This window comes from Sorex fumeus, unplaced genomic scaffold, assembly GCF_029834395.1.
Source record: "Sorex fumeus unplaced genomic scaffold, SorFum_2.1 ptg000051l, whole genome shotgun sequence".
NCBI classification, from domain to species: Eukaryota; Metazoa; Chordata; class Mammalia; order Eulipotyphla; family Soricidae; genus Sorex; species Sorex fumeus.
This window is the reverse complement of record NW_026606108.1, coordinates 29,309,401-29,381,489: the sequence shown is the minus strand read 5'-3', so window position 1 is coordinate 29,381,489 and position 72,089 is coordinate 29,309,401. Positions and strand designations below refer to the sequence as shown.

At 43.1% G+C, this 72,089-nt stretch overlaps 1 protein-coding gene across 1 annotated transcript; it reads right to left on the bottom strand.

Annotated features, from left to right (window-relative positions):
* Positions 1-48,778: 48,778 nt before the first annotated feature.
* ISOC1 (isochorismatase domain containing 1) lies at positions 48,779-69,776 on the bottom strand. The gene is made up of 5 exons (XM_056124425.1): positions 69,413-69,776; positions 58,444-58,563; positions 58,138-58,341; positions 55,735-55,851; positions 48,779-49,981 (listed from the first exon to the last, which is right to left on the bottom strand). The coding sequence occupies exons 1-5, from the start codon at positions 69,716-69,718 to the stop codon at positions 49,835-49,837; spliced, it is 894 nt and encodes a 297-aa protein (XP_055980400.1). The 5' UTR covers positions 69,719-69,776; the 3' UTR covers positions 48,779-49,834.
* Positions 69,777-72,089: the final 2,313 nt, after the last annotated feature.

The window sequence follows — 72,089 nt, the reverse complement described above, 5'->3', positions numbered from 1 at the left end:
TTGCTAAATATTTTCCCCAACCTCCCCAAAGGACCTTTTTCTCTGAATGACAGAGAAGACATTGAGAAAAGGGAAATAATCAGACCTTTCTGGGACAATCAGCCATTGGCTCCCAACTAACCCTAGTTTCGGGAAACCCAAAATGTCACCATAGTCTACCAGTCACATCAAGGTCTCAGGGCATCCTAGAAAGAAACAGAGGTTTTGTTCTGATCTTGCTCACAGTGGACCCAGTGGGTCACTGAACATAGCCGATGGTTATTCCCCTAGCTCTAGGATGCACAGTTGGAATGGCTCACTCAACAGAATGTGCATCCTGTTTCCCTGACATGTAGAGGGAGAACTATGATGGCAGGAGAGAACTAGAGGAAGGCATGATAACTGTTTTCACTTAGGAATAAAGCAAATCAAAAATGATGCCCCATTCTTGCAGGGGCAGTAGAAGTGAGAACCACCATCAAGGACCTGAACACCTTAGGGGTTTGTGATGCCTCATGCATCCCCAATCAGCTCTCCAATGGGAGCTTACCAGAAACAGATGGATCTGGAGGTAGACAGCAGGTTAAGAGCTTACCCAGAAGGTGACTAAGGACAGACACTGTACCAAATCATCTGTCCTGCTTGGACCAGCCCTGGAGGGCAGGAGCCACTGGGGTGGCATTCTCACTTCTTGAGTGTATTCATTTATCTGTTAGCTAGAGAGAGTGGGTTTCCCTGGGACAATAGCAAAACATTATGTTTTGAAAGCATGGTTTCTTTCAGCTCATTTTTCAAACCTTGTGTAAGACCCTACTGAGAGTTCACCTTGTGTTCCAAAAGGTATTGAGCTGGCAAATACTTTTTCTCCACTTCTGTTCATACATTTACTTTTTCTAGGTAGCAAGGTCAGCAGCAGTTCTGGCCTTGACCCAGAAAAACAGATTGGATGAAACCCACCAATCATCCAATGTGTTGAGAATTTGAAAAAGAGAAAAATATGGGGAAAGGAAGGATTCAATCTTTGTTTGGCCTCACTGATTAAGCTGGGTCACCTCATTTTTTTAGTCTCTGACAATTTACATCATCTGCTACTCTGGTTCCAGGATTTTAGATTTGGACTGAATTATATACTACCATCTTTCCTCTTCTACTACTTACAGATGGAAACCTTTAGGACTTAGTTTCTATAATCACATCGATTAATAGGTCAATTTCTCATGGGTTAATTGGTCAATATCTGTCTTTATACACATATAGACACTCGCATACAGACATAAGCAGACATACAGATACATGAAGACACACAGACATACACACACCTACATACACACACACAACACACATGCATACACACCAACTCAACTATAGGTTCTATTTCTTTAAAAAGCCCTCATTAATGTGCTGCTTCTCTCCTGAACATCCAAATCCTCTCATTTCTGAGGTGGAATGGAAAAAATAAAAAGTTTAATGATTAACCCAAGCAATTCTCATGGTAAAAAAATAGGAAAGCTCCAACTTAAGCAAACAGTTCATCCTAGCTCCACCCAAAGTTGGATCTATAGGTGTAATCAGGTCAAGAATAACTTTTTAAATTTTTTATTTGGGGCCCACACCAGGTGGTACTCAGGGATTATTCCTGGCTCTGTACTCAGGATCATCCTGGCAGTGCTCAGGTACCAAATGTGGTATTAGGATTGAACCTGGATAAACTGAGGGAAAAGCAAGCATCTTATTCGCTATACTATCTCTTCAGCTTCCAGATCCAAAGACTTTTCTTAGACATCCTTCTTTAAGAAAGAAATTTAGGGGGGTTAGCAGATTCCAATCACTAAGTATTTCCTGAGAACTTTTCATTGAGCTCATCCTCTTTTCAGAATAAAAACACCTGGGTAGCCATAGAATTGGCCCATGGAAGACAAACCCATCTGAGATAAGCAAATTTTCACAAAAGAACTATTATTTCATCAATAGTGTTGCACTTCCTATGAATTATCCACTATGCCATGAAAAAAAATTCCCCCAAAATTTCTAAGCTTTATAAAATAAAGGATGAAAAGAAAAATTACATGTCAACTCTAGTAAATGTTGCAAAGGGAGCAAAAAGTATTTTTGAAATTAATGTTTTATCATCTCCTATCTACAAGAATATAATCAACAGTGTCCAAGTAGAGAGAGAATCAGGAGCAACTCTAAGAGGTTCTGGTATCAAAACCTTCAGCATTAGCAAGAACTTCCAAAGAATGAAATGTAATGTCCTTACATGGAAAGTATCATGTTAAGCGAAAAGAGTCAGAAAGAGAGGGATAGACATAGAAAGACTGCATTCATCTGGGGAACATCAATTTGCTCGAGTGGGCCCAGTAACGTCTCCATTTTGTGACTTGTTGTTACTGTGTTTGGCATATTGAATACGTCATGGGTAGCTTTTCAGGCTCTGCCGTGTGAGCGAGATACCCTCGGTAGCTTGCCAGGTTCTCTGAGAGGGGCGGAGGAATCAAACCCAGCTCAGTCAGGCTGGCTGCGTGCAAGGCAAACGCCTTACCGCTGTGCTATTGCTCCAGACCCTGGGGAACATAAAGTAACAAAAATAGGAGATTAACACCCAAGAGTGGTCAAGATTAGTACCAGGAGGTTTGCTCCATGGCTTGGAGACCAGCCACACATGCTAGGGGAAAAGGAAGCTCAGATAGAGAAGGGAGCACCAAATAAAGGGTGTTGGGAGGATCCTCCCAGGATGGGAGAAGCATGCTGAAAGTAGACCATAGACCAAACATGAATGCCACTCAATGCTTCTTTTGCAAACCACAACACCCAAAAGGAGAGAGAGAACAGAGGGGGATGCCCTGCCACAGAGACAGGGTAGGATGGAGGATGGGGGGTGGGAGGGATACTGGGACCCGTGGTGGTAGAAAATGGGCACTGGTGGAGGGATGGATATTTGATCATTGTATAATTGAAAATGAAGCACAAAAGTTTTTAAGTCTACAAATGTACCTCATGGTATTTCACTAATAAAAATTTAAAAATAAAAAATAAATAAATAAATGTAATGTCCCACAGTTAATCAGGGGGAAATTAAGTCCATTTATAGAGTGTCGGTCATTTAAATAGAAATATTGGAAGAAACCTCAGATGCACTTGGGATCCAGGAACCTGGGAGAAGGGAGATGAAGCTCTTAGGTGCCACACAACCTATTCTCCATCTCATTAGGAACTTGGAAGACCCATGTTGGCCACCTACACAATTCTGCTGAGAACAAAGGCCGTGACACATTAAAATAAAAGTCAGGAATACAAACTCAGGAAATGCAGACTCAATTATGCTTAGTCTCATAGGAGAGCTAACTCTTCTGGGAGGTAAACATCACCTACGATTGGGTGGTTGAGGACTGAGGTCATGAGTTGGTGTTGCAGCTCACATTTACAGTTTTTGAATTCATAGGTAATGGCTTCATCTAGTCATTTAAAATTCCTCTTCTCCAGCCTTTCTTTGGTTGTACATGATCAACTGAACCAACTCAAAACTCATGCAGACCTCCACCCAAACCACACCCAAGCCTGCATGGAAACTTCAGACTCTTCCAAGCCCTGAGTTCCTGGCCCTAGATGTGCCCAGCCCCTCTGAGAATTCAGTAAGGAGCTACCCACCTATTTAGAATGATAGATACATGTGGGCTCATCAGAGATGGACTCTTCTCCAGGACAACTACTGGATATCTGTGAACATGAGTCTGGGAATCACTTTCATGTTGGAAAAGCTGAGTTCAGATTACCACTTACTCTCCCCATGCTCTTGCTCCTTCCCCAGAATTTGGGTGCTAGATCCTCCCATGAAGAGGAAATTAATAAGGGAATGAAATAATTTAGGAAACAACTACCTCCTAAGTTTACTTTCCACCTTCTTATAAACAAAAGTATCTTCCCAGAAATTATTTCTTCAAGTATGGGGAATAAAGGCAGCAGTAAGGCCCTTCGTTCAAATAAAAGAAAACTGATTATTAAAGTCATGCTAGTAGATTCTAGAAACTTAGTTCAGAGAATTTTTTCAAACACTGAAATTTGGGGTGGGAAGAATGGGACTTTCCAAGCAGTGTTGGGGTGGGCGAGTCCAGGTAATTTCTGGCCAACTGGCACCCATAGTTAATGCTGAGGCCAGCAATGTGGTACTGCTCAAGCCCAGTTGGTCTGGGAGCTATCAGAGTCAGTCTGGTGATGCTCTGGGGTCATACTGTTTGTGGGTCAAAGATGGGGTTTTGCACATGTGAGGCATGAGCTCCAGTCCTTTGAGCCCAACAAATACTAGAATATTTGGTTGTATTCAGGAAGAAATTAAATAGTGAAATTTAACTGCCCACACCTTTATCATTACACTGAACATAAACTGAAATGAGAAGTATATAACCTTGATTTCTTTCCCCTCCAGACTTCTGTCTAATATATTAGGAATGCAACATTAGAGATGATACAAAATTTTTAACTTCTTGGAGAAAAAAATGCCTCTTTTCACACAGTTTTATTCTAGGGGGCTGGGAGAGGGCAATAACTGGCAGTGCTCAGGGGAGATATTGGTGACGTGATTCAAACCAGGGTTACTTCCAAATCTCCATGTTAAGAAACACTTTAACTTTTGTACTATCTCTCTGTTCCTTGCTTCTTTAAATATATATATGGAATATATATATTCCCTCTATCATACTAATAATAAATTTGACTAAACTAGAAAGCTAACAATTTTTATTATTCTCCCTCACATTTCAGTCCACTTACAAAGTTCTCTGTTTTTAACTTTTGAATACATTTGAAACTGGTAAGGTCTATCTCCAGTGCCATTTAGTGGTCTAAGGTGCCATAATATCTAAGATGATTAGAAAAAAACTTCTAAGAAATCTACTTTCTTTAGGACCAGCTATTGGGGCAGGCTTGGATAGTGGTTGGAAAAATTGGAAAAAATGGTGATGGGAAGGTGCAGAGTCTTCTGCCCCTGAGCCTGGCTGTCCTCTCTGGGACCCCTTGGAGAGGAGTGGGTTGAGTTTCCCTCCCAGCCCCGAGCAGAGCCCTGGTAGCCGAAGACCTCCAGAACCAGCCACAACCATGCTGAGACAACTCTCCATATGCATGAAGGAACCGACAGAGGAACACAGACATGTGGGTCCCGGGGCTGAGATCTCCAAGTCTGCTCGGATCAGGGCTGAGCATCCTCCACCCAGATCCTCCATCTTCCAGTAGGCAGGGGTCACACCCACCAACTTCCCTGGAACCAGGTAATCCCATCAATAACCAAGACCCAGAGACTATAAAACCCAGCTCCTGGAAGCACGTGGCTGCATTTGTGGCCATGCAACATCTTACTATCTCGTTCTTACTTTGGACAACCTGGCAGGCTACTGAATGTAACCTGCCCACACGGCAGAGTCTGGCAAACTCCCCATGGCATACCCAATATGCCAAATACTGGTAACAATGATGTGTCTCATTCTCCTAACCCTGAAAGAGCCTTGAATATGGCACTTTTTAAAATCTCAGGGCTAGGATGAAGGAGACGTTACTGGTGCCTGCTCGAGGCAATCGACGAACAACAGGATGATCATGATCGTGATTGGGAAGGTGCAATGGTGGTGGGATTGGTGTTGGGATATTGAATGTAATAAATCATCATGTACAATGTTATAAAAATTTTTTAAAAAGAAATGTGCTTGCATCTAATCTAGGCCCTCTCCAGTAACTTCTCTATTCTGAAATCAAAGAGGTATTTCCAGAATGCCAAAAAGACTAACCAAAATTTATGCTATCTGAAATTTCTCAAACACTTGAACATGCTGCTTATAGCTTGATCCTTGAACCTACAGCATCAGTAACACCTAGAACCTAATTATATTTTTAAATATTTTTTATTTTTGATTTTATAAGGTAGTTCACAATATTTGATCACATCCAATATTCAAACACCGATCCCACCATCATTACACCTTCCCACTACCATATTTGGGAAGTTTCCATCCCAAGCCCCAATCCCTATCCAAAAGTACAACCAAAATAATGTTTTTTTTCTTTTTGGGTCACACCTGGCAATGCACAGGGGTTACTCCTGGCTCTGCACTCAGGAATTACCCCTGGCGATGCTCAGGGGACCATATGGGATGCTGGGACTTGAACCCATGTCGACCGCATGCAAGGCAAATGCCCTACCCACTGTGCAATCGCTCCAGCCCAAAATAATGTATTTTGTATTGTTTATTATGAAAAACTGCTGACAATGCTACAAAAGAGTATCCATAGAGGAAACAGTGTTAAGATTTTTCTATTTTGGCAGGGGCCATTAGGACATTCTTTAGGATATCATTAACATGTCGTTAAAGGTTGAGTGATGTGAGCTTTCGTATATATAACATATATATGTATATATATATATATATATATTTCCCTCTATGACTGGTTTCCTACTATTTGAATCCCATCACTGTGGTGTGGTACTCTTGGAGAATGTGTAGGGAGTAATCTTATGATGTGTCCTGAGGTTGCATTTGCATCTGCGCGGTCCAAATACATTCTCTCCTGCATGAGGCTCAGCCGGAGCATGTGGGGAACAGCCTTGAGCGTGGCAGCGGTTGGGTTGTGGAGGTTTTCATCTGCCAGGGCTGGGTCCCTTGGTGCTGGGAGGGCTCTCACCTGGCCCCCTTCTGGGGTGCCCTGAGTGAAACAGCCTGGCATGGGGTCAGGTGGTATGGCTATGGCGGGCGTCATGTTGCTCCCTTCTGGGAGAAAAAGCAACGTGATCTGGATGGTGGCTGGTGATGAGATTATCTAGTGCTGGCAGGAGATAGTTTATAGGCATGACCTCTGGATTGCTGGAGACTGGGGGAACCGGACAGAGGATCTCCTCTTCCTGGCTCATTGAACCCACAGTCCCGAGTCACAAAGATCCACGTACCTGGCTTTTGTCAGACTTCACTCCTGCGTTGAGGCTCAGCCTGAGTGTGTGAGGAGCAGCTTTGAGCGTGGCAGTGATTGGGTTGTGGAGGTTTTCGGCTGCCAGGACTGGGTCCCTTGGGGTGGAGAGGGCTGTCACCCGCCCCCTCCAGCGTACCAGGAGTGAAGCAGCCTGGCCCGGGGTCTGGTGCATGGCTATAGCAAGTAGAAGCTAACTGTAAATGCAGACTATCAAGCTCCATCCCAACTCCCATCCAGTAAGACCTTGCATTGCAACAAGATTACCAGGAAAACTGGGTACTCATGAAAGTTTAAGAAACAATGACCATTACTAAGATTTTTAGAAAGCAGTTTTTCAATTGTGTGAATATGACCTAACATTCAACCCCCAGGAAGTGTTTCTGCTAACATGTGCAGGATGATTGTGACACAACCCACCTGTGATTTCCTGACCACACATGAAGAGGCTATTTCATCAAACAGTGAAGAGGCTATTCCATCACACATGAAGAGGTTATTCCATTAAAGCACCTTATCCAGCAAATATACCCAATGCTTTGATCTGCTAATAATGAGACAGATTCTGTATAACAGAGCTAAGAAAACTAAGATGAACACTTCTGGAAATGGAACTTTCACATATTTTTTTATTTCTGTAGTATAAAACGAGGGGGATGTAAGTTTAGAGAGATAGTACACAGGATAAGGCACTTACCTTGTCCATTTCAATCCCTGGTACTGCATATGATCTCCCAAATACTGCAAGAGTGACTCCTGAGAACAAAACCTGGAGTAAGTTCTGAGCATGGCTGAGTGTATTCTGAAACAATAAAAATAACAAAAATAATAAAATTTATAGGACTTTCAAGAAGTTCCTCCCACCTTTACTGCTTCTTTTTCACCCATCCACCCACCCACCCATCCACCCATCCATCCATCCATCCATCCATCCATCCATCCATCCATCCATCCATCTATCCTCTGAGGCAGGCAGGCAGATGGGGAAGGACTACTATGGCAATAGAATTCCTGGGAAGTAATAAGCAACTATCCCTAAAGCTTTCAGGACCCACCTTCTGGACAAAGGAACTAAGACCTGATAAGATCTTTACCTAGAGCAGCACAGACCAAAGAAGGCAGGATACTCCATCCCAACTCCCCCAGCCCCCACCCCCAACACACACAAAGAAGCTTTAGCAGGAACAAAGGTCAAAAAAAGAATTTCAAAGAAGACCATCAACTAATCCCAACTCTACCAACTTGGCAAACACCAAACAATGGACTCTTACCTAGGCAGAAAGCCCCACATAGGGCAACTTGGGAGAAACCCTGTCACTGTCACAGTCCTCCCACTGTTCATTGATCTGCTCCAGCAGGCCCAGTAACATTGTGAGACTTGTTACTGTGTTTGGCATATCGAATACATCACGGGTAGCTTGCCAGGCTTTGCTGTGCTGGTGAGATACTCTCGGTAAGCTTCCTGGGCTCTCCAAGAGGGGAGGAGGAATCGAACTTGGGTCGGCTTGTGTTGGCCGCATGCAAGGCCCTACCCGCTGTACTACCACTCCAGCCCAGGAGAAACCCTATAAAAGACAATTTCATGCTGAGTGAAATGAGTCATAAGGAGAAAGACAGGCACAGAATGACTGCATTCATTTGTGGGATATTAAAAAAAAACATAGTATAGACTAACAGCCAAGGGCCAGGAGGATTAGTTCAGTGCTGGAAGCCTGCCTCAAGTGCTGCAGGAGAGGGCAGTTGACAAAGATAGTTATAAATGATCACTCAGGGTAAGAACTGCAGCTGAAAGTTGGTAAAGGAATAAACAGGATAACCTCTCAGTACAGTATCTGTATTGTGAACCATAAACCCAAAAGGAGAGAGAGAGACAGAGACAGAGGGAGAGAGAGAGAGAGAGAGAGAGAGAGAGAGAGAGAGAGAGAGAGAGAGAGAGAGAGAGAGAAGAAAAGTACCTGCCATAGAGGAGCCTGGTGGAATGTGGATGCTGGTGGGAGAGAAACTGGGAAACTGTGGACATTGGTGTTGGGAAATGTACATTGGTGGAGGGATGGATGTTAGAACATTGTATGACTGAAACTCAAGCATAGACAGCTTTGCAACTGTGTAGCTCATGATGATTCAATTTTAAAAACTTTATATATAAAAAATAAAGCCAACTTGAGCAAAGGAAGAACACTATATGCTGCCTGAGTTCATGTGCTGCTTGTGTTCATGTGTCGTGGCCAAGCAAATGTGATGCCCAAGCACATGTATTGCCCTCATCTTCCCTCTAGAGAAGTGTACTTTCATGCGTTCATATCTAATGCTGGGAAGTGTACTGGGGCTCTCTCTGCCTTTGAATAAGAAGCCCACATTCACTCTTGAGCATGTTATTCTCTCTTTCTCTCTTCCCTTCCCATTCCTCAAAAACCCTCAAATAAAATCTGTTTTACTTCACTGCTCATCTTCTCCTGAAATTATTTTCTGTGGGAGTGCAAGAACATGAAAGGCCTGGGTAAGGCCTAGGACTAAATTTCCTTTGGTGCGAAGAGCAAGTGGATGGGAGGGATTAACTCCCTTGAAGCACAGAACAAGTGTATGCCAGGTTTGGTTTGAAGGCTACCTAGTAGGGCTGGGGGGACTCCAGGTCCATGCCACGCAGAGGCTCTTTGCAGACTTTATCAGTCCTAGCCATCCAGCCCCAGAGAGGCAGAGGTAGATGGGGAGAAAGTGGTTGTTTCTCTCTTCTCTGCTCACATAAGCCACCCCGGATCCACTGGCATCCCTTAAAGATGCAGCCAAATTGATTCCATTGAGTTTTTAAATATTTATTGACTTTTCCTGAATGCTCTCCCCATAGTATACCAACTTCTTCCCTGTGACTCCTGACTTACTCTCTCATCACTCTCCTGAGATATTTTCCTTTTAGAGTGGAGTGAGAGTTTCAAATAAACACTGTCTGCTGTGGCACTCTATCTTATTACAGCATTTTCTCATGCTTTAATGGTCTGTATCCTTCTGTAAATGCTGGAAAAAATAAGGACCTAGCTCAATCAATTTGTTGTTGGAGGCCTAACACTAAATAGCATAATATTCAACAAAATATTAACTCAAGTACGGGGGGATATATGTCAAACAGCCTCGTTCATTCATTCTTTCTTTCTTCCTTCTTTCCTTCCTTTCCCCCTTCTTTATTTTCCTTCTTCTGCCTTCACAACTATGAGAAAAAGTACTTTTGTGTTTTTCAAATAACTTCCAGGAAACTCAGTTCTGGAAATGTGGAGCTGAGAGTCCATTGGGATATATCCAGACAGTGGCTTGTGGGCAGCGAGGGGAGAGGAGGCAATGCAGAAGGTAACAGCTCCGAAAGAAGGTAATTCCTAAACCAGGTCAATGGCCTAAGAAGCTGTTTCTTGAAAGCAGCAGGGAGCACAGGAGACACAGCAGCCAAAGAGGCATAATGGAAATCCAACCAAGTAAGACGGTTTGAAGTGGGGCAGGAATGGAAGGAACCCATCTCATCACAGAGAACAGACTAGAAATGAGGTCTACAAGAAAACACTGAAGCCAAGAATACAGAATATTATGTTTTGTTCCCTCGAGAATATTTTTTCTTTTTCCCCATCATATTCTTTTAGGTTGTTTTTTATTTTCCCTTCTTTGTATTGAGTTACCATGAGATACAGTTATAAAGCTGTTCATGCACAACTTTCAGTCACTGTTCCATCACCCATCCATCTAACAGTGCACATTTTCCACCACCAATTATGGTTTCCCTCCCCCCACCCCCAACTTGAGTCTATGGCAGGCACTTTTTTTCTCTCATCCCCACTTCCCCAAATCTTTCTCTCCACACCACTCCTCAATACCTCTGCTTTGGGGGCATTACAGTTTGCCATACAGATACTGAGAGTTATCATGTTTGTTCCTTTACCTAATTTTAGCACAAACTTCTTATCCAGAGTGATCATTTCCAACTATCATTGCCATAGTGGTTCCTTCATTATCCCAACTGCCTTCTGACCCAGCACCCGAGGCAGGCAGACTAATGCTCCAGGCCAGTGTTTCTACTGCCCTTGATCTCCATCTTATTCTTTTCATCTGTAAATAATTTCCACTACTTAATGCAGAAGAAGCTGTCACACTCCAAAGGATCACATTTGCACTTGAAAAACACCACTAGACTGAGTGGATGAGGAATGATTGGATTTCCTGAGGGAACTCCAGGAGAGCAGTGACTGGCAACCAAGCAGAAAATTACAAACCTGGATGGAGATTAGGCAGAGAAGGCAGAAAAGATGAGGTGCACGGGAGGGATATCAAAGAGCCAAAGGTGATTAAATGGATTTTGAGCTGAAATTTAACTTCACTGGCTGTTTTTTAATGCATATTTGGTGATAATCAATTCATTGCTAAAGAAATGGGAAAATCAAAGTATTTTCTGCCTTGGCCAGTGCTCAACAGGAAGGTGGATATGTCCAAGGCTGAGTATAGAGATCAGCTGGTAGAAGAACAGCAAGAATGAGCTTGCCAGGATCTGCCTTGCAGGTGGGATATTCGTGGTAGCTTGCTGGGCTCTCCAAGATGGAAGGAGGAATTGAACTTGGGTCGGCTGCATGCAAGGCAAACGCCCTACCAACTGTGCTATCACTCCAGCCCTCCCCAAAATAATAAAATAAAAATTATAATTAATTTCAAAGACATTTTTATTAAACAAAGTTTCTTTGCAGAAGAATAAAAAAAAAGTCCCATGAAGCTCAAATATAGTCATCTGATAGGAACTCTAAGTGACTACCAAGGGGTTTTTATCTCCATTGGTCTACAAGCATTATTTCTGTTAGTCTGTGGACCAGTATGTGAACAGGTTCTGAGCAACAGGAGTAAAAAGGTTGAAGAGGGCCATGAGATAGTACAAAAGTTAAGGCACCTGCCTTGCATATAGTAAGCCTAAATTCAATCCCAGGCTGGGATTTGATCCTACATATGGTCCCCTAAATCCCACCAAGAGTACGCCTAGAGCACAACTGGGTATGACTCAAAAGAAACAAAAAACAAAATTATTGAAAAATGCTGTCTCAGATAATATAAAATCTCAGTAACTATAACAAAATATTCAATTTGATTTTAGCTGTTCAAATACACCATGTTTTAAAAAAAAAGCCCTGTTAGAGGGAAAAACTCAGTGGTCAGAGCCTCATGCCTTTCATGCACCAAGACCCAACTTAATCCCTGACACTAGAGTCTCAATATCACCCACAGCAGCTGACTCTGGAGGGTCCAGGCACTGCTAGACTGAACATCACGGCATTATCGGCCCAGATATCAAAGCTTCTAGCAGAGGGTGAGGGATGTAAGACTCCCCCAAGAGAGGCTTCAGATCCCTATGTACTGATGGGGAGGTCTCCTCTCATGAAATGAAGCTATCATAGATTAGAATAAAATATTATATATTTGAAAAGGATGTTTATATCTAGAATGTGTAAAAATATTAAAAGGTAGGACAATAATGGGCTGAAGCGTAGGGTGTTTGCCTTGCACACAGCCGACCCAAATTCGATTCCTCCTTCCCTGTTAGAGAGCCCAACAAGCTACCGAGAGTATCCCACCTGCATGGCAGATCCTGGCAAGCTCCCCGTGGCATATTCCATATGCCAAAAATAGTAACAACAAGTCTTACAAGGGAGATATTATTGGCATCTACTCAAGCAAATCGATAAACAATGGGAGGTCAGTGCTACAGTGCTACAGGAAAATAGCACAACTAGTTGAAGTGGAAATTAGATTTGCATATGTTTTACTACAAACATTTATATACATGCTATATTCAGATATATAATGCATATGCATATGAGAAGTATTCAACACCATTAGTTAGTGAAATACAGATTTGAACTATTAAGGCTGATTAACTCAAGTTTTGGAAAGAATGACAACTCTGAAACCTCAAGCTTTGCTCTTGGAAATATAAGTGGATAAAAGTAACTTTGAAATGCTATTTGTCAGTTTTTCAGCATATTTTTTTTATTAGTGAAACACCATGAGGTACAGTTGTAGGCTTACAAATTTTTGTGCTTGGGTCTCAGTTATACAATGATCAAGTACCCATCCCTTCACCAGTGCCCATTTTCCACCACCACGGGTCCCAGTATCCCTCCTACCTCCCATCTCCCCTATCCCACCCTGCCTCTGTGGCAGGGCATTCCCTTTTGTTCTCTCTCTCCTTTTGGGTGTTCTGGTTTGCATAAGAGGCAATCATGTTTGGTTTATAGTCTACTTTCAGCATGCTTCTCCCATCCTGGGAGGATCCTCCCAACACCCTTTATTTGGTGCTCCCTTCTCTATCTGAGCTTCCTTTTTCCCTAGCATGTGTGGCTGGCCTCCACGCCATGGAGTAAAATTCCTGATACTAATCTCGACCACTCTTGGGTGTTAGTCTCTTATTTTGTTACTTTATGTTTGCCAGATTAATGCAATCTTTCTATGTCTATTCCTCCCTTTCTGACTCATTTCGCTTAACATGATACTTTCCATGTAGTACCACTTGTATGTAAATTTCATGACTTCATCTTTTCTAATAGCTACATAGTACTCCATTGTGTAAACGTACCAGAGTTTCTGTAACCAGTCATCTGTTCTCGGGCACTCAGGTTTTTTCCAGATTCTGGCTATTGTAAACAGTGCTGCAATGAACAAACAAGTGCAAATGTCACTTCGACTGTACTTTTTTGCCTTTCTGGGATATATTCCCTGGAGTGTCATCATAATTTTATATAACCCAGAAATTTCATTCAATGTTAATTACTCAAGTAAAATAAAACCATAAGTGCATAACAAGGATGATATACAGTCATATTTATTTCATCTCCTCAAACTGGCAATAATCTAAATATTCAAGGAAGAGCAAGCAAAAGATAAAGCTAAAATTTTTATGTGTAATTTTCAGTATTAAAACCAAACAAAATTAAACTATGATATCTGAAGAAACATGAATGAACTTCAAAAGAACTTAGATACAAACATAGTATATACTGTATGATTTCTAAAGATAAAGGCCCTCCCGTTGATCATCGATTTGCTCGAGCGGGCCCAGTAACGTCTCCATTGGAGACTTTGTTGTTACTGTGTTTGGCATATCGAATACGTCACGGGGAGCTTGCCAGGCTCTGCCGTGCGGGCGAGATACTCTCGGTAGCTTGCCGGGCTCTCCGAGAGGGGCAGAGGAATCGAACTCGGGTCGGCCATGTTGGCTGCGTTCAAGGCAAACGCCCTACCGCTGTGCTATGATTTCTATTCTTCCCTATCTAATTTTCTAGAACTGACAAGAGTAGGTTAGTAGTTTCTTGAGGATGGGGGTTGCAGAGCTGTGGAGAAGATTGTGGAAATTTTCTGGAGGTGATGGAATGGAATGACAATGACAGGGGCATGTCCTTTTTTTGCAAAACTCACTGGCCTACCCACATATAATGAGATTACCACAGTTTATATGAAAAGATTTTATATTATTAAAAAACTAGCAAAGGTAGATATAATGGTATTGGCTTCCTTAGTCAATCCAGGGAGGCATCCATTTTCATGAAGAAAAGTTAAATGGTTGAGCAAAAATAATTATTTTGTGGAATAGCCACATTTCCCCTTTCATTTTTGATTCCATTTAGATTTCTCTTGGCTGGAGCGGTAGGGCATTTGCCTTGCAAGCTGCCGGCCTGGCCAAGCTGGTTTTGATTCCTCTGACCCTCTCGAAGAGCCCAGCAAGCTCCTGAGATTATTTTGCCTGCACAGCAAAGGCTGGCAAGCAAAATGTGGCAAGCTCCCTGTGATGAATACATGATATGCCAAACAGAGTAATAACAAGTTTCACAATGGAGACGTTACTGGGCCCGCTTGAGCAAATCGATGAACAACAGGAGGACAGTGCTATTATTACAGTGCTTAGCTTTCTCAGATGTAGATCTCTGTGTTCTCTATTATAGTAATAAAAATATAAAAAGGGAAAAGGATTAAATGGCATACAAGAAAAGAAATATTAGTTGTGTGTCTTATAATGTCTACTACCTTTAATACCCAAAGAGCAGATGACATACCATTGCTGTGGCCAGATTATTTATGTCCTCTTCAAAAACCATACCTATGTTGAAAGCCTAATGTCCAGTAAGATGGTGTGAGGAGCTGGGGTCTTTGAGATTTTGTTGGAGCTGCTGGCAAAGCTGACAGACCTAGAAAAGACATGGTTTCCAGTAAAGACACATTTAGCATCTTCATGCTGCCACATGCAATTAAACTGATGCTTGAAAATATTGATGTTTTCAATGATAAATAACTTAAAAATACTCTTTATTGGACTAGAGGATAAGAATTCATAGTATCTCTATAGGTTTTGAAAGTTTTAAATAGTTACCTTGTAGTCAGGATGCCTCTGCGCCAGGCTGTCTTCACCGGGGTCCCTCAGAGAGGGGCAGGATGAGTCTCTCTCCCCGCCTGAAGCAGAACCCCGGCAGCCAAAAACCTCCAGAACCCAGTCACAGCCATGCTCAAGGCCACTCTCCACACACTCAGACAAGCCTCACGCATAATGGAAACGGCAGAAGAACCCAGGTATGCGGAACCCGGGGCTGAGATCTCCAAGCCTGCTCAGATTGGGACTGGGCCTCCTCCACCCAGATTCCCCATTTTCCAGTGGTTTGACACTCACACCCACAAACTGCCATGTAATCCCATCAACAGCTAAGCTCCCAGAAGCATGATTAGTCTAGTCCACTGATGTACCTAGAGTAGCACCCATGTGTTTGGTTTTAACATACTTGTATTCTCTTATATACATTCTCCATCCCTCTTGGAGAGCCCGGAAAGCTACCAAGGGTATCCCACTCACACAGCAGAGCCTGGCAAGTTCAATGTGGTGTATTTGGTATGCCAAAAACAGTAACAATAACAGGTCTCATTCCCCTGACCCTGAAAGAGCCGCCAGTATGGCACCATTGGGAAGGACGAGTAAGGAGAGGCTGCTAAAATCTCAGGGCTCAGATGGATGGAGACGTTACTGGCGCCTGGTTGACCAAATTGAAGAACAATGGGATGACATTGATACAGTGATACCTTGAAGTCAAACTGATTGTGTAAAGTATTTTAGCAGTAAGACATAAATATTGACCAACAAGTTTTAATTTTATGAGTTCTTCCAAGTGTGCATACTAATACATTTCTCATTTTGCTCTAAAGAAGCATGTTCATCATCAATCCTGTCAAGTACAATCTTTTATTTTCAGAGAACTGTAACTGGTATCTTAGAGACTCTCCAGAGGTATCATGGAGGAAAAAAAGAACTTGATCAATAAAAATAACTGCTGCTTGAAAAGTCTATAAATTAGTATTTGTGTCATAAATCCACTTTACTTTAAACTGTTAGTTTTAATATAGTCAATATTATTTATACTAAAACACTAATGTAAGAATTTATTAACTTCTATCTTCAGTGCATCTGGTCTGAAAAGATACAGATGACTGGTTAAAGAAACTTTGGTACATCTACACAATGGAATACTATGCAGTTGTTAGAAAAGATGAAGTCATAAAATTTACGCATAGGTGGATCAACATTGTAAGTATCATGTTAAGTGAAATGAGTCAGAAAGAGAGGGACAGACATAGAAAGATTGCACTCATTTGTGGAATATGAAGTAACAGAATGGGAGACTAACACCCAAGACTAATAGAGATAAGTACCAGGAGGATTACTCCACAGCTTAGGAGCTGGCCTTTTTCCTGGGGAAAAAGGCAGCTCAGATAGAGAAGAGACCACCAAGTAAAGGGTGCTAGGAGAGCCAGCTCAGGATGGGAGATGCAGGCTGAAAGTAGACTACAGACCAAACATAATGGCCACTTAATACCTCTATTGCAAACCACAACACCCAAAAGGAGAGAGAGAGCAAAAGGGAATGCCCTGCCACAGAGGCAGGTTGGGGTGGAGAGGACAGGGTGCGGATGGTGGGAGAGATGCTGGGACCATTGGAGGTGGATAATGGGCACAGGTGGAAGGAGGGATGGGTACTCGATCATTGTATGACTGAAATGCAAGCACGGAAGTTTGTAAGTCTGTAACTGTACCTCACAGTGATTCACTAATAAAAAAATTAAAATAAATTTAATTAAATTTTTTGAGAATAAACATTTGCATTTCTTGAAAAAAATTAAACAATAATTTTAAAATGAAAAACAAAAAAATATTGAGCGTGGAGAAAGAGCTAAATAGCTGGAGTACACGAGTTTTTTTTTTTTTTTCCGGGGGGAGGGTCACACCCGGCGATGCATAGGGGTTACTACTGGCTCTGCACTCGGGAATTAATCCTGGTAGTGCTCAGGGCACCATATGGAATTCTGGGAACTGAATTCCATATTCAGGTAGGCTGCATGCAAGGCAAATGCCCTACCTGCTGTGCTATCGCTCCAGTTCCTAAAGTACACGTTTTGCCTGTAACTGGGGCCCTGGGTTCTATCCACAGAACCACATGGTCTCCTGCACAAAACCAGGAGTCATTCTGGAGCAAAGAGCTGGGAGAAGCCCCTGAGAATTGCCTGATATAATCCCACAGAAGACAGTTGTCAAATTATGGAAATAATAAAAAGTATTGATGTTGTTAAAATTAAGGATTAAAAATAAATAAATACAAGTCAGAGAAACAGCACAGGAGTAAGGCCCTTACATTGCATGCAGCTGGCCCTGGTTTGATCCCTAACACGGAATTTTGTCTCTCAGACACCACCAGGCATAGTCCCTGAATACAGAGTCTGAAGTAATTACAGAGCACTGCTAGGTATAACCTCCAAATCCCATAAATAAAAATTTTAAAAAGTATTTTAATAATTACTAGGAAAATTCTACATAAAAATATAGCAAGGTAAGAATAATGGTTCACATTTATTCACTTAACAAATATCTATTCAACAACAATGTAGATGTTCAGAATTAATCAGTGAAGAAAGACATCTCCACTTTCATGAAGTTCGGTGCTATCATGGCAAAACCAAAGTGGCACGTGTAGAATCAGCAAACTTTCAAAATATATTAAAGGTTAGTGTTGGGCCATAGAGATAGCACAGGCTATATTGGGTAATAACCTCCAACTCCTAACACCACTATGTGTGGTCCTGGTGGACCTGTGCTCCATAAAGTTGGCCATTTGGCACTGAATTCTCAGACTCCAGCCCTGAGTCATTTGGGTTGGCTGACTGAGTGCCACTGTGAATACTCCTTGAGCTCTGCTTGAGAGTTCCCTACTACCCCAAATACAGTCACAAAAAGTACACTATGGGGGGGGGTGAGAGAGAGTGTGTGTGTGTGAGAGAGAGAGAGCAAACTAGAGTGAAAGGTCAAGAGTATAAGGTTTTATGCATGAATTCTTCATATCCTATTAACCAATGCATAAAACAGAACTTTTATTAAGAACCCAATTCCCATGGGTATCCTCTGACCAAGGGCTTATTACAAATTATACATTCCATTCAGCTGCTGAATTCCTTTATAATTACAGTGAAGTTAAATGCCACTGCCAAATTCATAGCTCATATGTAAAGTCATCACAATTGACAGTTCAATTAAATTATAGTACAGCTATTATTTTTTTTGTGAATCTATTTCTTAGGTAAAATAATTATAAGCTAAAATTCTACCGCCGTTCATATCCTCTGCTCAGGAAACCAGAAAATCATAAGCTATTATCTATGACTAAAAACCATATCTATCTTATGATTTATAATCATGATTTGAATATGAATAATCTGCTTGGAGATGAGGATTTCTCTTCTGATCTGTCAGTCAATTCTGACCCATGTGGAATGACCAGTAGGTATAGTAGGTATGAAAGCTCATAATCTTGATTCTCCAATTGTGAAGTAGACTTTGAGTCAAGCATGGCTTTCCCTGCTACAGGATGAATACTGGTCTGCCAACTCAAAAAATAACCTTGAAAATAGGTGGAGGTGAAGACTCCCTTGGAATAATCATTGGTCTGGGCAAAGTCGGCTTGAGTGACCCAAAGACAGCCCCATGCCCTCTAAGAATCTGTTATGTCTAAAATCAGGACTGATCACAGATATGTTTGTACTGTCCCCAAACCCTGGGTCACACACAGGCATCTGCAAGGGAAAACAAGTCAGGTATCAGCATATGCTGTTCTCAACCACTGGCCTAGCCAGCTAGCTTCCACACCAACAACTGAGACAACTTTTTAAAAATTTTTTACTTAGTTAAGATAGAATCTTTTATAATATTTTTAAAAAATCTTTATTATAAAGAATTTTAAACATAAACAAAGCAGAATACCACAATGAACCTTTAGGCCTTTCTCATTCAGATCTGACAACTGCCAACCCATGCCTAGCTTTTCCCTGTGAGCAGCCCACCTGCTCTCCACATTTCAACTATTGAAAAAAATATCCAGACTTTCTATGGGTTCATCCAGAAATATCAGCATACATCTAAAAAACATGAACTTTGTTTTAAAAACAGAATCTCTCTACCATTATTGCAAGGGAAATAGTTTGTTAAATTTTTACTTATTTGATAAAGCACAAATTCTTTATACTGAGACCATATTCTTCCCACTTTTGGGGGTGAGGAGGGTGGTGGTGGTTCCAATTGCCTTTCAGTTAAGAATTATTTTTTACTATTTTAACAACAAATGACTAAATGTGCAATAATTTATTTCCCTGAAAGTTTATAAACTATTGAAAATACTTGGGATAACCAAAAATAAATCATGATTAAACACACAAAATGCCAGATTAGAAGACTAATTATCCCTCCAACCAAGCAGCTGAAAACATGGCTGTCTCCTCTTTGCTATCTCCATACCGCTACTCCCTTCCAAAGCTTTATACTTATTGATTTGGTTTATATTTTGCCTCTTGTAATCCCGCTAAAGAATGCAAACAAAAGAGGACAGAAATAAGGTGATTAAATCAGGACAAGAAGATGTCACGGAGGTGTAATGGGGCAGAAAAATTTATGCAGCTGGAGCGATAGCACAGCGGTAAGGCGTTTGTCTTACAAGCGGCCAACATGGCCGACCCGAGTTCGATTTCTCCGCCCCTCTCAGAGAGCCCGGCAAGCTACCGAGAGTATTCGATATGCCAGACACAGTAACAACAAAAGTCTCCAATGGAGACGTTACTGGGCCCGCTCGAGCAAATCGACGATCAACGGGAGGGCCTTTACCTTTTACCTTAGCAAACTTAGGGTACTCACTTTAGCATGATGAACAAAATAATAATATCATGCTTCAGTCTTGGTCCTGGAAACACTCCCATATTCACATGTCTGTGCTTTCCCAGTAAATGGATGTGAAACCAACTTGTGAACTTAAGCCATTAATTTCATTTGATTGGAGCGATAGCACAGCGGTAGGGCATTTGCCTTACAAGTGGCCAACATGGCCGACCCGAGTTTGATTCCTCCGCCCCTCTCGGAGAGCCTGGCAAGCTACCGAGAGTATCTCGCCTGCACGGCAGAGCCTGACAAGCTACCTGTGACATATTCAATATGCTAAACACAGTAACAACAAGTCTCATGATGGAGACGTTACTGAGCCCACTCAAGCACATCGATGAACAATGGGAGAACCTTGACTGTGACCTGTGTTTATTTCAAACACAGGGATAATCAAATGAAATTAATCACTTCAAGAAATGATTTCATAGGATGTTTTCTCAGCACAGCCTTGTCCGCAAATTACAAAAACATTAGACCAGCTCATCTTCTCTACATATTCTGTATCCAGTTTAACAAGGAATTGCAGGGACTGGAGCAGTAGTACAGCAGGTAGAGCATGTGCCTTGCACGCAGCCCAACCCGAGTTTGATTCCCATCATCCCATATGGTCCCCCTAGCACTGCCAGGAGTAATTCTTAAGGGCAAAGCCAGGAGTAACCCCTGTGCATTGCTGGGTGTAATCCAAAAAGCAAAAAAAAATTAAAAAAAAAAAGAGGAATTGCAGGGATATTGTATGGGACAGGAAACTAAGCATAGAAACAGACTGAAAGTTCACTGGGTGAGAAACTAGGGACATGTAGTAATTTCTTTTCTACTTGCCTAAGCCAACCAGGCTTTCTTAGGCACACAATAGTGAAGAAGTTCAGCAGCAAGCAACAGCCCCTTTTTCCTCTCAGGCACCTACATGTTACCTCTACACCAGAATCCTGTTTAACTTCGCAGCCACTTGCCTCTTTCATTTAACTTGTAACAGTTTGCACTCAAGATTAATGTGAAATTGTCTCTGTAAATGTTGCTTGACAGAATCTTTGTCAACAAGGAGCTTTGTGCCTAACACAGCAAGTGTTGACTAAAAACAAATGGTGGGGTTAGATGTCCCTAGCCCCAAAATGTCCCCAGTCAACAAATGCACCTCTATTGCTTTTTTGAAAGACTGATTGAAGAGCTGAAAAGATAGTACAGGGATAAGGCACTTGCCTTACAGACAATCCCCAGCTCTACCACCACACTTTCTGAATTTGTTCCCCAGCACTGCACATGGTTCCCAAGGACTACCAGAGTCACTCATAAGCACCAATCAGGAACAGAACTTGAGCAATACCAGCTGTCACTCCTGAGCACAGACACAGAACTTTCCCCTGAATTATGGGTGTGGGCCCCTCCAAAAAATAAACAAAGCCTTATTCTATATGCAGTTCTTATTTTCTAAGACTGAAGACTTTTTTCTTCCTAAAGTAAAAAGTTTTGAAAAACATTTTTAATTTTAAGTTTTAGCTATACATACACAGGTTGGTAGCAAAGGAGTTCAGAATAAGCCTTCAAAAGCTGTGCCACAAAACTCATACTACAAAAACCATGCCACTTGGGCAAATAGTTAATTTGAGCTACAGATTATCAGGGCCCAAAAGGTGGGGGATGCCCCTACCCTCTTTGTCACATTAAGGAAGTTGCTGTCTCAGGAATAGAGGGATCTCACTAGAAATGACTATTGTTGGAGTACAAGGAGCTTAAGTTTATCAGGTTGCACCCCTCACAGTGCTCCCAAATCACTCCCATTAATTTGTTTATCTGTAACCACTTCTGTGCTCTCTTCCCCAACCAATTTGTAAGGTCTCATCCTTCTAGGACACTGAACTTGTACTGTAAGTTAATATTGCCTTCCTCCTCTCCTTGTGTCTCTTGAATAGTTTAATGCCATGCCCTTTTTGTATAGATACAGGAAGACATAATATTATGCTTTGTAACTTAGGAGTTGATTAGCCTTGTATATTATTCACTCCTGGGCATCTGCTTTCTCAACTTAAGCCTCAGTTGCCCTTACTTCCTAACACCTCAAAAGCAGGGTCCCGACGTGGGACTGGATGGAACCAGGGCAAGCCGGTAAGTTATGTGCTACCCTGGCGTCACGATGGGCCAGGCCAAGGTGCCACGATTCTTAACTATAGGTTAAGAGTTTGATCATAGTCAAATGCTGTCATGATCCAAAAGTAACGACAAGACTAGGACCCTGCTGCTAAGAACAGGAAAGGTGTCTGGCCTGAGCACTGCAATCTGAGATTGAGATGGCCCTAGGGGAGCAATTCTATAAGCTTAAAGTATTTCTTACTGTATCCATACAAAATGACTTATATTATATATGCTTATATGTTTATCAGACAAGGAGAAGAGAAACACATCCAGGGAATTCTGTTCTAGTGTGAGTTGATCTCCTATATGACAATCTGTCCTAGAAGCAGCCTTCCCATGTGTCCTGACTAGCTTGGATGAGACTGAACATTTCTCCCCTTCATCTGCCTCCAGTGAGCAAGAAGCAGCTTCCCTTATCTCACAGAGACCCTACTGTGGAGAGGCAGCCTCCCTTATCTCACAGAAACCTTACTGTAAGAGGCAGGCTAGTCATTGAGATGTAGATTCCAAGCTCTAGCAGGCTGGTTTCTGATATCCTATCCAAGTGCTTGCAGCTTGTGTAAGGTGAGGCCAAGATTATTGGCCTGCAGATGTATAGAAACAATGTATGTTCTGCCATCTCATTGTTCTTTCTGTAACTCTTTTTGATGACATCATTGTATTGTGCCCTTTAGAGGTACCATGATCTATATAAGGGAGATTTCAGGACACGTGCGGACACGTGCCTTAGAGAACCTGGGAACACATGCCTGAGAGAACCAGAGAGCACGTGCTTGAGAGTACATGTTTGAGAGATTTTGGGGCCTCTATGACATACACTTCTTCCATGTAATAAACTGCTGCTAGACCAACCAGCCTGGCCTTTATTTCCTTCCTTCGCTGGACCATCGCCATCGACCTCCCTAAAGTGGGGAAACGGCTTGAGACAACCGAACGCAGGCAGCAGGAGAGATAGGCCTTACCTGTCCTTTTGTGTGTGCTTACACAACTATGAAGAAGATAAAGGAGGCACAGGTACTCAGCACCACCTGCATGTTCACAGTGCTAAGTCCCCTTTTCTCTTCCTCTCCCAGTAAACCTTTAGTCAGCATTTGCTCTTCCCATCTCCCTGTAAATGTTCTTTCTTCCCATTCAGTCCCCAGATCCCCACATCCTTTCTCCTTAACTCAGTAAGGATGACAGGCCTCATCTTTCCTAATTTGCCCCTGTGTCTCCATCCTGAGCTCCCTGTACATATAACATTGACATTATGTGCTTCTCCTGTTAATCTGTCTTATGTCAATTACTGGACAAGAGAGTCAAGAAGGAGCAGGGGGAAATTTCTCCTCCCCATAAAGATGGGATATTAAGGGAAACCAGTCATTTTGACCCCTTTATTCATTTTCGGAGAGTATAAGCAAGGACCATAACAGAGTCATCCCAAAATAGTCTTCTGGTGTCTCTGCCAGAGACAGAGCCCAGATGAAAACGATTCATTTAAGTTAATCCAAATCCTGGAAACTCATCAAGGTCAGCTGAAAGATTGTATGCCCACCTCTGGTTAATTGTCTATAAAGTTTAACAAGTTAATAAAAATGCTGAAGCATTTCTAATGCAAGACCTTCATTTCTCCCTTGTACATATCTTGTATGTTTTTTAAAAATGGGATGAAAAAAATTGTCCCCTTACAGTCATCTTTCCTCTGTCAAACAAATGAAGTGAAAATACAACACGCCTATTGGAGAGATCCCAGCACAGACACCCACTGTTTCATGACTATTTAATTATGCCCGAATTCAAGCTCTTGTGCAGCCCAAGAACTCTAAAACAGAAATCATAATGGACTCAACACTGAGAAGTTATCAAAAGGGACAGAATTGGGAAAGTGTTGTAACTGTCCCTCCTTGAAGCTTATTTTTATATGTAGCATTCTGAATGCAGATCAGAAATGGTGAGTACCAGTGAGCATTGAAAAGAAGTGAAAATGTGTTGAAAGGGGATTGTAACAGACTCAATTTACCCCTAGCTGCTGGCATTCTTCTGTGTCTGATTAGACTTTTTATGATGGAGGAGGGTTATCTTAATTATTTTTCCCCTCTCAGTTTTTATTGAGGCTCGGTGATTTACCATATCACTGTATCACTGTCATCCCGTTGTTCTTCCATTTACTTGAGCAGGCACCAGTAATGTCTCCATTCATCCTAGCCCTGAGATTTTAGCAGCCTCTCCTTACTCATCTTTCCCAATGATTGGAGGCTCTCTTGGGGTCAGGGTAATGAGAACTGTTATTGTTACTGTTTTTGGCATATCAAATAAGCCACAGGGAGCTTGCCAGGCTCTCCTGTGCAGGTGGTATACTCTTGGTAGCTTGCCGGGCTCATATATATATATATATATATATATATGGATATAGGTATAGATATCTATATATATCACAGATTTACAATGCTGTTAATGATATGTTCCAACTCTCACTCACCACCATTGTCAATCTCCCACCACCAATGTCCCAGGTTGTCTTCCCAGCCTCCCTGCCTTCTTAAGAGATTCACTCTGTAAACCTACTTCAGGTTCTCTTGCCACTGGCTATCTGTTATTCCCTATGTTTCTTTATATCCCATATATGAGAGAGATCATTCTAAATCAGCCTTTCTCCTAACTTTACTCAGCATGGCCCCTTCTAGTTCTATTCATGTGGTGACAAATTGCATGATTTCATCTTTTCTTATAGCTGAGTTGTGTCTATATACCTGGGCTGGAGTGATAGCACAGCCGTAGGGCGTTTGCCTTGCAGGCAGCCAACATGGCCAACCCGAGCTTGATTCCTCTACCCCTCTCGGAGAGCTCAGCAAGCTACAAAGAGTATCTCGCAAGTAACGTGATCAATATGCCAAACAGAGTAACAATAAGTCTCACAATGGAGATGTTACTGAGCCCGCTCAAGCAAATCGATGAACAACAGGAGGACCATGACTGTGTCTATATACCAAATTTTTTTTTAATCACCTGTTCTTGGTCTGTTGGGTTGTTTTCAGATTTTGGCCATTGTGGATAGTGTGCTGAAATAAACACAGAAGCATAAATGTCTTTTTAAATTGGTGATTTGGGGTCTTTGGGGTAGATGACAAGTAGACTTGCTGGGTTGTATGAAGTTCAGTTCTTAATTTGGTGAGAAGTCTACTCTTTACCATAGAAGCCATTCCCACCAACAGTGAGTAAAGTTCCTTTCTTCCTCACATCTGTAATAGCACTGGTTGTTTCTATTCACTTTGAAGTTTGTTAATATCAGCAAGAATGTTTATTCTTAAATTAGCACTGTAGCACTCTCCTCCCATTGATCATCCATTTGCTTGAGCGGGCACCAGTAACGTCTCCATTGCGAGACTCGTTGCTACTTTTTTTGGCAAATCAAATATGCCACAGGGAGCTTACCAGGCTCTGCCATGTGGGCGGGATATTCTTGGTAGCTTGCCGGGCTCTCCGAGAGGGATGGAGGAATCAAACCCAGGTTGGCCGCGTGCAAGGCAAAATGCCCTACCCACTGTGCAGAAGAGTTCAAAATTCTATGGCCACAAAAATGAATGTAGAGTAATTCCATTATCCTGTGGTTTAACCATAATCCTCTTGAGTGTGGTCCACGCTGAGGCACAAGATGGAAGCAACTCTACTAATGGGAGGCATCTGAGAATTCCAGAGTCAATTCAGAGACCTGAGAGACTAGTCCTGCAGTGGCCACCATAGAGATCTGTGCCTGCGAAAACTCAGATACTGGTGGACAGAACAAAAAAACATCTAGAGCAGGGGTGGGGAAACTTTTTCATCCAATGACCATTTTGATATTTATAGCATCATTCATGAGCTACACAATACACATAATGGTCCAGAAGCAGCCAGCTGGCACACGTCTGTCCCATTATGCACCAAGACCAATCCCAGAAATTCACGGACCTTATAACAACAGATAGGCTGGATATCCCTCACCCCTGCTCTCAAGGCAGAGGCTGAGAGGCAAGCTGAAACTGGCAGTGGAAAAATTCAGAGATGTACCATCTGCCTGCCTTTCTTCCCCCCTCCAAAAATTGTAAGAGGACACAAGTGGAGACACTTGTAAGAGCAATGAGAATTATGGGTGGTCAAATGGGCATGAGACTAACAATTTTATGAAGTCTGAAAGTAGCCCTGCTAAAGATGTAAAAAGACCACCAGAGAACTACAACCAGAACTTAAAGTTCAATTCCCAATAAAACCCTAAAGGATGGGAGAGAACAGAGTGTGTATGTGTGGGGGAAACAAATGGTTTTGTAGAGCAAATAAACCAGCAGACACATAGACACAGACACACACACACATACAAAGAGCTTATGCCCCTGCCCTTCACAAAACATACTAAATTTCTTTTAAAGAATGGCAAGAGGGGCGGGAATTTGGCTCTGTACCAGGTGACATGTTCCATATGTGTAAGGCCCTGAGTTTGACTCCTAGCACCACATTCCTTCCTCTCTCAACCTTTGAAATATCTAGGTAGGTGTAGTAGCCCTTGTAACCCTCACCCACCCATCTCCCCACCAAAAAAAGTCTTCAAAGAGCTGACGAGAAAGCAGTAGTATTTGTGTGGTACAGACTATAAAACCTGCAAGGCTGTGAAGCCTGTGTCTGAAGATGAAGCAAGAAGATGAGGGAGGAGGAGAGACTCCAATCAGCTTACTCAGGGAGAGTCCTCTGAGGGATGCTCGAGAAGCTCATAACAAAATACTTGGCATAATCAGGGTAATCAGTAATCAGAGCTTTTATTCCACTTTTTCATTTCTGAGGAGCCAGAGTTTTTATTTCTAGATTTGTGTGAACTACTGATTATTGAAAAAGAATAAGATAAACTGAACTTGATAAACAAACAATTCAGGGATGAAAAGGGAATTTTATATTCATAAATTATCCCACAAAGATCTTATAACACACTGCATCCCCAAATGGACACCACTGGACTGAGAATTCTCTAAACTTGAATATAAGGACTAAAGATATAGCAATAGGGTTAAGACATTTGCCTTGCATCCAATTAACTATGATTTGAACTTCCAGGACCCCAAATAGTCCCCCAAAATACCACCAATAAGTCATTTCTGGGTACAGAAGCAGGAATAGCCCTTGAGCACTGCCTCGGGTGCCACCATCACTTATATCCAAATAAACAAATTAGCATAGAAATCCATGGACCCTAATAAGTCTACCTACACATAACTATAATAGCTCCCATCTATAAATAAAATAGCCACATTCTTAGAGACTAAGAGAAAGTATTTATCAAAGATTAAATCTAAATCAAATTAACATTTGTCCTGAATTTTGAGCACTGGAGTAGATAAGGAAAAAAATAATTTAACTTCTATGCTTGGAACTTAAGATGAGATCCTAGCACACATATTTAAATTTTACAGAATAGACAACTAGAATAACCTGTTAGATTATTGTTCTGACATTCAAAATAAATTTACAGATAAAGTCTAGAATACAATGCTGAGAATAATACAAAGTAAGTTTGACTTTGGGTAATAATAACATCTATTCTTTCCAATGACTAAATAGACTTATTTGTTCTTACCTGCTTTACTTGAGTGGATTTAATTACTCTTCCCAAGTTTCAAAACCCAGTGGATGAGTTCATTTTATTTTTAAAAGATTAAAGGGAAATAAAGCCACCAATAAAGGTAATCTTAGTAACAGTTCAGACAGAGGTCCTAAGAACATAGCACCCTCAAAACAGAGTACCAAACAGAAAGTGCTCCCATTCCCACAAGAGTCCTTAAATAAGTCACTTTCTCTAACTCTCAGTTCTCCTATCTCTCAAGTGAGGATATTATTAAATTTCAAACCCCAGAGTTGTTGAAGGGACAAAACAGAGCCCAGAAATTTTATTTTTTTATTTATTTATTTTTTAAAATTTTTATTAGTGAAACACCATGAGGTACAGTTGTAGATTTACAAATTTTTGTGCTTGGGTTTCAGTTATACAATGATCGAGTACCCATCCCTCCACCAGTGCCCATTTCCCACTTCCAATGCTCCCAGCATCCCTCCCACCCCCCATGGCTCATCCCACCCCACCCCTGTGGCAGGACATTCCTTTTTGTTCTCTCTCTCCTTTTGGGTGCTGTGGTTTGCAAAAGAGGCATTGAGTGGCAATCATGTTCAGTCTATAACCTACTTTCAGCATGCATCTCTCATCTGGGGAGAATCCTCCCAACACCCTTTACTTGGTGCTCCCCTCTCTATCTGAGCTGCCTTCTCCCACAGCATGTGTGGCTGGCCTCCAAGCCATGGAGTGAACCTCCTGGTACTTATCTTGGCTATTCTTGGGTGTTAGTCTCCCATTTTGTTACTTTATATTCCCCAGATGAATGCAATATTTTCTATGTCTGTCCCTCTCTTTCTGACTCATTTCACTTAGCACAATACTTTCCATTTTTCAGAGACTATAAAAACCAGTTCCTGGAAGAGGACAGTGCAGTCTCCTGCCCCCGCGCCTGGCTGTCCTCGCTGGGGCCCCCTTGGGAGGGAGCAGGTTGAGCTTTCCTCCCCACCCCGACCAGGGCTCCGGCAGCCGAAGACCTCCAGGACCTGCCACCACCATGCTGAGACCACTATCCGCACACATGAAGGTACTGGCAGAGGGACAAAGCCACGCAGGCTCCGGGACCGAGATCTCTAAGCCTACTCGGATTGGAGCCGAGCATCCTCCACCAAGATCCTCCAAATTCCAGTAGGCGGGGGGTCACACCCACCAACTGGCCCCCTGGCGCCGTGTAATCCCATCAACAGCCAAGACTCAGAGACTATAAAAACCAGCTCCCGGAAGAGAATAGTGCAGTCTCCTGCCCCCGTGCCTGGCTGTCCTTGCCGGGGGCCCCTTGGAGGGGAGCGGGTTGAGCTTTCCTCCCCGCCTCGACCAGGGCATTCGCGGCCGCGCGACATCTTATTATGACACCTTATTATCTCATTCCTACTTTGGACAAACTGGCAGGCTACCGAATGTAGTGTGCCCACACGACAGAGTCTGGTAAACTCCCCGTGGCGTACCCAATATGCCAAATACCAGCAACAATGATGGGTCTCATTCTCCTAAAGAGCCTTGAATATAATCTCAGGGCTAGGATGAAGGAGACGTTACTGGGGCGTGCTCAAGGCAATTGACAAATACTTTCCATGTAGTTCCACTTGTATGTAAATTTTATAACTTCATCTTTTCTAACAGTTGCATAGTACTCCATTGTGTAGATGTACCAAAGTTTCTTTAACCAGTCATCTGTTTTCGGGCACTCGGGTTTTTTTTCCAGATTTTGGCTATTGTGAGTAGTACAGCAATGAATATAGAAGTGCAGATGTCATTTTGACTGTACTTTTTTGCCGCTCCAGGATATATTCCCAGGAGTGGTATTGCTGGGTCAAATGGGAGCTCAATTTCTAAGTTTTTGAGAATCGTCCATACTGTTTTCCAAAAGGGCTGAACCAGTTGGCATTCTCACCAGCAGTGAAGGAGAGTCCCTTTCTCGCCACATCCGCACCAACACTGGTTGCTTTTGTTCTTTTGGATGTGAGCCACTCTCTGTGGTGTGAGGTGATATCTCGTTGTTTTGATCTGCATCTCCCTGATTATTAGTGATGTAGAACATTTTCTCATGTGCCTTTTTGCCATTCAGATTTCTTCTTTGGGAAAGTTTCTGTTCATTTCATCACCCCATTTTTTGATGGGGTGAGATGTTTTCTTCTTGTAGAGTTCAACCAGTGCTTTGTATATCCTTGATATCAACCCTTTATCAGATGGGTATTGGGTAAATATCCTTTCCCATTCTGTAGATTGTCTTTGTATTCTGGTTACTGTATCTTTTGAGGTGCAGAACTTCCTAATTTAAGATAGACCCATTTGTTTATCTGTTTTCACTTGGTTGGTCAGTGGAGTGTCATCTTTGATAGAGTCCAGAACTTTTAGAATTGTTACAAATTATAGGACTCTAACGGCTGCCATATATATATATAAAGTAAAGGCCCTCCCATTGATCCTCGATTTGCTCGAGCAGGCCCAGTAACGTCTCCATTGGAGACTTTGTTGTTACTGTGTCTGGCATATCGAATACGTCACGGGGAGCTTGCCAGGCTCTGCCATGCGGGCGAGATACTCTCGGTAGCTTGCCGGGCTCTCCGAGAGGGACGGAGGAATCGAACTCGGGTCGGCCATGTTGGCTGCGTGCAAGGCAAACGCCCTACCACTGTGCTATCGCTCCCGGCAAGCTATATATATATATATATATATATATATATATATATATAGTAAAGGCCCTCCTATTGTTCATCAATTTGCTCGAGTGGGCACCAGTAACGTCTCACAAAAAATTGTGAGACTTGTTACTGTTTTTGGCATACTGAATACATCATGGGGAGCTTGTCAGGCTTTGCCATGAGGGCAAGATACTCTTGGTAGCTTGCTGGGCTCTCCGAGAGTCGCGGAGAAATCAAACCAAGGTCGGTGGCATGCAAGGCAAACGTCCTACCCGGGGATGGTTTTACTAATATGGAGAAAATATACATACACACACATATATATATATAAAACTTAAGCAAATTAGCCAGAAAAAACATAACAGAAATAATTTATAAACACCTTGACAATTGTGTTGGTTGCTGGACAGGAGAGAAACGAAGGTGGGAAGATTGAGTAGATTAGTATTTTGGGGTTGAGGGTGAGATGAGTTTAATACCCACAGACAGATGTGAAGGTTTCATCTAAAATCCAATCATAAATAACTGAGGAAAGAAAAATTTAAAAAATTAAAATACACCTGTATTACTTATCTCATCCGTGACTTATCATTAGAAACATTCAAAACAAATTTAAATAATGAGGAATAAAAATTATAAAGCACATTGAATTGCACCACTATCTGATGAGTTTACAAATTTCTGGTGTTCCATTAGTTACTACATTACTACATCAGTTTTCTTCCTTTTCCAACCTATCACTTTTTTTCCCAACATGACATGTGACCGTGCTTTCCCATGACTCCATGACACAAAACAAGAAATTCTTGCACAATAACTGAATTAGTGCAGAATCCTTTACTTGAAAGCAGTCTCCATAGCATTTCACAGAAAACAGAATATGGTCAGACAGACTCACTTATTATGAGCATATATATATATACTTTGTTTTGCTTTTTGGGTCACACTTGACGATACACAGGGGTTACTCCTGGCTCTACACTCAGGAGTTACTCCTGGCAGTGCTCAGGGGACCATATGGGATGCTGGGAATTGAACCCGAGTTGGCCGCGTGCAAGACAAACGCCCTACCTGCTGTGCTATCTCTCCAGCCCTGAGTATATTTAAATTCAGATGTGTGTGTTCAATTTACTCTAAGAAGCGAGAGAATACTAAATGTATTCAGAGACATAATTTATTGTCTATGATGAAGATGGTATTTTTATGACTACTGCATTATCAAAGCACTGAGACTAAAATATCAAAGATCAGAGTGGTTTACAAAGAATCATCTTAGACATTCTGATTTAAAGGGGAACAATTGAGTTTCCCAAAAATGCTTTCTGAACTCTTGCTAATATTGGATATCCATCCTCATAAGCACAAAGCCTTCCCATCCACGAAATGCAAACATTCCCTAAAGTAGAACATTTTTCATTTGTCAATTACTGTCAGCTGCTAAGAAATGCAGGTGTGAGAGCAGAACGCAAGGAGCTTTGCAGACAGCACCAGAGGTGGCAGAGAACACTCTCCCAGAGAGAAAAATCATGGAGCAGAGACAAGGGCTGAAACTCTACCTCATTTTGCCCAAGGGGACAGCAGGACCAGGATTTAAATGCCCCACTTGGGCCTGGGGTGATAGTGGTTCAGAGGACTGGAGCACATGCTTTCCATAAGGGAGCTCTGGGGTAGATTCTGGGCACCAAATGGATGGCATCCCTCCCCCAGTCCCCACAGTATGCCAGGAGTAGCTCCTACCACCACCACCACCACCACTAGGTGTGGTCCCCAAATGAAAACAAAAACATGCCTTTTAATGTAAATTTTAGAATGTGCCTTGAATTGCCAACTAAGAAGCCGCCACTGGATTTGCACCTATATATCTGGGAGGGCCCTAATGGAGAATTTCTCACTTTTTCACTTTAATGCTGATGGCAAGGAAAAGCTGTTTCACTAATTGAAAACTCTCCAAGTCTTTTTCCAGTGAGGTTTCCAATTGGAAGACATTTTCAAAGGAAACGGAATCATTTCCTCAAGGTAGTATTTGTCAGAGGTGCTTGGAAGAGTCTGAAGTCTGAGAGACGCTATCCCTTCAGCAGTGAACAGCTTGATTTCAAGATGCAAAGCCTCACTAGAACCATCTACAAAGTAAAATAACTTCAATGCTGAGGAGCTGGGCCTCCCCCTAGTCTGAGTCCACCGTTCAGAAAAGCAGAGCCCTGCAGACACGCTGCATTTTCATGCCAGGAACTTTCAGTGTCCCTACTGAAATTAAAGTGCACATTACCAGTATTTCCTTTTGGCTTTTTCAGTTTGTTAAACAAACAAACAAACAAACCAAATAAAAAAAAATGATTTTGAGAGGGCTCCCACATAGACTTCAGAGCTCCAGGGCCACTCCTGGAAATTCTCAGCCAGCACACCAGGTGGTTCGATGCTCAGGCACAGCATGGGCAAGACCACCCGAGCCACACATGATGCTTTGGGGGGGGGGGGGAATGCAGTACTGATGACTGAACTCTGGTCCTTGTACTACAAAGCATGCACCACTAATTAAATTTAGTATGTTTCCTAGCATTCCTTATACTGATGTAATTCCCATCTTCATTAAAAGAAATAATACATCTGGATGCCTAAAACTAAGAATTTAGCTTATTTTAATTTTGGGGTGTTGGGCACACCCAGCAGTGATCAGGGTTTACTTCCTGGCTCTGCACTCAGGGATCACTCCTGGTGGGCTTGGGAGAACCACATGGGCTACAGCAGATAGAACCTGTGCAAGGCAAGTGCCCTTCCTATTGCACTATCTCTCTGTCCTCTAAAACTAAGAAATTACTGTCGAAAAATATGGGGTGAACAACTAGATTTTCATTAGCACAGTGGTAGGGCATTTGCCTTGTGCGGTCAGCCCGGCCGAGCCAGGTTCGATTCCTCCACCCCTCACAGAGAGCCCAGCAAGCTACCAAGAGTATCTCAACCTGCACGGCAAAGCCTGGCAAGCTACCTGTGACATTTCAATATGCCAAACATAGTAACAACAAGTCTCAAAATGGAGACCTTACCGGGCCCACTCGAGCAAATTGATGAACAACGGGAGGACAATGACAGTGAAAGGAATCCTTAATAACCAGCAGGAATTATGTACTTGCTTGACTTTTGACTTCTCAGAGAGTACATTTCAAAAGCAGACAGGCACCTGAAACTAACTTGATTCTTTTTTCTGCTTCTGAAGTCTCAGAATTTATTGAACATGAAGAATAAGAAAAAAAAACCAAGGTTTAAATGATGAGCATGCAGAAAGAAGCCCCTCAGGTATGTGTCTGAAACACAGGACTCTTGCTCACTGAACAGTCAGCAGGCTAATATAGACACAGATGTCTGACTTACAAGTGTGCATTTACAGTTAAGTGATGAGTCCTGCTTTTTCATTATTTTGGTTTGGCTCTTCAATATGAGATGACTTAAGAGCTCTGGTTACAAAATGAGCAGTATCTCCTAAGAGCTGGTGTGGAATTGCAAAAGAAAGAGAAGGGTGGGGAGTGACTTGTTAGGACGCTGGACCCCACTGGACACACAGGGAGTCAGTAGGTCTGTTTGCATCTGTGACTCATCTATAAAGGAAACCAGGAGTTAACTTCAGAAGTTCCATTTCCTGAAAAAAAAAATTAGCATTCACAGCCCCTCAAATGTATGTCATCTAGATTTATTACAATGGCTACAGGAGATATATGCCCTTCCACAAACAAGAGAAAACCAAGGGGGAAACACTTAAGAACTTATTAATTCCAGAAGAACTGTGGGGAATATCTCAGCTACAAGAGGCCACTATTTTCTTCAGATCATTTCTTTTAGATCATCTGGCCCAGACTCTACAATGAAAGCCAAGATCTCACTAGGATGTAAATTCCACAAATGCAGGGACTTTTCTGTGGAGGCATAGTCTAGGTCAAATTAAAAAAGTGAAGTAAAGAGCTGAAATGATGCATTTGGAGTCTTATTCCAACTAAAGAATCAATTGTGCCTCAAGGGGGTGCCATTGAGCTTCTAGTGTAGGTGATTTGTGATTAGGTTCTTGTGAGTTTGAATTCAGACCTCTCTAAGCCCGAGTGGTTAGAGTATTTGAGTTCATTACCTCTCCTGGACAAGGTTATTCCAAACTCTCCTGGGGTAAGCTTTATCTCCTTACTCCAAAGTGCGCTTGAGATGTTTGCTTTTCTTGTTTACGTCTACACTGGAAACCACTTAACAGAGAAATGAGCCTGTTAAATCAGTATTGGGTACAGCCTGTCTATCACCACTGTGATCAAAGCACCCTAGGACATTTCACTGTAGGCTAATCCCCTTAAAGTAACTTTTTAGCACATTCCACAAATCTGATTAAATTAAATTGCTTTACTGCATAGGTCAGTGTGCAAGTTGGAGGTGAGAAAATTTTATGTTGAGAACCATATTAGGATACATTAGGATACAGATGTTAGGATACATCTGGTTCCTTGTGGTTAAGTTATACCCTCTGCAGTGGATGGAGGGAGTGATTTGGGCTTATGAACTCTTAAGTACCAACTGATGAAGGGTAGCTGAAGAATTTAATTAGAAAACACTCAGAATCTCTGAGCTAGTTTGGGTATGAGTACATTTTGATCTTTGATTTTAATATGCTGCTATGGTTAAGAACATCCTGCTTGAAGTTGAGTCTGACCTACCACTTGGCAACTGGGCAATGATTATCCAACTCACCAATGCATGGGAATCCTCTCAGACTCAAGAGCTCCCTGTTCTGTCTCAGAAGTACTGGGGTGGGGCTGGAGTGGGTATTGTGCTTGCCTTGTATGAGGGTGACCTAGGTTCCATTCCTGGTCTCCAGAACTCTGGCAGGAGCAGTACCTGAGCACAGAAACAGGAATAAGTGCTAAGTACAGCCAGAGCTGCCCAAAGTAAAGTGAGAGGGTAGGAAAGAAAGAAGTTCAAGCTCCCAGAAACTTGGAAACTCTGCCCCACTGGGTCTGTGTCCCCCTGCAGCATCTGCCTTTCGAGAGTGAGGCCCTGCTTGTCCTATTCCCCTGGCTTATATGATCTGCCTCATGCCAAGGACCATCAAATTTGAGGGCTCTGAGTGACTCGATGCTGACAACCAAGGGACTTTTGAGACTAACCACCCTAGCAGAGTGATCTTTCATCGAGAGTGACTGTACATAAAATGCACTCGCTTCTTTAATAGAATTTTGACATTGTCTCTTCCATCTATGCCTCTCGGAGAGCCCAGCAAGATACCAAAATTATCCTGTCTACAACAGGAGAGCCTGGTGTATTCAATATGCCCAAAAGAGTAAAAATGACAGGTCTCATTTCCTTGACTCTGAAAGAGACACTTAATACCCATCTTCCAAGATTACCGCACCATATTTGATGGGGTTCAAATATGGTATCAACCATGGGAACACCTGCAAGGGGTGCGATTAGAGGCCACCCTAAAAGCCTCTATCCCTCTCAGAGAGCCTGGCAAGCTACCAAGAATATCCCACTTAGCAAGCTATCCGTGGTGTATTCAATATGCCAAAACCAGTAAATATAATGGGTCTCATTCCCTGATCCTGAAAGAACCACCAATATGGCAGCGTTAAGAAGGATGAGGAAGGAGAGGTTGATAAAATCTCAAGGCCTAACTAGGCTGCCAAAACAAAGAAGGACAAAAATGACTGCCTGTACTTTCAATGCGTGTACGCTGGCATTGGATGCATCCATCAAGGACCTGATGGTACAAGCACCAAAAATCAAGTATGACATCATTGATCTGACTGAGACCAGAAGGCATTGATCACATCATGCCCGTTTTTGACACTGGAGAAGAACTGTTCCTCGGAACATATGACAAAAGAGCATCGGTGGTGTCAGTGTCCTTATCTACACTAACTTGGCCATAAGTATTGATTCATCCAAATGCCTAACAACCTGAATTGAACCCAGCAGTTTCTATCTTCGTTGTCTATGCACCAACATCCAATTATGATGAAAGAGAAATTGAGAAGTTCTACATGGAGTTGGAGAAGTTCTATAAAGAAGACCACAATTTCTACAAGATCACTGTCAGTGATTTTAATGCCAAGATAGGACCGAGAAGATCGGCTGAAGAACTCCACTTCGGGACCCATGGCCTAGAATGGAACGAACAAGGTGAGAGACTATCTGAGTTCATCATGTCAACCAAGACCATTCATGGTACTCACAGTTCCAGAAGGCCAAATCTAAACGCTGGACATGGGAGTCTCCCAGTGGAAAGTTCCACAACAAAATTGACCACATCATATTCAATTGATATTTTTGCATAACCGATGTTACTATTGTACAAAAATTCCAAACAGGATCAGACCACCATCTCCTTCGTGCAAAATTCTACTTGATGGAGAAGGGAGACAGGACTGTAAAGTTTAAGAACTCCCAGAACGACCACCAAATGGGAGCTCTTTGGCACTATTGCGGCAACAAGGGAAGATGCCGTTATTGACAACATTGATGAAGAATACGATTGACTGGTTCAGCACCACCATGATTGTGTGAGGAACACCGAGAGAGAGATAGCCACAAAAAGATGCCTGTCTTTGAAAACTCTTTTTTTTTAATTGCTTCTTTTTTTATTAGTGAAACACCATGAGGTACAGTTATAGGCTTACAACTTTTGTGCTTGGGTTTCAGTTATACAATGATCAAGTGCCCATCCCTCCACCAGTGCCCTTGATCCATCACCACGGGTCCCAGCATCCCCCCCCACCCCCCATCCCCCCCGTCCCATCCTGCCTCTGTGGCAGGGTATTCCCCCTTGTTCTCTCTCTCTTCTTTTGGGTACTGTGTTTTGCAAGAGAGGCTTTGAGTGGCAATCATGTTTAGCCAATGTGGCTTGGTGCAAGCCTCAGGCAACTGCAAGCAAACATCCGAACTCGCAAGCAATGCAGAGAAGTGATAAGGAAGACCTCAAAGAGAGAAGAGCAGCAGTGCTGGCAGATGCGGCAGAAGCTGGGGAAAGCATTCACAATGCCTGCCTGTCCTTCGCCAACTACAAGACCAAGATGATTGCCCTCTGATGTCCTGATGGATCTATCACATCTTCCAGAAGGGCAAGGGAGAAGATTATCCATGACTTCTACTCGGATCTCTTTGACACCACATCTACCTGCCCACATACCAAATTGGTAAAGAAGCAAACAGCACCCAGCCCAGACAAGGTTAGACCCAAACACCTGAAGAACCAGCAGTCAGTACTCATCAATACACTGGCTCGGCACTGGCTTGGCTCTTCACACATTACCTGTCTGAATGCAAGGTTCCGTCCCAATGGAAAACCAGCAGGACTGTACTACTGTACAAGAAGGGAGACATCTACGACATTGGCAACTATTGCCCAATCTGCCTGTTGTCTGTCGTCTACAAGCTATTCACTCGAGTCATCCTGAATAGGATTGGCAAACACTAAATAAAGGACAACCGTGCAAGCAAGCCAGGTTCCAAAAAGGATTCAGCACAATCGACTATATCCACACGATAACCAAGCTCATTGAGGTTTCTCGGGAGTTCAAGATGCTGCTCTGTCTAACATTCACTGATTTAAAGAAGGCCTTTGATTCTGTTGACATGGAAGCAGTCATTGAAGCCCCAGCCAATCAGGGCATTCAAACTCAATACATAAGGATTCTCCATGAGTTTTTTTTTATAATTTTATTTATTGAATCCCCATGAGAGCAGTTACAGAGCTTTTGGGTCTAAGTCTCGGTCATACAATGAAACACCAGTACCTTCACCAGTGCCCATTCTTCACCACCAAAACCCCAGTATACCCCCATCCCAAACCCTTCCCCTAATTGTGGGGCAGATGTTTTCCACATTATTCTCTCTCTACTTTGATCACATTCAATATTTCAACACCAGACCCACCATTATTATTTGAGATTTTACCCCAACACTCAGATCTGCTAAAAAAGGCAACAGTAGACAACTTGTGTTCTATTGCTGGTTATGAATAACATATGATGTTGCGTGGCTGCAGTAGGGCCGTGTGATTTTGAAATTCCGAAATTTTAACACTTAAATCTGGAGAGATTTCTGCCAAAAGCCACTGGGTTTCTAGATTTGCTCCTGAGTTTCTGGGATCATGGCCGTTGAGCAACTTGATCAGGAGCAGAAAGGCTGCTCGTGGGCGATGACTTGGGGTCTCGTTGGGAGGGGGAGACCAGGAACGGCTCCCCCATCCTGTGAGGTCCACCAAGTTTCGTCACTGCGGGCCCAGACCTGACTGTCCAATGGCCTCTGGAGGATGATGGCCACCGAGCCGCCAAGGGGGAGCAGGCGGAGGGACAACATCCTTTCCCCCCTGGGGTGGCCCGGCAACAGTAACCTACTGCGGGGTCCGGATGCATTTCTGCCAAAAGCCGCTGTTTTTCGAGATTTGTTTCTGAGTCTCTGGGATCAAGGCCGTTAAGCAGCTTGATCAGGAGCCAGAGAGGCCGTTCGTGGGTGTTGACTTCGGGTCTCGTTGGGACGGGGAGGACAAGCCTGGCTCCCCCCCCATTCCCCCATCCCATGAGGCCCAACAAGTTTCGTCACTGCAGGCCCAAGCCTGACTGTCCAATGGCCTCTGGAGGATGACGGCCAATGAGCTGCCAAAGGGGAGCAGGCGGAGTGACAGCACCCTTTCCAACTTGGGGTGGCCCAGAGACAGTAACGTACTGTGGGGTCTGGATACATTTCTGCCAAAAGCCACTAAGTTTTGAAATTTGTTTCTGAGTCTCTGGGATTATTGCCGTTAAGCAGCTTGATCAGGAGTCAGAGAGGCCGTTCGTTGGTGATGACTTCAGGTCTTGTTGGGACGGGGAGGACAGGCCCGGCTCCACCCCCATCCCGTGAAGCCCTGCTTGTCTCATCACTGGGGGCCCAAACCTGACTGTCCAGTGGCCTCTAAAGGATGGTGGCCACTGGGCCACCGGGGGGAATAGGCCAAGGCACGAAACCTATTCCCACCTGGGTTGGCCCAGCACTGGTAACCTACTGCAGGGACCGGACACATTTCTGCCAAAAGCCGCTGGGTTTCGAGATTTGTTTCTGAGTCTCTGGGATCATGGCCATTAAGTAGTTCAATCAGGAACCAGAGAGGCCATGCCTCCAATTATATAGGTGAGCTGGAGGTCGTTTGTGGGTGTGTTTCCCACATACCTAACTTTTGGCCGCTTACTTTCTTGGTAAACTTTGCCCCAAGTTTTTGGGGTCTGGCCAAAGGCACAGCAGCAATTTTGGGGTATCTGGAAGTCTGAAGGCGCCATCAGGCTGCTGATACACTCACCTCACAGGTACAGATTGACCTGCTGGTGGCACCATACCCCCTTGAGTTTTTTTTTTTTTTTTTTTTTTTTACTTATTGAATCACTTTGGGAAAAGTTACAAAGCTTTCAGGCTTAAATCTCGGTCATGCAATCATCAAACATATTTCCCTTCAACAGTACTTATTTTTCACCACCAAGAACCCCAATAAACTCCCCCCAACCCTCCCAATGCCTGTGAGCAGATGAATTCTAGTTAACACTCTATCACTTTGATTAGATTCATTGTTTCAACAAAAGATGCACTATTATTATTTAGAGTTTACACCCCAAAAGCAGACCTGCTGAAAAGGCATTGTGAAATAATTTGTTTTCTACAGCTGGTTACAAGAACCAAATGATTTTGGATTTCTGGTATTTTACTTATTAAGTCTGGAAGTATTTCTGCTGAGAGTCAGTTAATTATTAGATTGGTTTCTGTGGCTCTGGAGCCATGGCCATGCCAGAGAGCCGCTTGTGGGGGGCAACTCGTGACCTTGGTAGGGTGTGAAGGACAAACCGGGAATGCCCCCCTTCCCATGAGTTTTCAGTTGCCCCCTCACGACCAGCTCATACCTGGCTTTCCAAAACGCTCCGAGGCTGCCAGCATCTTGCTTTCCAGAGGGAAAAAGGTGGAAGGGAGCAACACCCTTTCCCTTCTGGGCAGGCATGGTGGTGTGGATTAAAGCATATTCCTTCACTTTTCTACTGCAAGCTGCCGGGCTCTGCATTAAGTCCTTGTGCTTCTGGAGCCATGGCCGAGCTGGAGAGCCACTCGTGGGGGGCAACTCGTGACCTCGGTAGGGCGTCTCCATGAGCTTTATTACGGATTCACTACCAGGATCTCACCATTCTACAAAGAAGTGATTATCCATGTCAAGAGAGGAGTTCGGCAGGTTGATACCATTTCACCGAAACTGTTCAGTGCCACCCTCGAGAACATCATGTGACGACTGGAATGGGAAGAAATGGGAGTGAAGATAGACGGTCGGCAACTACACCACCTCTGCTTTGCTGATGACATTGTTCCAATAACACCAAACATTAGCCAAGCAGCACAAATGCTGGCTGACTTCCACTGTGAGTGTGGAAATGTTGGACTACAGCTGAATCTCACGACGACAATGTTTATGAGAAACAGTCTCATTCTTGACCTTCCATTCACTCTCAAAGGGATGAACATCTCTGAATACAACAGTTATGTGTACCTAGGTCGAGAAGTCAACATGACGAATGACCTGGCACCTGAGTTGCGCAGGAGGAAGAGAGTGACTTGGAACGCTATCAAGAACATCAGAGAAATAGTTAAGAGGACAAAGAAACTCTGGCTCCGGGGACAACTGTTCGATTCCACTGTTCTTCCTGCATTAACATATGCCTCAGAGACCTGGGCCTTACAAAAACAGGATGAGAATACTATTCAGGTCTCCCAAGGAGGAATCGAAAGAGCTATGCTTGGAGTATCATGCTTCACTCAAGTGAGAGAAAAAATCCGGAGTTCCAACTTCTGTCAACGATCAAGAATCAGGGACTCATTTGCCAAGGAATCAAAAATCAGATGGGCTGGACATGTAATGAGATTTGAAGACAACTGCTGGACTAAAGCCTTTACTGACTGGATTCCACGGGATGTCAAAAGATCTCATGGCTGCCCACCTATGAGATGGTCAGACTTCTTCGTCTAGACCCAGAACGACCGGTTTGAGGTTCTTCCTTTTCCTGGAATGAGCAGACTCCATTGGGCTACACTAGCACACGACAGGGACGAACAGAGACGTTACTGGCACCCGCTCAAGCAAATCGATGAGTAATGGGATGTCAAGTGATCAAGTTAAATTACTTCAAAACCTGTGCTGCTCAGCTAGTGGTGATTGGCATGTGTGGGTGGAGGATGTCTGAATCAATAACCCCCCCCCCCCCCGATGCACCTTGATTGTTCTTTCACAGCCTGTGGGGCTAAGGGCATTGATTAGCTATTTTTGCAGGTTAGTTGAGTCAAACTAATATTTTTCTGTAGCTTTTATGTATATTGTCACGAGGGTTTAAGAGTATTTAAATTTTCAAGAGTGTAAAAACAAGATGCTAAACTCATTTGGGTATGTTTCAAAGAACCAAGCTGACTTAAACATCATACCAGTTATAAAATAGTGTCATGCAATTTATTTATTAAAAATAAATCTCTAAAAAGTTTCAAACAATAAACTCTCATTCCTTTGTTTTTTTTTAAAATATCTATGATAGTCCATCCAAAATTTCTATGTGTGCCCAGAAATCACAATAATTTCTTATGCAATCACAATAATTGGATTTTAATAGTTACCAGCTTGGAAAAAGGAAAATGAGGGTACATTTCCTAGTTATGAATTTTTAATTGCAGTTGCATTTTCCAAAATGCACTCCTCTTGAAATTGTAAAGGTCATTCTTGTTTGAACAATTATGATTTACTTTCTTCTCCAAGAACACATTCAGTACTTGAGTGTCATCAGTCATACTATTTGTGTGGCTGAGGGGCGTGAATTTGAAGGCTAAGGTCACCTATCAATGCAGGTTTCAGAAATAAAGAAGCGCATCTAGTATCTCTGTTTTAGAACTCCATTTTCCTGCCCTCCAACCCCAGTGCTCTCCAGGGCTTGCTGAAACAGGAACCAGAACAGCACACATTTCACGATGGAACCACTGTATCTGACTGCTGGGCAGTCCTCAAACTGCTCAGCTTTCTGCTTATCAGGCAGAAGTGTCAAGTCTTCTGGGCCTCAACACCCTCACATGGGAGTTGCTCTGTGCTGTGTGGGCTATTCAACGAAGTGGTGAGGGAACAATTCCATTTGCATAAAGACAACTGTGTATATGATCTGTGTTAATCCACTGAATGTTGACCTGGCAGGCCCTGCCTGTCCCTACACTTGGGGGTGAGAATAATCAATGGAATCTCAGTGACCGATTGGGCAAGAAAAACCTGCAACTAATGAGATTGATCAGCATGGCAATGAGGGGGAACTGAGGCGATGTCTGCATGTTATTGTGACTCTTAATTCTAATATGCTTTTATTCTAATTTGAATCCTCAAGGCCACTGAAGTATGTATATTTCACTCAACTTAAAGCTAACCACATTGTGCCAGTATTTAAATCAGCAAGAGATTACAGAAAGGCTATTTTATTTTCATTTTTGTAAATGAAAATAAAATACATCAGGGCTGGGGGATTCTATTCCCCTGCACTGCAAGGTCCCTTGGCACAGCAGGAATAGATCCCTGACACCGCAGAGTCTAAGTAGCTTGCCTCTCCCCTCCCTACCCCTACTGGCCTTGGCCCTAAACAGACAGGTGGGCCAAGTATGAACTGGAGTGGGCCTCCCTAAATCAAAAGTGTCAAAAGCATTTTGTTAATGTACATTCATCATAAACAATTTATGACTCTGAATACAGAGATGGGTGCGCTGACCAAATAACTGTTGAGAAAACTTGGATTTTTGAATGCAAATCAAAATGTAATGACATTTGAAGGAAATTTAAGAAGAGTAACATAATGAGAAGTTATTGGAATTTGTATGTTTCTCAAAGAGCTCTCTAAAGAAATTAAGCATGTAATATAAAATTTAAATTTTCAAGAAAAATCAAGTTATTTTAGCAAATCTGTGGTTACGGAGGAGGTGTAGCTGCCCATGCACTTCCAAACTCCTCATCATCCTGCCTTATGCAGCATCAGGTTCCCCCTAAGCCCACAGACTGCTAGACAAAGAGATGACAAGAGCTATACGTAAAAGCTCTATGTGCCATCTCTAACTGTCAGGTTGCAGCCTGGAGATAAAATCTCATGCCAATATTCCTGGACAGTGTGGCAGACACATCATAAGACACTCCCTACCCATTCTCTGTAAGTACCACACCACATTTGATGGGGTTTAAGTAGTAGGCAACAAATCATAGAGGGAAATATATATGTGCGCATTTATACATATTTTCAGATATATAGACACGAAAGCTCACATCACTCAATCTTTAACAACATGTTAGTGATATCCTCAAGACTGTCCTAAGGGGCCCTGAAAAAATAGAACAATCTTCACACTGTTTCCTCTATGGATACTTTTTTGTAGCATGTTCAGCAGTTCTTCATAACAGACAATACAAAATATATTATTTCAGGCTGTGCTTTGGGACAGGGATTGGGACTTGGAATGGAAATACCCCAAATTCGGTGGTGGGAAGGTGTAATGGTGGTGGGATTGGTGTTTGAATTTTAAATGTAATCAAATACTGTGAACTACCTTTTAAAATTAAAAAAAAATTTAAAAAGAAAAAAGTATCTCCTCAGCCTGGGCCTACTCTCAGCGTCAAGGAAAAAAAAAAAAACCCTGGAAACCAGGATTTCCCCCAGCCCTGAAGAAGGGATGGGCCATCCTTTATATATTATATATATTAAATATTATTTATTATATATAAAGTTTCCTTTCTGCCAGGACATCTCTGGAAAATGAGGCTCAAAGCTACATCCAGTTCAACCTGAAAGCTTGAGGCCATCCAGTTTGTTGCGGGGCATCTTATGGCCAGGCCTGGTAACCCTGACGTGCCAGATAAGATTAATGCCATTATTGGTGTGTCGACACTTTAGCCGACCCCAGGACTTCGCAGTAAATAATGGGGTATCCCAAATGGAGAATTCTCTAATCTTGCTGTGTTTATGCAAAAGAACAAGCCAGATTTGTTAAAATGAAGGTGGAGAGAAAACCACATTTCTATAACTTGCTTTTTGTAAGGATCAGATTCTAATTCTACAGAGGTGATTGAATAAATTTTAATCTTGATCTAAAAAAATATCTCATGCCAAACTACGATGGATTAAAAAATTGTAGAATATGGGTATATATGGGAATATACATATATATGTATATTTGTGTGTGTGTGTGTTTGTGTGTGTGTATAAGGGAATACTATGCATCTCTAAAATCCCAAATCCTGCAATTCAACATAACATGGATGGAACTAGAGGATATGCTGAATGAAATCAGTCAGAAGGAAAGAGATAAATACAGAATAATCTCTCATTATGTGGGACTAAAAAAACACAGAAAGGCAGACAACACAATGGGAGAACTAACCCACACAATTGAGTTGGTAGCTTGAAAGGGAGAAGTGTGGGGTCGTTGGGGGAGGGAGATGGGTACACTCCTGATGGGTGTAGTGTTGGAACAATTTGCATGGAAAACCATCATTAACAATGTAAAACACAGAGCCTCAATCAAGAACATTCTTCAAAATCTCAGCCTATTTCCAACAAATGGAAGTCCTTGTCTAAGCTCCAGATTCACTCAGCTTTTTGTTTCCACCATTGCACTGTTCTAAGCCTGGAGTTAATACATATAAAGGATTTAGCTTTCTGGCACATTTCCTAATAGGATGGGCACTCAATGAATCCTTATTGAATTTAATTCAATTGAGACACTTGAAGCAGAGAATTTCGGTGGCCAATGAAGGCCATGCACCATTGCTGATCAGCCCGATCTTTTCATCTTTGAGATGAGAAAGCTGACATAAGTGTCAGAGCTAAGACGGAAGCCAACCTGCCACTTCAATGCTTCCATCAGATAGTAAATCCCCTAACTCGTGGTTTATGCAGTAAGAAAGAGAAAACATCCTCTTATACTCCTTTCCTAGTCAACCCTCTCACCCAAACCCCTACCCCTTTAATTTGAAAGATGGGTTGCTTGTGAAACACACACAATATTATAACTAAACCACATTTCTACCTGCACTGACAAGTCGCTGATATTGTCAGGTCCTATGCTGTCCTATGATAGTGGTGATTATGTCAACTCTGATATCATCAGACACAGTACTTAAGTTTCCTCAAACTCTCCAAAAAATTAAAGCACTTGTTGGCACACACAATATAATCAATAAGGGAGCCAACATTTAGGTAGCAACTAACTACACCTAACTGAGCCTTTCATTCAGCTGTACGCATTCTTTCTAAAACTTAATTTCTGGAGAACTTCTGCACATTGCCAACAATTTATAAAGCATCCTACGTGTTTAGTTTGCTGGGTTGGCACTCCTTATTTGAAAGCACTAGATGCATTTTCCAGAAGCCTGATTCAGTGCTGTGTGCACTGGATATACATCAGCTTGAGTGCTTGCGTATTAACCATAGGCTCGAGACACATCACCTTTCATTCCTCGCATTTATAGCATGGAGGAGGAGGAACAATTTAACAGAAAGCAGCTGTGAGAACAATGAACAAATCTGAAGCCAAGTGATTTTGAGAGCTGAGGGGTAAAATATACTGAGTAACTAACAATTATATCAGGAAATGAAGCCTCCGATATGACAGGTGCGCTCCCAGTTAAGGCTCCTCAGCAAAGAAAAGCACAGAAAACTGAACTTTACCGTGCAAACTGCTCCATTCCCACCCAATGGGCTCCCCAACACTGCCATTTTCTCCTGCCTGCCTGTTTCTGGCAACAAATTAACAGACACTAATTGGAATGTAAAATACAGACTTACTTTCTCTTCATGGCATCTTGCTTTCCTCCCAGCTTTCTTCATGTAAATGTGATTGGAAATTTTCAAACCAGAAAAAAAAAAAAGGATATTCCTTTTTGGGTGGTTAGACAATTTGTCACAAACTTAGGACCTTAGAAAAGACAGAATCAGGGTTTGGCTCTGTAGCATCCGGCCAGGCAGGGTAAGGTCGAGTTCGCCCCTGGGGTGCCAGGACACACTTACCTGAGGTTCTCTGGGAGAATCCGCTTCCTGAATCAAGCAGGGTGTTCGCTGAGCTCTGTCCTTTGACCTTTACCCCTCAAGTCCGTTTTCTTCTGGCACCAATTACACTCAGTCTGATAGCCCCTCCATCTTCCATCAGCTCTGAGGAATGAAGTCCCTTCCACTTCCAACAGAAGGAACTCGGAACCCTTTATGAGATCAACCTGTTTGGACCTGGCCGTGGCAATCAAGGCCTTCAGAAGAGCTAGTCTGAGTGAGAAGTGAGTGAGCACAGCAAACCCTTCCCAGCTGGGTCTTTGCTCCCTGAAAGGCAAGCCAGTGTGGGAGCCAGGCAAAGGGGCACATGGCAGGTGAAAAATCAGGACTTTATTTCTATCTCTACAAGAAGTCAAGTGAATGCTGTACGACCTTTCAAGGCTTGCAGTAAAATGGCCTGGCATTCAGGTTTACAGGATAAATCAAAGCAGCAGAGAAACAAGTGTCCTAAAAAGCCATAACTATCATAACTATATCATAACTATCATAACTATATCATAACTATCTAAAGAGCTCATCCTACTGATATATCTCACTGTGATTTTTTTTTAAAAAAATCTTTTAAGTTAGTGTATTAAATTGATGGTGACAATAAAGTCCCTGGAGCATAAAGCAAGCATTCATGATGTGGGCATATTGATTTATAGCTAGTAGTAAAAATTGCAATTTTAACATTATTGGTCATTAGCTAAAATGAGTTGGAAAATGTTTCAAAAAAAAAAGTCAAGAAAGAAAATAAATGAAGGACCATGGTATAATGGAAGGTTCTCAGCACTAGAAATAGTCTGGCAGCTTTGATAATATAAATAATGCACTTTTATGTATTGTAAAACGTATCCTTTTGAATGTTTTCCCCTCTTTCCTTCTCAAAGTCTTTAGCTTTATCAATTAATGAAGAAAGCACAATGTTTTAGTAATCTGGTTCTCACCCTTCTGTGCCTTTAACCAACCAGACAACTTTACAAAAAGTAAATAAAACCATTCCAGAATTTTAGAGCTGAAATAGTACACGTTATACAGTGTGGTCCTCCAAAAATGCCCAGGTCCTAAAAGAATCTGTGTTTATAATATCACATGGAATGAGAGAACTGAGGCTGCTTCACACAGGATCTTAGAACAGGGTGATTGAATGGGTTCCTCGCATCTACGAGGCTCTGAAGACAGAGATGAAGAGGGGGCAGAAAGCGTATCAGGCAGATGGGGCAGGTACAGGGCTGGTCCAGCCTTGGCTGATTTTAAAGATGGAGATATGATATCCCATATTAATAAATGTGGATGAATTCTAGAAGTTCACGGAAGCAAAGAAACAAAATTGTGGAACTAGAAAACTACACAGTCCTGAGTTAGTCTTGGTTTTAACCCAGAGAGACCCATTTCAGCAGTCTCAATGACCAAAGTGTTAAAGATCAATTTAGGTTGTTTTGAGCCACAAAGTTTGGGGGTAATTTGATAGCTCGATGCTGGAAACTAATTTTGAGCTAAAGAATTAGTTTCAGCTGTGAAAGGCATCACTGGGCTCCTCTTCATGAGACAGAAAGGGTTTGGACATGATGCTAGGGACCAGGAGGTGATCTTAAACCCTGGTTCTTCAGGCTCCTCAAAACCTCCAGTCCCTCCCTTCTGAGCAGCATGCTGAAAACTGGCTTTTTCTCTGGAAATGCAAAATGTCAGACCCATCCAGACCCAGTGAACTGGAGTAGAGGAGTTCCCTGAAACGTCTACATTTGCACTAGAGTATGAATAGCACTAGGTTCTTTTTATTAAAAACTTTTAAAATCTAAAAAATTCTTTGATTTTTTCATGTACAAGTATGTTGCAGAAGAGATTTTAATATACCTACAAAATTAATGTTACCACTGATGAAAGAAATTTTTCTACTTAAGTAATCAAGAAGGTCTTTCAGTAAAATTGATTTATTCCCACCTGCAAAGAATTTTCATTCTTTGAAAATCCACAAAGCGTTTTCATAGTCCCTTGGGGATTTTGAAACCATAAATATAAAAATATAAATCATAAATATAAACTCATAAATATAAAAGTCATACCTTTAAATATATGCTAGGATACGTATTCCTAGAATACTCCTGGAATATTACTCATAGAGACATTTTGGAATGCATGCAGGGGAAAAAACTTAATGCACATAAAATGTTTTAATTATTTTAATGTAAAAGACAGCAATGTTCCATATTTCACAAAATTAAAAAAGGCTTGAAAATCCTCTAATAAGTATGTAATGAAAATAAATTTATTGAAGGATAGTAATGACTACAAAATTAATATCCCAAACTATTACTGATGCCTTCTCCATTAACAATAACATTTACTGAGTAGATGGAAAAAAATACCAAACAAGAATACAGACATTTTAAAAACTACATTTTATCCAGTCTTTAACTTTTTTGCTAATCTTGTACAGACCAGAAAGCTTATTCAAGATGGCTGTACTGATTTTTAAGTAAAATCCTTCACTTATTTTAAAACAGCCTTCCGCCTCGAAAATCACTCCATCTGTTTACAAAACCAAAATTCGCAATGAACCAGTGAGTCTTTGAAATAACAATAATAAAAAAAATTCAGCTAAAAATAAACATTAGCAGAGAATTAGTAGTAGTGACCAGATAAGGAAATTAGCCTAATAAAAGGGAGATAAGTAAATACTTGCCATAATTTTGTCCGGTTAGAGCAGTGCAATTTAGTCTGCAAACTGACTGTAGGGGTTCAGGCAGGCGACACCATCCACAGTCCTGTTTTCAGATTCTCAGACAAAATCCGTTTTCACTCAACCCGGAGAGAGCAAAAGCACTGAAACCACACTAAAACCTCAAGATACACTGTACAGTAACCAGTACCTTCTGTCTCTCTCTCTAAAGTGCACAGCTCAATGAAACTTAAGAGTGTGCACCTCTGCAAGTGCTCATCAGTGAGGACAGTACAAAAAAAAGGGGCACCTCTGTTATCTCTATGTTGTTCCAACAAATAAAAGCAGTGACAGATGAAGTGGGGAGGCAGCACCAGAAGCCCTGGACATGGTCACTAAACGCTGGTACCCAAATGACCTAATTGGTTACAGTTTATTAAGAGGTGCAAAAAAAGGAGTTAGTTTGTAACTTAATTTTTTAATTCTGGTCCAGATGAGAGCTTTTCTGGGCTCCCAGTCCCGTGCCCGAGGGGCAAGCAGAGGACCAGTCCCTCACCAGGTCTATACTTTAGACAGCAGGCCTGACTCTGGCGCGCTCGCCTTAATGAGGTTCTGGATTTCCTTGAACTTCGGATGATCTTTATCGGCCACCAGCTGCAGCAGAACAGCCTCGCTTGTTGTTACGATGATCCCAGTTCGAGCAAGACGCTTTGAGAAAAAGAAAAAAAGACACAACAAACTCCACATCAAGAAGTCAGACAGAGAATGATCTTGCACAGGTCTCAGATCTCTTAGGATTCTTCTCAACATCAGCCAAATGGATGAGAAACCAAGTCAAAGCCAGCAGAAAGGCACTATTAAATGAGTCTTATGTATGACAGGGACAGAAGGGAGATCTGGATCCTGGCTATAAACCATAAGTGAAAGGAAATGAATCCACGTCTCACCAGCACTTATCACTTGCTTGGACACTCAACCACTTCGTTTCCCAAACACAACCTGCTTTGAGAATGTTTGCACCGCACCTTTCACACCTTCATCTACTCAGCTAAGGGTGGCTTTAACTACAGTGTATTTTAAATTCTCATTTATATTCAGCTCTTTTTGCTGAAATAAAGGTGACTTTGGGCCAGGGAGACAGTACAGGAGGTAATATGATTGCCTTGCATGCAGCTGATCATGGTTGATCCCCAGCAACATTATATGGATGGGATTCAGGATGGTCCCCAAAGCACAAAGCCAGAAATAGCTCCTGAGCACTGCTAGGTGCGGGAAGGAAGGAAGGAAGGAAGGAAGGAAGGAAGGAAGGAAGGAAGGAAGGAAGGAAGGAAGGAAGGAAGGGAGGGAGGGAGGGAGGGAGGGAGGGAGGGAGGGAGGGTTCATCGATATCTCTACTTCTACAGGTGAACTGAGGTAATGATACAGCATGAGGCTGTGGTGTGTGAGTGAGTATCGGGTATGTAGATCAGGCATTTAGTACCTATTTTTTTTTTATAAAGGAGGGGCAATACCTCATTAGTTGTATTATAGGTATGATTGTAGCTGCCCACCATATTTCTATTCATTAGAAATATGTCATCTAATTTTTAAAAATTAAAAAGTTTAATTGCTTTGAGATCATTGTAAGAATTAAAATAATGATTCCTTAATTTCTTTTTTCTCCTTTAAAACTGCCGACATGGGGGCTGGAGCTATAGCACAGTGGGTAGGGCATTTGCCTTGCATGCGGCTGACTGGGGCTTGATTCCCAGCATCCCGTATGGTCCCCCAAGCACCGTCAGGAGTGATTACTGTGTGCAGAGACAGGAGTAACCCCTGAGCATTGCCGGGTGTTACCCCAAAAAGCAAAAACAAAACAAAACAAAACAACTGCCAACATGTAGTATATGAGTCGTTTCCCTAAGAGGGCCCTTGTTGGATGCTCTTTCACTGTTGCTGGGAATACTGACTGGTCCAGACTTTTTGGAAAACAATATGGGCATTCTTTCAAAAACTAGAAATTGAACTTCCATATGAGCCATCAATACCAATTCTGGGAATATATCCCGAGGGTGCAAAAAAAGCACAGTAGAAATGACATCTGCACCTGTATGTTCACTGCAGCACTGTTCACAATAGCCAGAATCTGGAAACAACCCGAGTGCCCGAGAACAGATGACTAGTTAAAGAAACTTTGGTACATTTACACAATGGAATACCATGCAGCTGTTAGGAAAGATGAAGTCATGAAATTTGCTTATAGGTGAATGGACAGGGCGTATCATGCTAAGTGAAATGAGTCAGAAGGAGACGGACAGACATAGAAGGATGCACTCGTTTGTGGAATATAAAATAACATAGTATGAGACTGACACCCAAGGACAGTAGACACAAGGGCCAGGAATATTGCCCCATAGTTGGAATCCTGTCTCATGAGGTAGGGGAGAAGGCAGCTTGAATAGAGAAGGATCACTAAGTCAGTGATGGTTGGAGGAATCGTTTGGTATGGGAGACGTGTGCTGAAAGTAGACAGAAGACCAAATGTGATAGCCTGTCAGTAAATATATTGCAAACCATAATGCCCAGAAGTAGAGAGTATGGGGGAAATTGCCTGCCACAGAGGGAGGGAGAGGGTGGAAAGGGAGGGGGTATACTGGGGACATTGGTGGTAGAGAATGTGCACTGATGAAGGGATGGGTGTTCAATCACTGTATGACTGAAACTCAAACATGAAAGCTTTGTAACTGTATCTCACAGTGATTCAATTACAAAAAAAATTTAAAAAACCAAAGAGGGTCCTTGTTTAGAAATGATTGGTGGTAGCAGAAAAGTCGGCTGTAAAGTTTAAGAATGTGTCTGTGGATAAGAAAGAAGCCATCGTAAATGTTTATCACTAAACCAGGGTATAAAATTTAAGCTTGTAAAAAGATCCACTGACAATTCAAGCAATGTCTGTGCCAAACCATGCCAGTGGAACAGACTAAAGAAAAAAAAACAGAATTCTCATGGAGGGAGAGAGGCATGGAATGGGAGGAGGAAAGTAAAGAAAAAAAGTGAAGGGAGAAAAGGAAAGGAGGAGAGGATTGAGAGGAGAATTCTAGAGAAGAGAATTTCTGGTGGAATTTGAAACAGAATCCTGAGGGAGAAAACTTGGTTAACTGTTCTCCCAAGAAGCACCATTTACAAGAAGCACAGAAGATAAGGTGGGGAGAAAACAAAACAATCCCTAAGTAAGTCAGAAGAAAAGAGCCCGATGAGGCCCTGCTTGGGGTCACTGAGAAGGAATCGCTCCAGTAAGTCAGTGCAGCCCTGTGTGGTGAGAGGAAAATCGGGCTGAAAGAAGGGGTGCCGCTCCGCAGGCATACCTGCCCCTGGCACACTCTTCCCGCCCAAGGACCTGGGAGGGGGCGAGGATATAGCACGGTCCGCTCCACAGAAAATCAGTCTGGCCCACGACATCAGAATAGAGGATGCAGGGCTCAGGACTCTTAGAGGAGGGGGAAAGCCGAGCCCACAGCTGGAGTCAGTCCTTCAAGCAACAACAAATACGGGGAGGGAAGGCAGATCAGGACATCATTTCTGAGTATTTTCAAGATTTCAAGAACCGAGATGCCTCCTCCTCTCACTCAGTCAATTTCTGACCATCATTTCAAGCTCTGCAGAAATCTCAGAAGGCTATGTGCCGGCTCCAGGGCCGGGAGGGCCGGGCACAGGAGCCAAGCTCAGTGGCCCGGCATTGGCTTCTCTGCGCCTCCGTGAGTCCTCGAGGGATCTGAGCTGAGCCCCCAGTGATTTCCAGGGCCCAGTGAGCCAACCAGGCTCGGTTCTCATGACTCTTCTTGTCACCTAGAGAAACAGGAAACCCTAGTCCCAGGACTGAGGAAGCCCAGAAAAAAGATGTAGCTCTCCCAACTGCTCTGCTGACAGCGTGCCCAGGCTGCTCCGCCAGTGCCCGCAGTGGCTGATGACCTGGGGAAGTGAGCAGACCAGAGGTCCAAAAGCCTTTCGGAGCAAACCAAAACCTGCAGAGTAGGACTTAGCTTTCAGACTAACACGGGAGCTGGGGGAGCTAAAGAGGGGCACTGAACGACTCGGGACACCAATCAGACTCAGAATCAGTCGGACTAATTCTGTCCGACTCAGTGACGGGGAGGTGAGGCTCGCAGGCTGTGCATAGCCCCAGCCAAAAGGGCTCAGAGGACTGTGCCCATGTTGATGGCCCAGTCTAATGCCCCAGCAGTGCAGGGAACCCCAAGCACCAAGCTAGTAGCAGTCCCTGAGCACCTCCCGGTGTGGCTTCCTCCCAGAAAAGGAAGTGGTGATGCAAACCCTTGGTGGACACAGGGCCAGGGCTTCAATGTCTTTCCAAGTTCTCCCCCTCCGCTTGTGCAATGCATCCAATTAGAGCAAAGGAAAGGGCCAGCTCCTCTGACCCTGCAATTGGAAAATGCAAGAACTGCCTGAGAGGTGGGAGGGATATAGGACTCTTCAAATTGCCAAGTAACACTGAAAACTCTCCTAGCACATGAGGACACCGGGTTTAAGAGAGAGCTGCATTCCCCAGAGCTGCACATTTATTCTACAGTTACTCAGGGAAAGCATTAATTCCTGAAGGATGGGACGTGCTCAACAACCTTGCTGAGTGAAGCACACACCATAGACTCTGGCACGGTGGAAGCCTCTCTAGAGGCACAATAAATCTTTTACCACAACGATATTAACAGGCATTGTACACCATTTCGGGAATTCTCTTTAGTGTTGTTCTCAGGGAACTGAGAGGAGGTGAGCTGATGAGACTGTGATTTTCACTTGAAGAGTCACAGAAAAATGGGAAAATGTCTTATTTCTCCCAATAATTTAGGAACAAAGAAAACCGCTCCCGACCAAAAAAAAAAAAAAAAAAAAAAAAGGATAAATCTGAAGTGGGGGGCAGGTTTCCATCAATATCCGACAGGATTCTTTTCCCCTTTCCAGCAATGACATGTCAATCCAAGGTGATGCTGAGCACTGCTAGGTGTGGGAAGGAAGAGAAGGAACCGAGGAAGGGAGGGAGGGAGGGAGGGAGGGAGCCAGGAAGGGTACCCACTGGCAGTATGTGCATGCGGCTCTGAGTTCCCGCTGCGATCATACTGACGTTTTGCTGTTACTCTTTTATTTTCATTATTCTTACTTGGTTTGTTGTTGTTCATGTTGTTCCCTTCATGTGATTAGTCTTACCAGACTTACACAAGCACTTGCGGGCTGGGGAGATAGCCCAGTGAACTGCAGGGCATGCACTGAATGCAAGAGGCCCTGCACCACATGGTCCCCAAGCACCCAGCCAAGAGTGGTCCCTGAACAGTTACAGCCCTAACACCAAACACACACACACACACACACACACACACACACACACACACACACATGCACACACACGCAGATAGTTCCCAAGACTCCAGCCCCGAAGGCCTGGTGTGAGAAATTCTGTGAAGGAAAGGAAAGAATATGGTCAGAGTATAATTTGTGTCATAAAAGACTCGCATATACATGTGCCATCTGAAGGTCTCAAAAATAGTTCTGCTTCCTATTATAAGTAAGATCCATTGAACTTGGCAACTGGATCAACATACATTATTCTAAGATTATTAAAGTTGGAATTAAATATGAGAAAAGACAAGAGAGACAGAGACAGAGTGAACAAAGAAGAGAGATCCACAGGATGGAGTCAATGTTCACAGAACTGCACAGCAGTCCCATGGTAGTCCTTTTTAAAATGGTCAGGGAATAGATATGCTAAGGCCACTGCAATGCAACAGAAGAAAGAATCATTTGGGGTGGAGGGAAAGATAGTACAGGGGCAAAGGTACTTGCCTTGACACTGTCAACCTATTAGATCCCTGGCACCACATACAGTTTCCCACAAAGATAACAAAGACTGATTGAGCATCAGGCCCTCAGCTCCATTCTGACTCTCTCATGCAAAACACCAAGTAACCCTGTATACGAATATGTCTGGTCAGGACATTGCTCTATCCCCAGAAATTCAAGTCTGAGGAAACCTAATACAAGGTGGAACTGGGCTTAGGCCCACCATGTCCTCAGTTTTGGTTAAATCTAAGCTAGCTAAGCCCAAGTAAGTTGTTTTTTAAGTTGCAAATCTTTGAATGGTTCAATGAGGCTCTAGACTACGAAAGCTATGGCTCTCTCTTCTTTAAGACTACCACTTAATTCATCTGTGAAACTATAGCAAACACCAATATGGTCAGAGAAAATGTGAGAGAAACTTTTGGCACTACTATAAATCTATGATGACTTGAGACATTACAGAGGAATTGGTGGAAATACCTCCCAGGACACTGAGCATCTTCAAGACTGGAAATCAACAATATCCTCAGATTAAATTCAAGTGAAAGAGGCAAATCTTTCATTCTGGGTCAATACTGCATTCTTCAAACGTACTGAGAAAACTTGAAAACGGAGTTACTTTAAAGCAGGACATTTACCTCAAGAGCAAACATCCGATCCATCATGCTTCTCGAAGAGGTGGCATCAGCAACAATGTGAACCTCAATACCCCGGCCAACGAGCTCCAGAGCTGTTTGCTGGATACACACATGAGTCTAGTAGGAAATTGCAAAGACATAATGTAATAACATGGGAAAAAAGTTTATAAATGTGTACCATAGGATCAAGCAGAAAAAGCACACCAGGTTTAATAATACTCTATCCTCCATCCAGTTTGGCCTCCAGTGAGATGATCTTGACACCCTGACACGGAACAGCAATTTTGGCTTTGTTTTCTTCTGTGAAATCAGGAACTTGGATCTTGTTCCTCATACTAGAAGCCTTGAGCATATTCTTAGGGCTCTCAAGAAAATTAAAGATTTTCATCTATGTCATCCTGGATGATCTTTATAACAAGGATTACTACCATCCAGCTTTGAGGCCAATGCAGCTGGGCTTAGTTTTGAATTCATGTCTAGGGTCTGACATAAAAGATGAGGCCACATTGCTATAAGCTGAGAAAATACTGGGACAAGTAGTCTCATGACCATTTATAGCACAGGTAAGCTATGTACCAAATAATTGTGACTCGGGCACAAATACTCAGTGTGCATCGGCTGCAAGTGGATTATATAGCTTCCATCACTGTAAGAACTACCTTATGACAACATACCACCAGAGAAAAGAATAAAAATGAGATTCCGCAAAACTATATTGTTCATCCAGTGGAAGCAGACTTCAATACCGCCACTATGTCAACAGCATCCCCATAGGATGCAAGGGTTTTGAAGAATTATCAGCTGTCATCTCATTGAAACAAGCACCGGAAGACTGCTCAAAGATGATTCTGATTAGGCATGAGGGCTAATGATGATGAACAAGCAACAAGGCACAAAAGTCAGCATTTAGTCTGACATTTATACCAACAGGTTTTCTCTATGCAGTATTACAGAAAAGAAAATACAGAAATATTTTATATGCAGCTAATGAGGTGATGTCACTGTCACTGTCCTTCCGTTGTTCATCGATTTTCTCAAGCAGGCTCAGTAATGTCTCCATTTTGAGACTTGTTGTTACTGTGTTTGGCATATTGCATACGTCACGGGGAGCTTGCCAGGCTTTGCCGTGCGGGCAAGATATTCTCAGTAGCTTGCCGGGCTCTCTGAGAGGGACAGAGGAATCGAATCCGGCTCGGCCGGGCTGTGATATCTTTTACTATTTACTATAACCATAAAAACAAAACATCTTAAGTTACATTATTTAAAATTCATTTGACATTTTACTAATTTTTACTTTCATTTACTAGTTATTTAATAGTGTAACATATCCCCCAAAAAACCTTATCCAATTTTTTAAAGATCAATTTAACTTAGTATTAGGTATCCAAGAGTATTTTTTTCTTTAAAGTAGTATACACAGGATTCAAATGTGAAGGACAATGAGCCACATGACTTTAAGGTTTTTCTAGTCCAAAAATAGGACCAAGGTGATATTTAAAAATACATAAATAAAAATAATGTCTTTGGTGAAAATGGAGTGATTAAAAGAATAGGCTCAACAGGAGGATAGCCCCATGGCTTGGAAGCCAATCTCATGTGCTGTGGGAAAAGGCAGGAGGGAGGGAGAAGAGACCACTAAGTAAATGATGGTTGGAGGGATTGCTCAGGATGGTAGATGTATACTGAAAGTAGACTATGGACCAAACATGATGGCTGCTTAGTGCCTATACTGCAAACCACAGCACCCAAAAGGAGAGAGAAAGAGGGAATGTGTCTGCCACAGAGGCAGGGGGAGGGAAGAAGTGGGGGTGCGGGAAGGACACTGGGAACATTGGTGGTGGAGAAAGGGCACTGGTGGTGGGATGGGTACTTGATCATTGTATGACTGAAATGTAAACACGAAGAGGTGGGGGTGGCAAGAGGGACACTGGGAACATTGGTGGTGGAGAAAGGGCACTGGTAATGGGATGGGTACTCGATCATTGTATGACTGAAACGTAAACACGAAAATTTGTCAGTCTATAACTGTATTTCATGGTGATTCACTAAAATTTGAAAAAAAAAGAATTGGCTCAAGAATCAATCACCTATATTCAAACCTAACTACATCCTTTTTTAGCTGTTTAACCTTGGATAAGCTGTTGGCATCTCTGTGATTTAGTTTTCTCATCTATAATATGCACACAGTAAGTTCATTGGGTCGATGTGAGAGTTTAATGAGTTAACAGATGCAAAGTGTTTAGCTCCATGTCATGAATTCAGTTATCACTGAATCAATGGTAGAAGGTATTCTTCATCATTAACTCCTACCAGGTTTTTAATAAACAAGACAAAACTCTGCCTCTGGAAATACCAATTTTTCTACAAATAATATTGTGCTGAAACCTAATAACAAGTACTTACTTCTACTCCAAATAACACAACACTCCGAACTCCAGGAATTTCTGCTAATGCCGCTTCTACTTCTGGCAACACCATGGAAAACTTCGTCTTGGGAAGTACTAACTTTACACCTGTTAAATCGATTTCTTGAACAGTGCTTCCCAGGCCTTTAGGGTACTGTTCTGTGACTATAACTGGAATTCCTAAAATCCGGGCACCTTGTAACTGAAAAAGTAAACAGACATGAGAACAGTGAGCTAGACACACAATTGCATATATGAGTGTATCATACTTTGGAAATATGAAAAAAATATAAGATAAGCATACCAATCTTTGTCCAACACTAATAATATCTCCAAAATACTTGATGGCTGGTCGAAACCTTTCCTGCATGTCACAGCAAAAAAATACAGTGCTGGAAGGTGTAAGATTTCCCAGGGTAGTAAGCTGAGGAAAGAAGGAAAAAGAATGACTTAGAACTCGTTATACAGTGATACTGATTTTCAGTGGAGGTCAATAAAGGATGAAAAACATTCCTACTGTTCGGTACAGCAAGTCAATTTCTAGAACTAATAATCAAAATAAATGATGTGAATGATAAAAAAATATATAGAATGCTATTCACTGAATTGCTTCTAGAGTAAAAATTAGAAAATAAAAGGACTCAATAATGTATAGTCGAAGTGACATCTGCAATTGTTTGTTCATTGCAGCACTCTTTACAATAGCCAGAATCTGGAAAAATCCTGAGTGCCCGAGAACAGGTGACTGGTTAAAGAAACTTTGGTACATTTACACAATGGAGTACTATGTAGCTGTTAGAAAAGATGAAGTTATGAAATTTACATACAAGTGGTACTACATGGAAAGTACCATGTTAAGCGAAATGAGTCAGAAAGAGCGGGATAGACACAGAAAGATTGCATTCATCTGGGGAACATAAAGCAACAAAATGGAAGAATAACACCCAGGAGTGGCTGAGATTAGTACCAGGAATTTTGCTTCATGACTTGAAGGCCGGCCACATGTGCTAGGTGAAAAGGAAGCTCAGATAGAGAAGAGAGCACCAAATAAAGGGTGTTGTGAGACCCTCCCAGGGTGGGAGAAGCATGCTAAAAGTAGTCTATAGACCAAACACGATTGCTACTCAATGCCTCTCTTGCAAAACACAGTACCCAAAAGAAGAGAGAGAGAACAAGGGGGAATGCCCTGCCACAGAGGCAGGGTGGGACAGGGGGGATGGGGGGTGGGAAGGATGCTAGGACCCGTGGTGGTGGAGGATGAGCACTGGTGAAGGGATGGGTACTTGATCATTGTATAACTGAAACCCAAGCACAAAATTTTATAGGTCTATAACTGTACCTCATGGTGTTTCACTAATAAAAAAAAAGGACTCAATAATATAGAAACAATTTAATAAATTCATATGACAAAAATATTATAGCCAGCTAAAAGAACAGGTAATTCATGGCTTTCAATACTTCATATTACTACTTAAAACAGGGACCCCAGGGACACTCCTAAGGATGACTGGTCCAGTAATACAGGTCTGGCAGTGCTGTTCAGGACCTGTGGGCCCAGGCCTAAGGGGGAGACACCCGACAGTGTAGGAGGAGAGGTACTGTTCCGTGAGATGGAACTTAATCATACAAAGATATGCTCCATTATATGCTCCATTTCTTTGACCCAACTCTCCAGCCCCTATTAAACAAGTAATGCCGAGCGTTACTGCTTCATCTTGGCTGTTCTCAAATGCATGGGTATGATGTATATATAAAAACTTGAGACAGTTTTCAAAAAAAAAATTCCTCTTTATAACAAAATTTTCCAAATTCTCAGTAGACATTAAATGTTGGTCACAAAGCAGTATCTTTCTTCCGTAACATTTCAAGTGTAGGGCCCAGGAACCGGCTTGCTAAAAGCATTCAATCCCCACATGAGCTAAGCATAGTCCTGCCAGCTGTTTCCTGGGCAAGCACCATGACTATAAGTGAAGGCACCCAGGCAGCACTGAGGCTGGGTATGGGATCTCTGCAACCAAACATGGGACTCCTAGTTAGCACCGAAAGCATGAGCATCACAACCAATCCCCCTACCCTACCCCCACCCTCACCCCCAAATCATCATGATAAGAGCAACGAAAGGTGGTGGGAAATGGGCACTGGTGGAGGGATGGATATTTGATCATTGTATACTTGAAACCCAAGCACAAAAATTTGTAAGTCTACAACAGTACCTCATGATGTCTCACTAATAAAAAAGAATAATAATAATAATAAAAGACAAGAGATAAAAACAAGACTGTCACTGTCCTACCGTTGTTCATCGATTTGCTCGAGCGGGCCCAGTAACATCTCCATTATGACAATTGTTACTGTGTTTGGCATACTGAATATGTCACAGGTAGCTTGCCAGGCTTTACAGTGTGGGCGAGATACTCTCGGTAGCTTGCCGGTCTCTCCAAGAGGGGAGGAGGAATTGAACTCGGGTCGGCCATGTTGGCCACTTGCAAAGAAAACGCCCTATCATCTGTGCTATCGCTCCAGCCCCCCCCCAAAAAGACAAAAAAAGTTACTAAAAATAATACAACATATGGACCAAACATGATGGCTGCTTGTTTCCTGTACTGCAAACCATAACACCCATAAGGGCAGAGAGAATAAGAGGGATTGTGCCTGCAACAGAGGCAGAAGGTGGGTAGGGGTGGGGGTGAGGGAGGGATACTGGGAAAATTGGGGGAGGAGAATGGGCACTGGTGGAGGGATGGGTACTTGAACATTGTTTGACTGAAACGCAATAATGAAAGTCTGTAAATGAAAGTCTGTAAATGTATCTCACAATGATTCATTAAAATAAAAAATTAATAATAATCGTCCTTCACGCCCTACCGAGGTCACGAGTTGCCCCACAACTAGCGGCTCTCCGGCACGGCCATGGGTCCAGAGGCAAAAGGACTTTGTCCAGAGCCCAGCAGCTTGGGCAGAAAAGTGAATGGACCAAGCCTTAAACTATGGTGCCATGCCTCCCGGGAGGGAAAGGGTGTTGCTCCCCCCCACCCCCCACCCCACCCCCGCTGCAAGGTGGCCACTGCCTCAGAGCTTATTGGAAAGCCAGGTATGAGCCTGCACTGATGAGGCTACTGCAGTCTCATGGGAAGGGGGGCGGTACCAGCTCATCCTTCACGCCCTATCTTGGTCACGAGTTGCCCCCCCATGAGTGGCTCTCCAGCACAGCCATAACACCAGACACACAGAAAACAATCTCATAATTATCTGGCTCTTGGCAGAAATCCCAAATCACGCAGCCGCGATAGTGGCAGCGCAACATTATATGATTCTCGTAACCAGCTATAGAAAACAAAATATTTCACAGTGCCTTTTCAGCATTTCTAATTGTTGGGGGAGGGAATTTTAAACAATAATGGTGCATCTTTTGTCAAAATAATGAATGTAATCAATGTAGAGAAGAGTTAAAGAAATCATCTGCCTCACAGGCATGGGGGGCGGTATGTTGGGGTTCTTGGTGGTGAAAAATGAGTACCCGTGAAGGGAAAGGTGTTTGATCAATGTATGACCGAGACTTAAACCTGAAAGCTTTGTAACTTTTCCCACAGTGGTTCAATAAATAGTTATAAGAAGAAAAAATAATAATAATAATAATAACAAACTTCGGGTTCCCAGGTATCTAGGGGTGGTTTAGGACACACTGCAAAGGCAGTTTGCTTGGAACTGGCTGTTACAAGTAATAGTAAAGCAACACAGCCAACCTCTTACCACAATGAAAAACAGACTGAAGGAAGTAAAGTAAACTGAGGTTTGTTAGAGGACCAGTGTGCTACAGCTTACACTTGCTTTTCATTTCAACTCTCATATTTTACCAAAGACTATGGAACTACGTCAATGGATATTCCTAATCAGTTTGGTTGGCTGAATTCTAAATTGACAGAATGCTATTAACTAATCAGAAAAACGGCCTCAAGGCAGGCAAACCATTATCAGTAAGAAACCAAGGCTAAAGGAGAAAAGATTCCAAACAGAATAAGTAGATCAAAACTCAAAGAGCTTTAGCGTCCAGGGCTCTGTTGAAGCAGCAGCCAACTGTACATAATTTATAAACTGAGACAACAGCTTTCAGGCAGAATCATTAAGAAAATGTTAAATTATGTATTTCAGGGGGATTAGATTAGAAAATGATCAGAATATCCCAAACTAGGAGACTGAAAACAACAACACCTTTCGTCACCCAGAAAACCTATAATTTCGGAGACTGGCATTCTCCTACATGACCTGATAACTGGTGCTTCTCTGTCATTCACTCCAGTCCCAGGGTTTCAGCCCTAGGCAAGGACCCACCTCCAATACAAGAAATATCAATCACAGACAGGGGTCGGAAATGAAGCCTTGAAATCCTGAGCACTTTGAAAAACCTTCTGCACATAGGAACTCATCATCTATCAACCCCCAGCAAAGAAAGAGGCCAGAGTTCAGTGAAGCAAGATGCGCATTTCGGCAGAGAGGACTGGTGATAATTGAGTGTATCCAAAAGGTGTTAATTTAGTACATCAAAAAGGAGTAGTTCCTGAGTACAGAGTCAGGAGTAACTCTTGAGTAATTGCTGGCTGTGACAATTATAAAAAATAAAAATAAAAACAAATCGAAAAAAGGTGTAGAAACTCTCCAAGGAGTTGGGAATTTAACTGCTGACACCCCCCCTCCCCCACCACCACCAAGTGTTCTGCAGCACTTGAACATTCATTCTTTGGGAGTATAGAGAGACATGGCAAAGATGGCCAAGCCAGGCATTAGAAGGAAGGCAGACCAGCGAGCACCCTGCTCTGACTCTGACAGGCTGAGTGACTCCCAAGTTCTTACCTACAGCGAAGGTGAGAAAACCACCAGAAGAGTGAACTTTCTACGGAAAGAAAGACCTGCCGGATACTCCTCTAAACCTGTCAAGGTCACCAACAACAATGAAAGCCCGAGAAACAGCCCAGCCCAGAAGCACCTAAGGAGTTAGGCCAGCTGAAAGCAATCATTATATTGGACCAGACCTGGGAATATCAAAAGTGTGATAGGGAAGAGCTAGTAAGAAAACCCCAATAAAGTGGAGAGCTCGGTTAACAGACTACTCTACTGACAAGGTTCCTCAGCTTGGGAAAATGTGACAGCCAAGTTAAATGACAAGAGAAGTGATGTAAAGGAAGTCCAGGCACTTAGATACTCTGTTCTACTATTGTAGCTCTACTGTAACTCCAACACTACTCTAAAATAAAACCTTTATTTAAGAAATGGAGTCTCGATATGCCAGTAACTGGGGAGGAAAAATACTAATTTATGAACGACCTTCATACCATACAAGCCAAAAGGAGACTTGGAGGCTATCAAAATCCCCCAGCTGTGTCCTTCCGGCCTCTCTCCCAGTTCTACATACATTCAAATAGCTTGCGATAAAATTACTTATCAATTGGAACTCAGGGATTTTTCTTACTTGACTCATTTAAATTTTTCTGACAACCAACCTTGCAGATAACAAATAATATTGCCCACCAAAACCACTTACAGGCAAATCCTAACATAGTAAATTTAAAGCATATTCATTCAGTAATTACGAATTACTGAATTACACTTCAAGCAGCACACAAAAAATCTTATGTAAAAATACCAGTATAAACAGACCTTCATATCCCTATATATATATTCCTGTACATACATAAAAAATAATTTCAAATAAATTCTGCATGTTTAAATATGAAAGGTTGATCATATCTGACATCCTTAAGCAAGTTAAGAAAATATGACTAAACCTTTTGTTGCCTGTTTTTAGAATTGTCACAATTGCAATTTGACCTTGCATGTCATAGTCAGAAGGGTTTTCATTCCATTATTATGATGACAGTATTTGCTATTGTTTATCACCAGTTTCATATCCTCCCCTCTGAATTTTGACTGGACTTTAATACTGTCAGAGTCCTACTGGGGATCACCTCTTCTTGTCTGGTGTCTTCAGTCACTCTGGACAGGTCCCTAGGGTTCTGATCTTGCAAACTGATACACTGGACACCAGCCTGTTCTCAACAGGATGCAAGAAGAATGTTCTGTTGAATTGTGGCCTGACCCCCATTCAAATGTGGAATTTCCAATTGCCATCATACCTCTGAGTGGCCTTAGCTGAAAAATAAATCATTGGAAATATCGTGAGTTAAGAAGAGGTCATCCCAAAGAGGGGTGGGTGCCTAATCCAACACAACAGGTATCCTATACAGAAGACAGTTGCACCCTGAATGTGGAAGAGGAGATCAAGTCTGACCAGGTCTCTGCCAAAGGTAGCTGGCAAATCACCAAAAGCTGGGATCTCTCACAGCCCTCACAGCCCTCAGGAGTTAACCCTAAGGCACCTCACTTGCTCTCCTCCAGAACTCAGGGGGAAGTCACTTCTACTGTATAAATGGATCAGTTCGTTCGACTTGGTCACAGTGAGCAAACTCTTCCAAGGAGTAAACCTGCAACCTGCGGGAATGGTTCAAGTTTAGAACAGGAAATGGGATGTTCGCTAGCATTTTACAGTCCATTTGTTACAGTCACAGCATAGGCACAATGTGCCTGAGCATTCAGAGGGGGATCCAGAGTGGCAGGACTCCTCTCAGAGGTGCTTCCGAGGAAACAGCACTCCACAGATCCAGGTAAGACCTTGCTCCAACAGGGACTCACAACAGAGGTCTCTGATGTGACTCCAGGGGCCAGCCTGAAAGATCCCCAAACCACATCCCTGAGGACATTAGTATCCAAGTCCAGTTTTAATTACATGGAATTAGGCAAATCATTAACATCTCCAAAGACCATTTTCTTACTCTGTAACAATGCAAGAAAAATAGACTCTACCTCTAAGGGCTATTTCAGGGATTAAACTATAATAATACAATTCCCTAAGAATTATTAAGCTATTTTGAAAATTCTCAGCAAGGAAATATACAGTACACTCCCAAGTTTGGCTCATTAAGAAAGCTCTCTTCTAAATGAGGTTAAAGTACCATTTACTATTAAGACTCCTTAAGATATCTATAAATGACTTATACTTGTATATACATCTCCACATCCAATGCTGCCTAACTTAGTATAATTATATTACCATAGTTAGTCTGCAGAATGAAAAAAACAAATCACAAGTGGATTTCCAGAGGTCACCATGACTTACCATTATACCATCTTTTCCTGATTGGGCTTTCTTAATTTACTCTGCAAGAGAATATTATTTCACCTGCTGGGAAATTCACAGTACAGACATTAATATTCAAACTCCAGCATGTCCCTCAAATGAATTTTCACATTTGAAGTTGATTCTCTCCACCCACCTCAGAACTAGGGTCAGGAATTTCTTAAGAGGGTGACTCAGACTGGGGTAAAAGTGATGGTGCCAGATCCTGGGAATACACTGGCATCTGCCTCTACCCTGGGTTCCCCTTCGATAACTAAGGGAGATATACAAACTCTGATCATAACTCCCATTCTCAAACAATTGGCCACAGCACCCAAAGAATGTAATGCTTTAGGCAGGATCTTGATGCCAAATTCTCTCTCTCTCTCTCTCTCTCTCTTTCTCTCTCTCTCTCTCTTACACACACACCACACACACACCACATACATACACACACACACACATACACACATAACCACAGCTGTCTCCTCCCAGTGCTGGGACACAGTCTGCCTCTCTACAGACAGGTCTGGCCTGTTTCTCTACCTGTTTTTAATACTCTTTTCACCATAAAGGTTTTGTAATCAAATCAACCTCCAAACTAGCAAGTCCAATCGGGAACAGACTCATTTTCCTATCTTTTCAAACCCAGCCGCCCTTTCTTCCTTCACACCATCAACTTTTGCGTCTCCTCTTAGGAAATATCGTGTCCCTGTTTAATAGAACAGCAGTAACCAATTGCTGAGGGAGTGGATGCAGGAGCTGCATCGCTTCTAATTACCTGTCTCAGGTAAAGGTCAAAGTAACCTTCCTCAGGAAGCCCTAGTCTTCTCCCCACACAAAGCAGCTAGGGCGCTGCCCCCCTCAGCACAATGATCACACCCTCCTCTCTTTCCCTGGGGGGTCCCACCTCTGCCTCCCCCAGGAGACAAGCTGGAAATGCTGCAGGTGGTTCCATAACAAATTTACACAAGTTTCCAGGGTTGAATATTTCCATTAGTTAAAACCTGGAAAATATCTTTTGGAAAAATTGGAAGCTGTAAGTTATAAATATGACCCAATTCATCCTGCCTAATCCTCATTTACATTTCTTTTCCCGTATCTCAAAATTCCTCAGACTTCAGACTACACAGTCAGAATATAAACCATGCAGACACACAAGCCATGCTGGAAACGTGAGCTGTCACCTGAACTGGCAGCAGCCTGGCTATCATCTGGACAGTGGGTGGGTTTGGGAAAGGAAGACAACTAAAGGGCGAGGATGCCCTGGCCTAACCCTGGTAGCAGAGTCCCCACAGAAGCACCGAGGAGAGGTGAGGGAGAGTTTCCTAAGGTCATGGCAAGAGCCTCAGTACAAGCACGCACAAGCAGAGCCCTATAACAGACATTCGAGGAGACAGCTGGGGAGCCAGGATGATATCTGCTCAAAGGTCTAAATGGAGAAATAACAAGTCACACTACTTAAGCCCAGGGACTCTGTGGGGACAAGAGATGCTCCTAGTTCCTTCCTCAGGAAAAAGGCCTTACTTACCACTCCAATACCATGCCTCACTGCGGCATCACCTTGAATCTCCCTAAATGAAAGACATCTACTGCATAGAACCCTGAGCAGCAACCAAGCAATATCACAAGCTCATATTTGTAACTGGCTCTCAGTACTGCTGTATATTTTCACTAGGCACAAAAAGAGCACACAGAGGTGAGGGCTGGCTTGAGCAATGACCTTTCCATGCTTTGCAGGGTCTGCCATTCACAGGGTCCTCTTGGGAGATTTTCCTTTTTGGCCCTGCTTTTCTGCAAATGGAGGGGTTCGATCATCAGGGAAGGTATAAAAACTGGATCTTAGTTGCATTCACTGTGCCAGACAGCTGACATTCAAATGTTTGTGACATGAACTCTAATGGTCTCATTTGGCCATAAAATGTTTACATCCCTGGGATGAGATGGCAAGGTTCCAAAAAACAGTCAAATGGTCATAAAAGGGAAAAATATACTTTCTCTTCTGAGATTACATAGGTGTATACACCTTCGCTATAATATAAACACATACATAAATCAGAACACGTCTCAGCATATTGAAAGTATGTCTGCACATCCTCCATCCTCTATGTCTAAGTGGGGAAGGCAGCCGGTGGAAGAAGTCAAAATATCAAGGTCACCAAAACAAGAATATGAAAGAAAAATATTTATAAAATTTGATCAGATATTAAGTGCTATATAACTGATAACCGATGTTAAAAAATTCCTGGACTATTTAGTGAGAAAGATAACATTTTTTATAGGATGAACATGTAATGCTATTATTATAAGTATTTTAAACATCATTACGCTAAATTAACAACTGATTATCTCCTACACCAGCAAGATATTTCAAGAGCCACAATTCAGTGACGTGAATCACGTCTTTTGAAAATATCATAGCATCTTAGGTATACATATATACTTTATACATTTACAAAATGTTTTGTTGAAAAGAGTTGTAGGACTGGGGCCTTGAATTTTTCAATGAATAATCCTATCCTAGGGATGACAGGGGGAGCTTTACAGACCTGGAGGGGAGGGGTAGTAATGCTAGTTTGGCATAAGATCTTCCCACTCACTACAGGAAAGTATCACTACAGAACCTGAGGATTCCTCTTTCTTGTACAGTCCCAGGTCACCTCCGTTCATATTCAGATCCTCCCCTTATCAATGAATGTCAAAGATACATCCAATTTTTGGGGTATTTTGGAATCAATAATCTAAATAAACTGACCAGGGATGCTGTGGAGGTGTCAAATAAGTAAACTCTTGAAGACATAAAATGGGAAGCCATAAACCCCTAAAGAACCATATTCTCTAACTTCACGGGGACAGACTGCTGGGCCAATTCTGAGGCCATCAAAGACCCCACGGTCTTAGGGGCTCTCCAAGGATGGACAGTGGTCTCCGAGGATGGGAAGTGGTCTCCAAGGTTGGACAGTGGCCTCCATCAGTCTTTGCCTTTAAATACAGGGATTTTATCTAGGTTTAAATCCTTGCTCTGAGCTTCTCTGGCATGGGAGGAGGGGTGCTGGGAAATAAGGCCAATTCTGCAGCAACTATAGCTGGGGGGGAAGAGGAGGAAGCACCTGAAGAACAGTCCATTGAAAAATGACACTTGAATACTGAAATATCTTTTAACACCCCAATGCCACCTCTTGAGTTTGACTCTTTTCACTGGTCTCTCTTCTGAAAGACTGCACGGATTTCTTAAGACAAAATCAAGCAAAAACCCTTGCCGTTAGAGGTGCTACTGAAATTGCACTTTGTTGCTTCTTTTAAGATTTCCTTGGAAAAATACAAATCCTCCACTGAATCCTGAGAAAAGCATTTAGTTCAGCTGACCGAAGCGCGGAATAGCGCCAGGCTCTTTCTTTCTTCCTTTTCAGAAACGAAATTAGCTGATCACGAATCCTGCAGTCCATGAAATCAATGTTCAGCAAAAGCGGGCCGGGGTGCGAGGTGACCCCGTCCTGAGAACCAAATGACTTTTTCAACGTAAGCCATGCGTCTGTCTGTCATCAACAGATTCCACTGACAGCGGCCCCGGGAAGAGCCAAGCAAAAGGCTTTGCTCCTGCGCGCCCGGGGCTCCTGCGGCGAAGGGTCTGGAAGCAGGATCTGGGGACCGGGAAAGGGTCTCTGCGAAAGTTTGGGTTTTGGCAAGTGGTAAACACAACTCCGGGGAACCAACCCTACCCCCCAGGCTCGGCCCCGGAATCTCCTTTCCCCGTTCCGCATCAACCCGCAAAGCCGCTCCGGCTTCTACCGCACTGCCCTTCGGTTCCGCAGGAGGCTGGGACGGGCTCCGGGGCGCACGGGCGGCTGCGGGGAGCTCGGGACCACACACGTGGGGACGCGCGCGCGCGCCGCGGACAGCCGGGGTTCCCCGCCCCCGCCGCAGGCGAGGACAGCTGGTGACCGTCACCTTTGCCCTGGCCGCCGATCTGGGCCGGCGCCCAAGCTCGCGGCGGCGGGGCGGCCCTTCCCGGCCGGCCGGGCACCTGAGGAGCGCGGCGGGGGCGGGGACCGGCTGGGGAGCCCCGGGGCAACGGCGGGGCGCGCGGCCCTCCCGCGGGACCCACCTGGATCTGCAGCGGCACGAGGCGCACCTTGCAGCGCTCGCTCACCGCGAAGCCCTTGGGCAGGTCCACGTACTGGCCCCACTCCTCGGCGAAGAGCTGCACCACGAATTTGCGGTGCATGTCGATCTGATCGCCGTAGAGGCTCAGGAACTTCTGGATGAGAAGCTCGTAGCCCGCGCCGTGCGGCACGGACGAGGGCCGCGCGAAGACGGAGAAGCAGAAGAGCACGGGGACCGTGCCCGACGGCGCCGCCGCGCCCACGCCGCCGCCCGCCAGCGCCGCGACAGCCGGCTCCGCCGCCGCCATGTTCCCCGCGCGTCTGCGAGCTCCGCGCCGGCCGAGGCGCTCCTCGCGCCCGCCGCCTCCCGCCGCCGCCCCGCCCGCTCCGGAAGGCGAGGGGGCGGGTCCAGGCGCCCGCGGCCGGCGCGCGCCGCTCCCCGCCGGGGCCCGAGGCGGGGAGGGGTGAGGGGCAGGGGGTGCGCGCGCGCGCGCGCGCGGGGCGGGAGCGCCTGCGCCCGCCGCCCGGTCCGCCCCCTCCAGCCGGCCGCGCCGCCGCGCCGCCGCAGCTCCGACGGCTGCGCTGCCGAGTCCCCGCGTTAGTGCGCGCTCCAGTCCCCACGGCTTGTGGCGCCCGGTCCTCGGTCGCCTTCCCTCCTTCGGGCTGCATTCCCTGGACGTCTGGGGCTCCGAAGCTGCCTAGGTTAATCGGCAGGGGCGCGTTCCCCTGAGCCTAGTGTCAAGTCAGGTAGGGTGGCCGCAGCAATGCCACTCTATAGAAGGAGCTGATGACCTCAGGCAGAATGTCATCCCTCCTTACTCGCTAAAGCTCAGAACTTCACTTTTCCAGTCCCACGGAACACGATGTCGAGACATGGATTTCAGATCCTGCCCTCCCTCTACCGCCGTCCGTTTTGCCTCAGAAATTGAACTGGGGATTGCATTATAGCGAGATCTCAAAGGGAAAACTGGGCCTGCGTGCCGGCCGGTTTACTGTTTTCGAATGAGAATCTCCGCCTATGGAAAAGTGTCAGGAATTATGTTACTAGAAGAAAAGCACGCACTAAAGTCAGGTGGCGAGACAACAGATTTGTGGGTCAAAACACGCAGAGGGTGAATACTAAATGTTTCTCAGAAGATGGCAACGTTTGAAGCAGGATTTTGTATCGGGCATTGCTGACATTTGGCAAGAAAGCTATCTTTTGTAAACCTGGTTATCTTGTGCTGGTTTAGCAGCATCCCTGCCTAAATCTTCTCAAGAGATGCCAGCAGCTCCCTGCTCCTGCCTCGTCTTAGCAATAGCAAGATTTACACAAACTACCAAAAAAAAAAAAAAAACCAACCCTACTACCAGTGCGAATTTAACCCAGCTTGAGAACCACTGTGCAATGTTAAAATCACTCTTTGTCTTTATTAATTGCCTGGAGCGGGCTGTTGAAAACAATCTGTTTCCTGGATTTCTTCAAGAAGCTTTGAGAGATTTCTTTTCAAAATGCTTTTTGCCTGCAAATCTGTGCTAATAAAAGAAAGGTATTTCCTGCAGCTTGATTGCAAAAAAGGTATCTAGACTGATTAGACTAACTGTTTAAGCAGTCCTTCAACTTTAGTCCTGAGGCAGGACAGATTAGAGATTGTCCAAAACTGGACTCCCTACAGAATGTCACACATATCCACTATTTTGGTAACATCATTTCAATTGGATAAAAATATGTGAAAATGTGACCACTCCAGGAACGTATTGGGAAAACACAAGAGCTTAGAAGGGAGAGAGCTCCTAAGAAGTGATAGGATCCACCACCCTGGTAATATTTGATGGTCATCTGCCCTGGGGTGGCAAGGCACAGAAAAACAGTCTTGCTCTGATTCTTTCAGGCATGAACCTTAACCACTGGACTACTTCCCCATCCCCCAAACAGGATTTACTTTCAACAGAAATTTCACAAAGGAAGAGAAAGATACAGCAGGAGATAGGGCTTCACACAAATTGTCTGAATAATACAAATTAAATTATTAATGCTACTTCATCCCCCTCTAAGGTTGTAAATACAATGACAGCAATAGGGTCAGAGAGAGTACAGCCTTGCACATGGCACTCCAGGTTTGATACCTGCCATCACCTATGGTCCCTGAGCATAGCCTGGAGTATTCTCTGAGCACAGAACCAGGAGAACCTGAGCACTGCTTGGTGTGATCCCAAAACAAAAAGCTACAACAAAAGGAATTACAAGTATAGGAAAGTAGAATTTTAGACAGCAGGTGTATAAAATGGCACAATCATTTGGAAAAACAGGTGGCAGCACAAAAAATGTGTGGTTTTTGTGTAACCCACCTAGCAATGCTAAGGGGTTACTTCTTGTTCTGTACTCAGAAATTACTCCTGGTGGTACTCAAGGAACCATTTGAGATGCTGGGAATCAAGCATGCAAGGCAAGTGCCCTACTTGCTGCACTATCTCTCCAGTGAGTTGGCAACTTTTTTATGTATAAATGTATCTGCCTTTTATTTATTTATTTATTTATTTATTTATTTTGCTTTTTGGGTCACACCCGGCAATGCACAGGAGTTATTCCTAGCTCTGCAGTCAGGAATTACTCCTGGCGGCGCTCAGGGGACCATATGGGATGCTGGGAATCGAAATCACGTCAGCCGCGTGCAAGGCAAACGCCCTACCCGCTGTGCT

Bases quoted from the DNA above. Each gene is read 5' to 3' on its own strand.
- ISOC1 (XM_056124425.1), bottom strand. From the start codon at position 69,718: ATGGCGGCGGCGGAGCCGGCTGTCGCGGCGCTGGCGGGCGGCGGCGTG. The intron at 58,342-58,443 runs GTATGCTTATCT...TTACTTTTTCAG, and splicing joins TTAGTGTTGGACAAAGATTG to TTACAAGGTGCCCGGATTTT. The intron at 49,982-55,734 runs GTAAATGTCCTG...TTTTTCTCAAAG, and splicing joins ATCGGATGTTTGCTCTTGAG to CGTCTTGCTCGAACTGGGAT.